At 54.3% G+C, this 68,647-nt stretch overlaps 2 protein-coding genes across 5 annotated transcripts; both read left to right on the top strand.

Moving 5' to 3' along the window:
* The first annotated feature begins 6,496 nt into the window (after positions 1-6,496).
* On the top strand, positions 6,497-24,539 carry TOP3B (DNA topoisomerase III beta). 3 transcript variants are annotated; one of them, XM_027088504.1, is made up of 18 exons: positions 6,497-6,609; positions 10,648-10,825; positions 11,880-12,011; positions 13,056-13,162; positions 13,695-13,769; positions 14,890-15,086; positions 15,473-15,629; positions 16,361-16,474; positions 17,867-17,957; positions 18,659-18,813; positions 18,918-19,023; positions 19,690-19,836; positions 19,918-20,091; positions 21,515-21,643; positions 22,041-22,190; positions 22,539-22,639; positions 23,140-23,341; positions 23,987-24,539. In XM_027088504.1, exons 2-18 carry the CDS (start codon positions 10,756-10,758, stop codon positions 24,463-24,465), a joined length of 2,586 nt encoding a protein of 861 aa, XP_026944305.1. In that variant the 5' UTR covers positions 6,497-6,609; positions 10,648-10,755; the 3' UTR covers positions 24,466-24,539. The 3 variants fall into 3 exon arrangements, with proteins under 3 accessions (XP_026944305.1, XP_026944304.1, XP_026944306.1); XM_027088503.1 differs by lacking the exon at positions 6,497-6,609 and adding an exon at positions 6,650-7,458; XM_027088505.1 differs by lacking the exons at positions 6,497-6,609; positions 10,648-10,825; positions 11,880-12,011; positions 13,056-13,162; positions 13,695-13,769 and adding an exon at positions 14,356-14,445.
* A 2,453-nt stretch (positions 24,540-26,992) lies between these two features.
* On the top strand, positions 26,993-50,356 carry PPM1F (protein phosphatase, Mg2+/Mn2+ dependent 1F). Of its 2 annotated transcripts, none has more exons than XM_027088506.1 (8): positions 26,993-27,102; positions 31,866-32,108; positions 37,120-37,241; positions 40,568-40,770; positions 41,294-41,482; positions 43,506-43,649; positions 45,538-45,739; positions 46,901-50,356. In XM_027088506.1, the coding sequence occupies exons 2-8, from the start codon at positions 31,867-31,869 to the stop codon at positions 47,206-47,208; spliced, it is 1,410 nt and encodes a 469-aa protein (XP_026944307.1). In that variant the 5' UTR covers positions 26,993-27,102; position 31,866; the 3' UTR covers positions 47,209-50,356. The 2 variants fall into 2 exon arrangements, with proteins under 2 accessions (XP_026944307.1, XP_026944308.1); XM_027088507.1 differs by having other exon boundaries at positions 26,996-27,102; positions 45,646-45,739.
* The last annotated feature ends 18,291 nt before the right edge of the window (positions 50,357-68,647 follow it).

A 68,647-nucleotide genomic window follows, 5' to 3' on the forward strand; every position in this document is an offset into this window, starting at 1 on the left:
TGATTTCTCCTTTTTCATTTCTAATTGTATTGATTTGCGTCCTCTCCCTTTTTTTCTTGATGAGTCTGGCTAAGTGCTTATCAATTTTGTTTATCTTCTCAAAGAACCAGCTTTTAGTTTTATTGATCTTTGCTATTGTTTTCTTCGTTTCTATTTCATTTACTTCTGCTCTGATCTTTATGATTTCTTTCCTTCTACTGACTTTGGGTTTTCTTTGTTCTTCTTTCTCTAGTTGTTTTAAGTGTAGGGTTAGATTGTTTATTTGAAATTTTTCTTGTTTCTTGAGGTGAGATTGAATTGCTATAAACTTACCTATTAGAAATGCTTTTGCTGCGTCCCATAGTTTATGGGTCATCATGTTTTCATTGTCATTTTTTTCTATGTATTTTTTAAGTTCTTCTTTGATTTCTTCAGTGATCTCTTGGTTATTTAGTAGCACACTGTTTAGCCTTCATTTATTTGTGTTCTTTACGGGTTTTTTTCCTGTAATTGATTTCCAGTCTCATAGCATTGTGGTCAGAAAAGAAGCTGGATACGATTTCAGTTTTCTTAAGTTTTCCAAGGCTTGATTTGTGACCCAAGATGTGATCTATCCTGGAGAATGTTCCGTGAGCACTTGAAGAAAGTGTATTCTGCCATTTTGGAGTGGAATGTTCTACAAATATCCATTAGATCTATCTGGTCTATTGAGTCATTTAAAGCTTGTGTTTCCTTATTTATTTTCTGTTTGGATGATCTGTTCATTGGTGTAAGTGGGGTGTTAAAGTCCCCTACTATTATTGTGTTACTGTCGATTTCTCCTTTCATGGTTGTTAGCATTTGCCTTATGTATTGAGGTGTTCCTATGTTGCGTGCATAAACATTTATAATTGTTATATCTTCTTCTTGGATTGATCCTTTGATCATTATGTAGTGTCCCTCATCTCTCTTAACAGTCTTTATTTTAAAGTCTATTTTATCTGATATGAGTATTGCTCCTCCAGCTTTCTTTTGGTTTCCATTTGCGTGTAATATCTTTTTCCATCCCTTCACTTTCAGTCTGTATGTGTCCCTAGGTCTGAAGTGGGTCTCTTGTAGACAGCATATATATGGGTCTTGTTTTTGTATCCATTCAGCCAGTCTGTGTCTTTTGGCTGGGGCATTTAATCCATTTACATTCAAGGTTATTATCAATATGTATGTTCCCATTACCATTTTCTTTATTGTTTTGGGTTTGTTTTTGTGGGTCTTCTTCTCTTGTGTTTCCTGCTTAGAGAAGTTCCTTTAGCATTTGTTGTAAAGCTGGTTTGCTGGTGCTGAACTCTCTTGGCTTTCGTTTGTCTGAAAAGCTTTTGATTTCTTCATCGAATGTGAATGGGATCCTTGCTGGGTAGAGTAATCTTGGTTGTAGATTTTTCTCTTTCATCACTTTAAGTATATCCTGCCACTCCCTTCTGGCCTGCAGAGTTTCCACTGAAAAATCAGCTGATAACCTTATGGGGATTCCTTTGTATGTTAATTTTTGTTTTTCCCTTGCTGCTTTTAATATTTTTTCTTTGAATTTAATTTTTGTTAGTTTGATTAATATGTGTCTTGGTGTGTTTTTCCTAGGGTTCATCCTGTATGGGACTCTCTGTGCTTCCTAGACTTGGGTGACTATTTCCTTTCCCATGTTTGGGAAGTTTTCAACTATAATCTCTTCAAATATTTTTTCAGACCCTTTCTTTTTCTCTTCTTCTTCTGGGACCCCTATAATTCGAATGTTGGTGCGTTTAGTGTTATACCAGAGGTCTCTGAGATTGTCTTCAATTCTTTTCATTCTCTTTTCTTTATTCTGCTCCTCGGCAGTCATTTCCACCATTTTGTTTTCCAGCTCACTTATTTGTTCTTCTGCCTCAGTTATTCTGTTATTGATTCCTTCTAGTGTATTTTTCAGTTCAGTTATTGTGTTGTTCATCTCTGTTTGTTTGTTCTTTAGTTCTTCTAGATCTTTGTTATTTCTTGTATTTTCTCAGTCTGTGCTTCCATTCTATTTCCGAGATTCTGGATCATCTTTACTATCATTACTCTGAATTCTTTTTCAGGTAGATTGCCTATTTCCTCTTCATTTATTTGGTCTTGTAGGTTTTTACCTTGCTCCTTCATCTGTGACATATTTTTTTGCCATATCTTTTTTTTTTTTTTTTTTATGAGTGATATTGTGTTCCTGCTTTACTGGTTGTTTGGCCTGATGCTTCCAACACTGGAGTTTGTAGGCTATTGGGTAGAGCTGGGTCTTGGTGCTGAGAGGAGGACCTCCATGAGACCTTACTCCAATTAATAGTCCCTGGGGTCCGAGGTTCTCTGTTAGTCCAGTGGTTTGGACTTGGGGCTCCCACCACAGGAGCTTTGGCCTGACCCCAGGCTCGGGAACCAAGATCCCGAAAGCCGCGTGGGGTGGCAACAAAACAAAACAAAACAAAGTAAAAAATAAAATAAGACTAGGAAACTAACAGATATGTTAAAAAGAACGTAAAAATAAAAATAGAGGTGAATCAACAACTGGAAGGTACATCAGTACCACAATAGTAAAAAAGAGGAGGAGGGAAAAGGAAAAAAAAAAAAAGAAAGGGGGGGGCGGAAAGGCCTTGGCTGTGGAGGGCGGGGCCTAAGCAAGGGCGAGGTTTGGGCGGTTGGCAGAGCCAATGCTCAGGACCCACAGGGCTGGAAAAGGCCCTGGGAGCTGTGGGGGGTGGGGCTTAGGCTCAAGGAACAGAAGGGTCCCAGGCGTGCCCCCCAACCCTGGTCTCAGAGGGCAGAGGACCTCACCTGGGAGCCCAGCAGGCTTCCTGGACTCCAGTGGGAGGGACAAACGCCCTCCTCTACTCTCCTGCTCCTCTGGTCTGGGGTCTGGGAAGGCCCCTCCTGCCTGTCTCTCCTGATCTCCCTGGCCTCAGGGGTGCTGATCCTGCCTGGCCTTCACTTCTCCTCCCCCCTCAGCCTCCCTACGTCCTACTGGTTCACTCTGGGGTTCTTCCCGTCTCCTTGGGCGTCAGAGTCCCCCACCAGCAGCTGGCAGTTGCCCTAGTTGTGGGGAGATACTAACTCCGCATCTTCCCACACTGCCATCTTGACTCTGCCTTCCCTTTATTTCTGATAAAATAATTTGTCTCTCTGTTCTTTTGGGTGTGGAATCCGTGTCCTCCCTCCCCCACCCCCTGCATCATCAGGGAGCCTGAGATATTGGCAGACAGCAAACCTGGGGGCTGGTTGATCAGGCCCCAGGGACAGCCCCACCAGGCCCCTGCTGCCCCAGGGCATGGGCCTGGATTCTGCCACTGCTCTGCCCCAGGCCCATGCCACCCCATAGAATAACACCCACTGACATCCTCAGAAGGAAATGGACAGTTGGGTTGGAAATGGGAAACGATGGAGAACAACCCAGTCCAGGGGAGGGTGAGACTTAAGGGAATAACATTAATAAATTTACACCCATAAAATTGACCACAAAGATGAAATAGACAAATTCCTTGGAAATCAGTTTCCCAAAAGAAACAGAAGAATACATAGTAAATCTAAAATGTCCTATATCTGCTAAAGAAACAGAATGTCTGGGACTTTCCTGGTGCCACAGTGGTTAAGAATTTGCCTGCCAATACAGGGGACATGGGTTCCAGCCCTGGTCTGGGAAGATCCCATATGCTGCAGCACAACTAAGCTCATGGGCCACAACTACTGAGCCTGGGCTCTAGAGCCTGCTAGCCACAACTACTGAGCCCGTGCACCACAACTACTGAAGCCTGAGCACGTAAAGCCTGTGCTCCACAACAAGAGAAGTCACCGCAATGAGAAGCCCATGCATCACAACAAAGATTAGCCCCCGCCGGCCGCAACTAGGGAAAGCACGCATGCAGCAACGAAGACTCCATGCAGCCAAAAATAAGTAAGTAAATAAATAAACGAAAAATATTTTTTAAAAAAACAAACAGAATCTCTAAATTTTTCAGTTTTCCCCCCAAGAAAGCCCCATGTCTAGATGGCTTCCCTATGAATTTCCCTAAGCATTTAAAGCCCTAGCACTAGCCCTACTGAGGCCCCACTGCTAGAGGTGAGCAGCCCGGCTCACCTGCTCCCCCCAGTGAAGAGGGGAGGTCCTCTCTGTGCAGATCAGCTCCCCTCCTTAGCGCCGGGCGCACCCTCCCTGCGTTCTGTCAAGATGGCCCCGTGAAGGGTGGCCTGGGCAGGCACTGGAAGGCAGCGCTGGGCCCCTGGGGCACTGAGCACCGGGAGGCAGGAGCTGGTGCCCCTGTGCAATGGCCTCCGCATCTCTCAGGGACGTGCCCACAGCGCCCCCTTATGCTTACGAAAAGGTATTACAGGCACTGCCTGCTGACTCCAGCCCTCCCTGACCCTGAATACACACACACACATACACACACACACACACACACACACACACACACACACACACACACACACACACACACACACACACACACACACACACACACACACACACACACACACACACACACACACACACGGCAAATTCAACCCTTAACAGCAGCGTTTAGGAGAGAGTACCTGTTAGAATGTTCCTTGTCGGAGGGATAAACTAGGAGTTTGGGATTAACATATATACACTACTATATATAAAATAGATAAATGACAAGGACCTACTGCATAGCACAGGGGACTATATTCAGTATCTTGTAATAACCTAAAATGGAAAAGAATCTGAAAACGAATATATATAGGTCCAGCCAAACTGACTTCCAAGTATAAAAGTCACAGTGGTTTATGGTATATCAATATGCCATAGTTAGCCACAAAGGCAGACATGCACGTGGAGCTGACATAAGATCTGAGCACAAGAAACGGGAAGATGCCTTCTGGGATTCAGCTGCCTAGTTTTGAAACTTGGCTCTGTCATTTACATCTGTGTGACCTGTTTCCTCATAAAATCAAGATAATAACAATATCTAGTCCCTAATGTTGCAATGAGAATCAAATGCGTTAAAAATAGAGATGTGCCTAGAACAGAGTAAGCATGGGGTGGTGTTGACTTTTTTTTTTTTTTTGACCGCGCTGTGATCCTAGTTCCCCCACCAGGGATCAAACCTGCGCTGCCCACATTGGAAGCACAGAGTCTTAACTACTGGACTGCCAGGGAAGTCCTGGTGTAGACTATTAACAGAACTATGAAGATCATGGTCCAGCCTGTGCCAAATCAGAGAGAAGAGAGAGCCAGGAGCTCTCAGCCATATCATCCACCAAACCCAGTACCCATGCATAAGTAAGGAGGGTCTAAGGGTCCCTCTGACTCTGAGTCATTTGTCCACGTAAAGGTCACCCGGACAGCCTGACGGCAGCTCCCTGGGAGGTCTGTGGGGAAGACTCAGCTGCAGGGCTGCCCAGGCACAGAGCACAGGCCAGCTGCAGTTTCTCAGCGCTGATGGAGACCCTCAGGCTTCCAGAGCCGACCACTCAGCCGACCACTCGGCCCTAGCACGTGGGGGCCACACAGCCCCCTGTGGGTCCAGGCCTCAAGTCCTTCCCCCTGCTCTGCAGAATGAACCCCTGCACTGGGTTAAATGATGGAGCTCTGGTTTTGCCTCTCTGCCAGCTGGTGGCACCCGGGATCCAACATTAGCCCTGGACTCCTTAAGTGGGGGCTGTGTGGAGACAGACTGTAAGGTGGCAGGGTGGGGGCCAGGAGAGAGATGGATCAGGATGATGGCAGCCAAGGCAGGGATGATTGATAGGATCTCAAATATATTTTGAACATAGTGATAGATAACGGGTGAGAAAAAGAGAGGAATCCAGGATGCCTGCAGGCACTGGGCTTGAGCAACCAGGACGATGGAGTTGCCATTTTGGAGATGGAGAACCTGCCAAGGAATGGGTTTGCACCAGGAGTTCTTTTTTGAAAGTGAAATCTCACTGTGACTCAACTTTTTGGCATTTCTTAATCTTAATTTGACTCTAGAATTTTCCTTTTTCCAGACTATAAGGGCTAGTCTTCCAATAAAGGCAAGTTGGGGGAAATGTCTAAGGTAGCAAAGGAATTGTGTGCACGGTATTATTTAAAAGATATTAAAATAAAGCCACAAAAATTATTTTAAACCTTCCATAAACCTATTGCTGTAACACAAAAAATTACTTTTATTTTCCAATTCATCTTCCAGATATGTTTTACATAGTTCATTCACTCATTCCACAAATGTTTATAGCATTGAAAGAAGCCTGCTATACACGCATCTGTAGTTTTTAGTTTTTAGTTTAGTTATTAGCAGTATATATGTTTTCATGCTTAACATCCAGTTTTCATCTTTGTAGGTAATTATTATTGCCTCCCCGCGGCGAGGAAGAACGGGGTGGAGGGCTTGGGGACCCCGGCCAGGGTGGGGTTTGGGGACCTCTGCGGACCCAGGCGGGGAGGGCTTGGGTGGGGTTTGGGGACCCGTGTGGACCCCGCGTGCTAGGGCCGACTGGAGGACGTGCCCCGGAACGCGCGAGCCTCGGAACCTGTGGACGCGGGCGTGCGGCGCCGGAGGGCAGAGGGGGACGCCGTCCGCAGACGGACCCGGAAGCAGGTCGCCTCCGGCCGCCGGGAGCAGGAGGCGGAGCGGAACGGAACCCGGGACGCGGGTGAGCGACGAACGGCGAGCAGCGGGCGGAGGGCGGCTCGGGGTATGGGCCGAGCCCCGCCGCTGGGAGCTGGTCCCCGCCGGGCTCTGCATTCTCGGCGCCTCCTACCGGGCCAGTGGGTTCGGGGAGTGACCGGAGGGAGCAGGCGCTGCGGCTGGAGCCCCTCCGCGCCGAGTCCCCCGCAGCCCCCCAAGGCGGGGTCCGCGTCGCAGGCGGGGACAGAGGCCGCGCCGCGTCGGGCAGGGTCGGGGTCCAGGCGTCGCCCGCCGCCCCCCGCCCGGTCCGGTCTGGAGGGCGCCGGGGTGTGTTTCTCTGAGTAGTTGGTGTAGACGCGGGGGGTGGGGTGCGGAGGGCACTTTTGTGGACAAATTAGCTGGAATCCTGGGAAGTATTTTCTCACAGTGGCCTCGTCTTCCTTCTTTGTCGCTCAGCCTGTGAGAACAGGACGTGAGAAAGTCACCCCAACGCGGGCTTAGTGGCCAGCGAGCCATAGAGTCCCTAGAGACTTGCCAAAGATCACTGACACTAGTCTGTATTGTTCTGAACCTCAGTCTACTCATAGTTTAAAAAGTTACAGCATAGGCTTCGTAGGGTTGCTAGAAAGATTAAACAAAGTAGCGTTTACAGCTGTAGCGTGCCTGCAAGGGAGGAGCTTAAGAAAGGGTTCTTTCCCTGACTCCATAGGTTTTGCTAAAGTCACTAAGGTGGGAAATCCTAGGCCTGTAAATGCCGTGCGGACCACTGCTAGGCCTCCACTCCCAAGCTGAATCCACCTGTGCATAAGACACTGACATGGAAGGACTTTATCCACTGTGTCTCCCAAGGACACATACCATTGTGGTATTGCTGGTGAGTTGACAGGCTAACCTCTACTCTCCTTGACTTTCAGCCCTCTTAATTACAGCCCTAATTTGGGGTGTTTGCTGTCAACATCCTCTTAGCACTTGCTAATCTCCCTTTTTGAAATAAGGGGACAAACTTCAGGCTCGGAGCTTTGGCAGGCAACAAGATCAAACTTGACAGACCATGTAGGTTACTGGAAAGAATCTAGTTCTGGTTATTGATTATAGGCTTTCAGCTCCTAAGAGGCTATGAAATTTCCCTTTTTTAATATATTTAAGCTTTTTCTTCAAGGCAGAAACTTAAGTGAATAATAATGTTGGTAAGGCAGAGGTATTAAGATGATGTATAAATGAAGTTTGCAAGCCACTGCTCTCAGCTTCTGTTCTCATTGGCTTCCATTTTGAAATTGGAGATGTGCCTTAATGGAAAAATAGGGAGGCCCCAAGATTATCACAGGCAGTTAATCAGTTAAGACTGCCAAAATCTTTTAAAAGGTGGAACCTGGTGCAGTTTAAAAAGAAAAAAGAAAAAAAAAAAAGTACCTGGCTGGAAGTAAGGAAGCATGAGTTTCAGCCCCAACTTGGTAAATTTCCCCGCTTACCTTTGGCAAATCGCTTTCTCTGGGTCTTAGTTCTCTCTTGTGATGGTTGTACTGGATCATCACCAAGACTCCTTCCCCCAGGATTCCATGATTCCATGATTCCATATCCTTAAAGAAAGTGATTTTTTCCCCCTAATAAAGCAGTGGTACTCAGGAGGTTACAAAGTACTCATGCAGTAGTGGAGTATAAACTGTTAAACCAGAAGCCCTGTTTCTTTAGAGCCAGAGCTGCTGGAGACAGACCACATATCAACTGTGGAATAGCAACTACACAGTGACAGGTGGACAGGTGCTCTGAAATTGGGACTGATGCTGATGTGACTTTTGTGACTGTCCAGTTGTATCCCTTGTCCTGGATAAATGAGGTAATCCCTTTGAAGATGCTAGGGCAAAATGTTTGTCTCTAAAGGGATCTTTACAGAAGAATACGTTAATTATTTACTGGAAGAGTATTTAGGATCCTTAGGTATGAAGGGGAGTAGTGAAGATGTAAAACTTCCAGAAACACCATGGAAAAAAGAACACTGAGGGGCTTCCCTGGTGGCGCAGTGGTTAGGAATCCATCTCCAATGCAGGGGATACCGGTTCGAGCCCTGGTCCGGGAAGTTCCCACATGCCGCGAAGCAACTAAGCCCAAGCGCCACAACTACTGAGCCTGCGCTGTAGAGCCCGTGAGCCACAACTGCTGAAGCCCACGCACCTAGAGTCCATGCTCCATGACAGAAGCCACTGCAGTGAGAAGCCCACGCACCGCAACAAAGAGTAGCCCCTGCTCACTGCAACTAGAGAGAGCCTGCACGCAGCAACGAAGACCCAACACAGCCAAAAATAATTTTTTTAAAAAAAAGAAGAAAGAACATTGGATAGGTGAAATGTTTGCAATACTCTTACAGATTTAAAGTCAGTTTTTCAATTTTAGACATCAAAGAAAGTATTTTTATTATTCACTTTGCAGTTAAAATTGCTCTTTTATTTATTCAGTCAGTATTTGCTCATCGTCTGTTACTTGTCATTAGAGTAACAGCCCTGTCCTCTTGGAGTTTACGTACGTTCTAGGAACTGTGAGACGAAAAAATAAATACGTAGCTGGAGAGGCTCTCGGGTATAGTGGTCGGTGCTGTAGGGAAGCAAAGCAGGGCTGCCGCCCCCCCCCCCCCCGCCCCAGGATGCTCACAGAGGCTGGACAGGTTGAGGGCTGTGCATGTGTGTTTAAGTCCTGCCGCTTGATCTCTGGTCTTCCCGACCCTACAATTCCTGACATGGGGCAGCACAGCACCTCCACCGAGGGCACTGGCAGGACAATTACACCATAATTGCTGGCTGCTCTTGTGACGCAGAAGTGAGAAAACCTAAGGGAACGTTTTAGGATAAGTCCTTCCTTCTTTGGAAGGGATGAGAAACTCCCTTTGCTGCCAGTTTCCCCTTCTGGCCTCTGGCTTCTGTGGGTGAGGGAAGGGGAGTCCCTGGGCCGCCTTGAAACTCTGCCCCCGGACACTGCACAGCTCATGCCTGCCCTGTGCCACCCCTGCTCTGCCCCTCATGGCACAGGGCGACACACTGAGCGTGCAGTGGGTGCTCTGTAAATCATGTGGGATCCCTGAGCTCGTCCCTGGATGTGGGGCTGCTATGGCCACACGCTCGTAGTTTTGAGAGATGTCGTCAAGTCGCTCCGGTCAAATTCCACCAGCCACATCCGGGTCTGCCTGCCCCCCAGCCCCATCACCTGCGACCCTTGCTGGTGACATAAGTACAGGCCTGTTCTAGCTGTACTTTGCTTGGGGGAATGTTTTGGACATCAGGTCATACCGTAAAGGGCTAATTTCCTCATTATCTAAACGACTCCTAAAATAAGACAGCAACCCTCTTGGAAAAAATGGGTACAACTATGAATAAACAGCTCACAGAAAAGGATCCATCCTGTCTTTCCCTAAAAGAGGGAGAATCCTTTAAAGAAGAGTTAGTGCCTGAGCCGGGCCTTTGACAGTAGAGCTGCCTTCCCCAGGATCCGTGGAACATTCCAGGCAAACAGATGTATTTTTTTCTTTAGAGGACAATGTCCAATTTAACCGGCCAGACCCTGGCCTGCAAAGTGAGAGGTGGGGCAGGGCAAGTGGGGAGGCAGGGCAAGTGGGGAGGTAGGTCAGGGCCTTTTGCGAAGGGTCTCTCGAGCTCTGCTGGGGGCTGGATCTCCTGGCCAGTGGGTCTCAGCCCAGTCGGGAGTCAGGAGGACATGGGTGCCCAGCCTGGGCATCTGCATTGGGTAAAGTGCCCAGGGCACCCTCATGCTCAGCCCAGGTGAGGATGCCGTCTCAGCCCTGGGGGTACACTCTGGCTCCACGGGAGGGGGCCAGGCCCAAAGGCCCCGAGGGCTTCCTAGCGTGGATCTGGGGACAAAATAAGCCTGGGGTCATGGGGCCACCTCATCTTTTCAAGCAAAGCCGTGGTCCCGATCCGGTTCAGTTGCCCTAGGCAGTTGTCTGTCAGGTGCCTTCAGGTTTCCCTGAGTTTCTTTTTCTTGCCTTGGGTTTGTTTTGTTCTTTAAAGTGAGAGGTTCCACTGGAAGCATCGTTGTTTTCTGCATGTCTTTTCTCTAGGAGTTGGCATGGCAGCAGCGTGACGCTGCCCTAGGTCAGTGTGTGAGCTGTTTCACTGCCATTTCCCTGAGAGCAGAGTGAGGCAGGGTGCTGGCAGCCTGAGACAAGATGAAGACGGTGCTCATGGTGGCTGAGAAGCCGTCCTTGGCCCAGTCCATCGCCAGAATCCTCTCTCGAGGTAGGAGGGCAGCCCCGGCGCGCTCAACGGCTTTGATCTGTGAGCGTGGGCGTTCCTGCTCTGCAGCTCAATCCTTTCTTCTTCCTAAGCAACCCCAGCTCCCTGGAGTCAAGTCTGTTCAGGACAGCAGGTGTGGATGAAGCCCTCGGTCACTTAGTCACTTAGTCCCTGTGGGGTGCGATTACTGCCATGCTGAGCGTGAGCCGGGGCTCCCACAAGGTGCAGGCGCAGCTGGCAGCACATGGCAGGCAGACCACTGGACGAGTGCTGTGCCAGGCAGGGTGGTCGGTCACGAGCAGCAGAAACAAGCCCTGCTAACTTGAGCAGAAAGAGTCCACTGGAAGGACCCCACCCGGCCTAGTCTGCTGAGGCCATGCCGTGGGCATCAGCACCACCGCCCTGTGGACGCCCCGCTGCAGCTGCACCCACGCCCCTCACGCCACTTGATGGTGCCATGAGGCTGAGCCGTGCCCCTGAGACCGCAGGGCACTGGGAAAGAGAACACCTGCCCTTGCCTCACCCTAGCCCCTGGGTGGTTGGTGGGTGCTGGGGACCCAGAGATGGCAGGCGTCCACCTTGACCTCCCCTCAGTCCAGCGGCTGAAGGAAGAGGAGACCCCAGGGCAGCAGGCTGAGAAGTCATCTGAAGGGGAGGGGAGACCCCAGAAGTGCCCGGTCCCCAGAGGCCGAGAAAGTTCAGGGAAAGGGCCATTGTTTGGGAGTGGAGAGGTCACCCTGAAGTTCGATAGTTAGGGGGTCTTTGGGGAACCTCTGAGTAGGGTTTAAAAGGGGCAGAAATCAGATTCAGGAGTGAATACAGAAATGCAGAGAACGACCCAAGAGTGTCTGCTCTTGAGCGTCCAGAGGGGGCGCTCTCGGCCCCTACACACACCCAGCTCTGCGTGTTTCCCCTGAGAGCCGCTAGATCTCTCAGCACCCGGTGACTGCTGCTGCCTGAGGAATGTTGTCACTGACCACTGTGGGGAGGGGACCCCGGCCCTCCAAGAGGCAGCGTCAGGGCCCCAGGTCCCCGCATGGCTGTGCTTCTCCTGCAGGGAGCATGTCCTCACGCAAAGGGCTGAACGGGACATGCTCAGTGCACGAGTACACCGGGACCTTCACTGGCCAGCTGGTCCGCTTCAAGATGACGTCCGTCTGTGGTCATGTGATGACCCTGGACTTCCTGGGTGAGCCCCTGCCCCCCTGCCCACCTTCCATTGCACTGAGGAGCCCTGCCTGGTGCTGCCCAGGGTCCAGTTGGAGCCCAGGGCAGGCTCCGGGCAGAGAGGTTTGTCCAGAACCCATGAGTCCTGAGGCCAGCAGACTGGAGAGCTGACCTGGGGTCCCTGTCCCAGTGGTGCCCCTTGGTCACTGTGTGCCCTGCACCTTCCTGTGCAGAGTGGAGGCAGTGGTCCCCACCTGAGCAGGGGCCTGGCCCGTGTAGGCATTCCACAGAGGGCTGCTGCCCCTCCAAGTATGACCTTTGTCCCACAGTCAGTCAGTGGTGATTGGAAGGCCAGCATCAGTGACCCAGTGGGGCTGGTTGCAGGGTCGCAGTTGATGTGGGTCCGACCTAGGCTCTGACCCTCACTGCACCGGAGCTGGGCCTCCGTGCACTTCTGCTTCTCGTGTGTGAAGGATCTGAGATCAGTGCCATCACCTCCCAGGACTGTTTGAGGCCCCAGTGGGGCGGGAGGTGCAGCACTGAGCGCGGGCCGCTCACAGCAGAGCCTTGGCAGTTCTTGCTCCCCTTGCAGCAGGGCATTCGGACCCTGAAGTCAGGGAGCTGGGGCTTGAACTTGGCTGTCTGACCAGCAAGGCCTAGAAGGAAGCCTACCGGCTGGGCGTGTGAGGCCGAACGCCAAGTAGAGAAGTGTGGGGGATGTGCCAGATGGGGGGCCTGAGGACACTGAGGCCCCCCGGGATCCGCTGAGCGCCTATCGGGGGCCGGCCAAGTGCTGGGCGGGGAGAGGGTACAGAAACCTGCTGGAGGAGGAGACAGGGCATGAGTGGCAGTGAGACCACCAGGAGCGGTGCCCCCAGCCACAGAGAACATCCGGGAGCAGCTCCCACGCGCGGCTCAAGTGTGTTGTCGGCTCACATCTCAGGCGAAGGGAGGCCCTGCTCTGGGCAAAGGGTTCTCCGAGCCTCCCCCTCCCCACCCTCCTCCTGGGGTCCAAGTCCCAGGAAGCGTGAAGTGTGATTCGGACGTCCAATGCCTGTGTTTGTAGGAAAGTACAACAAGTGGGACAAGGTGGACCCCGCCGAGCTGTTCAGCCAGGCCCCAACGGAGAAGAAGGAGGCCAACCCCAAGCTGAACATGGTGAAGTTCCTGCAGGTGCGTCCTGAGCGTGAGGGAGCACCCTCAGCCCGCCCCCCCCAGGTGCCCTTAGGCCCACTCCTCCCCCACAGTCAGCCTGGGCTCCCCGGCACCCGGGGCAACATCCTGCTTTTAAAATAGTTTGGTGGTGGTGATTTCCTAATTTTAAAACAAATGCATACATGTGATGAAAATTAGAAAATACAAGTAAGTAAAAAAAAAAATTAATTATAATCTCACTATCCAAGACAACTACTGTTAATACTTAGTTATTTCATTTTAGCTTTTTTTTAAATGCAGTTTTGGAGGTTAAGATCACGTGGCATTTATAACTTTTTTGTCCAAAAAACAGCAGTTCTGAAGTAAATTCTTTGCTGAGAGGCTAAGCCAGCCTGACTGTAGCCAACTCCTTGGCTCAGCCTGGGCCCTGCCCCGGGCTCCAGGGCTCAGGGTGATCGGGGCCCGGGCTCTGCTCCGCCAGCCGGGCAGGGGCACCATTGGCAGGCACTGGGGGCCGAGGCAGGTGTGATTCCCCATGTGCTGTGCTCAGGTGGAGGGCAAAGGCTGTGACTACATCGTACTGTGGCTGGACTGCGACAAGGAGGGAGAGAACATCTGCTTCGAGGTGAGGGGGCTGGGGGTCCATACATCGGCCTTCCCGCCGCTGTCATGCCACTCCTGGCACTGATGCTGCCAGGGGAACCATGGCACTGGCTTAAATTCTGGTGATTCTATAGATATTTTAAGATGCATGGGCTCTGCCCAGGGGAGGGAGTGTCCCTTTGCCTGAAGGGCACATTGTGAGGAAGCCGCGGCAGGATTTCCTAGATGGAGGACTGCCTGGAGGAGAGGGTGGGTTCTGAGCATCGCACCCTCCCAGCGCCATGCAGGGACCTTCAGCCAGTGCTGCTTGATACCCTTTCACATACCTCCTTCTCCCCCCGCCCCCCAAGCTGTGCCCTCCCGCCTCCCGTCTCCGCCAGCCCCCAGGCGCCCCCCCTCAGACTGGAAGCAGGTGGCAGCTCCCAGGCCTGCCTCCCGCAGGAGCCCCTCAGTCTGGAACACCCCAGCTCTCACCTGGGACCTGGCACCTCAGGAAACTGTTCCCAGACACCCCTCTCCCGACGCCTCCCCTGCAGGGCTGCTTCTCCCCAGGGACCTTTGCGTCTGGGGTGGAGAATGTTGGCAGCTCACAGGCTTTCTCCCCTCAGAAACGGAGCCACTCCCTCCCCATAAGGAAGCTGCATGGGCAGGCTCCAGCGGCGACTCCCCTCCCGCTGCACGGCCTTCACTAACTCTTAGTGAGTCTGGGCTCCAGGCCCCCCAGGTCCCCCACCCTGCTCTAGTCCTGAGATGCACCGGCCCCCACCCCTATCCACTGCGTTTTCGTCTTCTTTTCCCTTCTCTGTCTTTCCTCCAGTCTCTGGAAAGTCTCCCAAATCCCCTCGGCCCTCCCAGCACTCCCTCCTCTAGAAGGTGGGAAAGTGGGTGGATCGGGGTGGACTTGGAGGCTGGGGTCCCTTGTGTCCCCTGCAGTAGTGCCTCCTAGTTTGGGTGTGGAAACCACTGTAGGAAGAGAGGGGGTGGCAGTAGGAAGGGGGTTTGAACACAGCAGTGGACAGAAGGAAAGGAAGCGCATGGCAGGAGGCCCGTGGAGACTGAGGCTCCAGGAGGAGGGGGCAGTGGAGGGGGCCTGGCACCCAGGTCAGGTGAGGTGTGGGCGTTACAGCCGGCCGCCTCCCCAGGTCCTGGATGCGGTGCTGCCTGTCATGAATCAGGCCCACAGTGGCGAGAAGACAGTGTTCCGGGCCCGGTTCAGCTCCATCACAGACACAGACATCTGCACTGCCATGGTCCGCCTGGGTGAGCCCGACCACAACGAGGCACTCTCAGTGGATGCGCGGCAGGAGCTGGACCTGCGCATCGGCTGCGCCTTCACCAGGTGCTGCCCGCCCCCTGGCCAGGCCACTGCCTCGCCTGGCTCCCGACCTCCCCACAGGCCTGGTCGGCGACAGGAGATTGTCAGCATTTTTAAATCCCCAAGAAAACTGTCTCTTTAGCTGACGCAGACCACAGAGGTCCCCTCTCGACAAGCAGGGTGGGCAGGTCTTGAGGGGGTGGAGGGGCACGGAATAAAATAGGGCTTCCGGCCAGGGTGAACAGAGCCTCTGCTCTTCCCTTTCCATCTTTTGAGCAGGGAGCAGTTGCCTTGGTCTCCTCCCATACCCGCCAGCCAGCCTCCTGTCCGACTCCCACGGGCAGCTAACGATGGTATTTGAGTGAATGTGTGACCAAAATGTCCTCCTCTCCCCCCAACCCCCTTTATAGGTTTCAGACTAAATACTTCCAGGGGAAATACGGCAACCTAGACAGCTCGCTCATCTCCTTCGGGCCATGCCAGACCCCCACGCTGGGCTTCTGCGTGGAGAGACATGATAAAATCCAGTCCTTCAAACCGGAGACCTACTGGGTGCTGCAGGCCAAGGTTCACTTCCTTTTCCTGTTCATGCTGGGTCTTTCCGGGTTTGGGTATGGATTCTGAGAGCCTCCATCATCATTGTCATAGTCCCCAGGCCAAGGGCACAGCTGTGGGTGGCTGTCCCACCAGGAAGTGGTTGCGGGTGCCCAGGGAAGGGCCCCCAGCCTTCGTGGAGGCCGCAGGACAAGGCCAGGCCTGGACGCTCTGGCAGCTCAGGGTAAGGTCACCCGCCAGGCCCACAGTTGGGGTGGTCAGGTCCAAGGACTGGACTGAGGGCCACGAGCTGCTGACTTTCGAGCTTCTAAGAAGTCTTGGAACTCCTGCTCCAAGTAAAAAGGAAGGTTTTTGTAAGATTTAGAGCATAATACAGAGCTGCTTCAGTCAACACAGGGCTGGGGTCTCCTAGGTGGGGCCACATCTAGTGCCAGCGGGGCTTAGGGGATGAGAGGTGGGGGCCCCGGTGCTCCCTAAGGACACCTCAGCCTCGGCTTGGGGCTCCCCTCGTGAGGCCGTCTGGCTGATCTCAGCAAGGAGGCCTCGTGTCAGAGCAGCCTCCACTTGGGGAGGGGCTGGGCCTCAACCTGCACACCTGCGACTGTGCATCTGAACAGGTACAGCTGAGAGACTTCAGAGGCAGGGCCCAGGCGAGGACCAGCTCTGTCTGCCCCGATTCTCCCTGCTGGCACTGGCTCACCTGGATGCTTTCTCTCCCGGGCTCTCCTGTTCCCCTCCTGCAGGTGGATGCCGATAAGGACCGATCCCTCCTTTTGGACTGGGACCGAGTGCGTGTGTTCGACCGGGAGATCGCACAGATGTTCCTGAACATGACCAAGCTGGAGAAGGAGGCCCAGGTGGGCTGCTCCACCCACATGAGTCCCATCTGCCTTGGGGGGGGCCTCAGAAGACTCTGCTGACCTAGGCTTATATCTTTCTCTGCCTTTCTGGAACACAGACACTTTTTAGACAGAAGAATGGTTACTCACGACACGCTCCCACTAAGAAACTCCTTCCCAGGCCGTATCTGCCGTGCACCACGTGCCTGCTCTGAGCCCTCCATGTGCCCTGTGGGCATTACCTCCTTTGGGAGGATTCCACCCATATGTCCCTTTTCTGTGACACCTCAGGCTAGCAACTAGAGGCCCCTACGCACATCAAGAACCCGCCCAGGTCCCACAGCCAGCATGGGCGTCTCTGGGTCATCAGCTTTCGTGGCCTTCATGTGCTACGTTTCTTACTCAGGTTTTCACGAATTGGAAAGCATGGGCTGCGTGGCTGTTAGGAAGAGGTTGATGCCACCTGGCAACTGGCTGGCCGCATGGGTGGGGGCACGTCTGCGGCTGTGGCAGCTTATGCCTTGCAGTCATGACGGCCCCCGTGGTCACTGAGGCTCACCTGGCCTCCTTCAGCCGCCTTCTCTCGTCCTTCCTGAACCTTCCTGGGCATCCCCTTGCTGAGGGCAGTTGACTCAGGCCCCAGAGCTTCACCTAAAGCTGCCCCGTGCTTCTGCCCGCAGTGGCCACCCCGTCTGAGTGCCCCCTCCCCCTGTCCGTGATCCAAGCTGCCCCTGCTGCACAGACACCACTTGGCCTCAGTGTTAGCCCCACATCTGTCTGGAATTCAGGGGGCACGGCCCTGGCCAGGTCCACGTGAGGTTGGCAGGGGCGAGGGGTGGCGGTTGAGAGGTTTGGATTGTTTTTGCCACAAAGTGGTCACTCTTCTGACAGCTGCTCAGCCCAGAGGCTGACGGTGGTTACTCACCACCGTTTTCCTTAAAGTGCATGGTATTCACCAAGTTCCAAAGTGGTTACCTACTTTTAGAAGTTAGGAGATTTCACATAAAAAATCCCAATTTTCAGCTTCTCCTCTCAAATTGGCAGGTGTAGCAACACTAGTGGGTGTAGTGAGGGGTAAGCAGCTGCCCCGGCGACAAGCCCTCACCCCACGGCCCCCGGGCCCCCCGCCAGCCCCGCAGCCTGGCAGACGCTGGCTCCTGTTGGGTTTCAAACATGCAGCCCTTTCTCCTGACTCTTCCCCCTTTTCTCCAGGTTTTCTGTTTCCCTGGAAAAGAATTTTCTTTCATTTTTCCTTCCTGGGCCTGAACAAATGTTCATTCAAGTCCTGAGTCCGCTGTGAAGAGAACTGGAGAAGCTGGGAGGGTAAAAGAGTCTAGACACTTGGCCACATGTCCTGAGTCTGTCATGGCGTCTCCCTGCACCCATGCATGAATCTATTCTGTCCCCCAGGTGGAGGCCATGAGCAGGAAGGAGAAGGCCAAGCAGAGGCCACTGGCCCTGAACACCGTGGAGATGCTGCGTGTGGCCAGCTCTTCCCTGGGTGAGTGTGGACGTTGCCTCAAAGCCCCCAGGAGACTTCTTGAGGCAGGCACATGGCGTCTTGACAGTAGCGATTGTGATGATGGCTGCTACCTGAGGGGGACAGCTGCAGTGGCGTCCCTGGTGCAGGGAGAGGCCAGGTGTGGGCGGGGCACTCGACAGGTGTGACAGCTGTGACATGGCCCTGAGCCTCGTTTCTACCATAGCGAGAAGGTTGTGCTAGAAGGTTGGTCTGGAGCTGGCAGACTCCAGGCATTGGTGGCCCCTCTGCAGCCTCAGGAAACCGTGGGCACCATCCTCTCAGGGCAGAACCTCCAGGGATGCTCGAGGGGCAGCGATGACATGGAGTGACCGCTCGCTGAGGCCAGCTTCTGCAGGTTGGGGAGGAGCAGGAGCATGAACCCCATCAGTGCCCTGCAGCGCTGTGAGCGCAGATGCGCCTGGGGGCTCAGGACGGAGGGCGCATGTGGACCATAGGGCGTGGGTGTGACCCCAGGCTGAGTAGGACACAGGCGCTCTGAAGGCCACGTTCAGCAGTATGGCTGCCAGCGTCTCGAGGATGACCCCTGGTGTCCCTGCCCTGGTGGGGGAGCTTGGCCTTGGATCAGGCCGTGTGGCCCCCACCTCCCAGGAGCCTGGGCACCTGGCCCAGGGGTGCCTGCTCTCCTGGCGTCCGGGCTGCTGAGCCTGCATGTCCGGCAGGGATGGGCCCACAGCACGCCATGCAGACCGCAGAGCGCCTCTACACGCAGGGCTACATCAGCTACCCGCGCACCGAGACCACCCACTACCCCGAGAGCTTCGACCTGAAGGGGCCTCTGCGGCAACAGGCCAACCACCCCTACTGGGCTGACACGGTGAGGCCAGGACCCCACGGGCCAGGCCAGGATGGGCAGCCACTCCTCCCATGTGGGTCGGCAGCCTTGCTCAGCTCATGCCTTGCTCCGGGCTTTCCTCTCAGGTGAAGCGGCTGTTAGCGGAAGGTATCAACCGCCCACGGAAAGGCCACGACGCTGGCGACCATCCCCCCATTACCCCCATGAAGTCTGCCACGGAGGCTGAATTAGGTATGGGGGCTCCCCTCAGAAGTTTGCGCATGCGCGAACACACGCATGCACGTGCGTGCACTTCAAGCTTCCCAGGAGGGCCGGGTGAGGAGCTTTGGCTACATGGCACCTTTGGACGGGGTCAGGCCCCATCAGCAGTGTGGGCCCCCACTGGCCCCGGCTGCAGTGAAGGGGCCACCTGAAGGTTGTGCTCTGTCGCCATGGATGGGACAGGAGTGAAGTGGTGGCAGCAGGTGTGTGATGTGCGGGCAGGCGCTGGAGCAGGCCAGGCAGGAGACCACAGATGGAGTGGGATGAGACCGGGGCAGGGTGACAGGCTCAACCATGGGGTGTCCTTACTTCCCACCCTCGAGGCCCTGCTGGTGGCCTGCGTGCTGGGAGAAGGCAGGAGAGGGAGACAGGAGCCCCTGTGCACAGCCCCAGTCTGAAGCGATGGTGGCAGGTCACTTATGGGGTAGGTTGGGCCCTGAAGCGCAGTCCCACCCAGAAGCAGAGCCTGAAAGAGCCACCGAGGCCTGGAGATGCTTGCAGTCCTTCTTGTGTGTCCCCTCCCCCTTCGAGGGCTTAGAGCAGGCCAGCCCTGGCGCCCACACCCTGCTGCTGGAGCACGAGTGCTGGGGCTGCTTGGAGCCAGAGTCCGGCACTGAGCAGCCGCGCCTTTTGCAGGCGGCGAGGCCTGGCGGCTGTACGAGTACATCACCAGGCACTTCATCGCCACAGTCAGCCATGACTGCAAGTACCTGCAGAGCACCATCTCCTTCCGGATCGGGCCTGAGCGCTTCACTTGCACAGGCAAGACCGTCATCTCCCCAGGTAGGTGGAGCCAGGCAGGCGCCTCTCCCACCTCCGCGGACATGGCCACCGGCCCTGAGTGTCGGCGCCCGGTCTCCACAGGTTTCACAGAGATCATGCCTTGGCAGAGTGTGCCCCTGGAGGAGAGCCTGCCCACCTGCCAGAGGGGCGACACCTTCGCCGTGGCTGAGGTCAAGATGCTGGAGAAGCAGACGAGCCCCCCTGACTACCTGACGGAGGCTGAGCTCATCACGCTCATGGAGAAGCACGGCATCGGTGGGTCCGGGCCCAGGGCTCCCATCCCAGGGCTGGGGCCCAGTGTGGCCAGCTGAGCCTGCAGGGTGGCCGCGGGCAGGCCCTCGCCAGGGCCTCCACCTCAGGACCTGGCCTTGCCTATAAAGGCCAACACGCACCCTTACAGGCACTAACTACCACCCCCAGAACTGAGTGTTGGCCCAGGTTGCCAGTGACTCACCCAGAGGGAGGACACAAAACTCAGAACAAATTCACAAGGCGACAGGAAAGCCAAGTTCCCACGGCACTGCTTCCCTGCAAGGGGAGTGGACATGCCCCACCCGGGGAGCTTTGAGCTCAAAAGTGGGGTCGCTGATGCACATGTCTCACGGGCGAGGGTCTCTCCCAGTCCCCAGGCCCAGGGCTGTGACCTGAGGCCTCACACCCCGGGGGATGGCCTTGTGCCAGTGCCACCTCCCCAGGTGGTGCTTGCTCCGAGGGGCTCTGCCTGTTCCCTGATGGGCTGCCCAGCTCACCGGGCCCCTCACAGTTGACAGGCTTTGGAGGGCTGTAGGACAACCAGGCCACGGTATCTGGACTCTGTTCCATCACTAACAGTCCCGCGGGTGCCTTGCCAGGGAGCCTCTTACCTGTGCCCGGGGTCCTGGTGACAGTGGTGGCCTTACCAGGAGAGCTGGGCTGCTGCTTCCAGGGGCCTGGGTGCCTGCAGTGGGTCCTGGTGGTCCTCAGCCTGCTGCGGGTGTGGGCGCCGCTCACCCAGCACCCTCTGCGCCTTCTTGTTGACGGGACGTCCGTGGCTTCTCGTGGCCACACACTAGACAGTGTCACGGACCTCCCGACAGCAGTTAAGGGCGGCCCTGTTGACCAGGGGCCTCGGGGCTGTGGCCCGAGTGCAGGAGGTGCCGCGGGTGTGTACGGTGCAGCACTGCAGAGCCACATGGGGCTCAGAGCCTGGCCCACCTCATCCCGCCAGCCATGGACCTCGGGGAGCAGTACAGGCAGCATCTGGCAGTGCCAGACAACCTAGATGTCTTTGGGGCAGGTGCACCCTGCAGCTGGGAGCCTGCCCTGGGGACTGATCACGAGGGACCGGGAGCCAGCAAGTGGGCAAACCTGGGCAGGTTTTGGAGGGACAATTTGTCAGGGAGGCTCCTCTGCATTTGGGGGGCTGGGTCCTTGGTTCTGGAAAGGTGTGGGTGCCACAAGGTCAAGACAGGGAGAGGCCAAGGAGGGCACGTTTCCAGATGTGAGGGGCAGACCGAGCTCTGTGACTTTGGCGGAGTTCCTTAGCCTCTCTGAGCTGGGAACATCGACGCTGGGTTCACAGGACAGCTCAGAAAAGGCCTGTGGTGTGGTGCCCAGGGGCAGGGCTGAGAACCGGGGGCCACAAGGCAGGCGGGGGTGAAGGGGGAGCCAAGTCTGACAGGGCCCTGCTGTGTCTCAGGGACGGATGCCAGCATCCCCGTACACATCAACAACATCTGCCAGCGTAACTACGTGGTCGTGGAGAGTGGGCGCCGACTCAAGCCCACCAACCTTGGTATTGTACTGGTGCACGGCTATTACAAGATTGGTGAGTCCGGCTGCCAGGCGCCTCCCCTCACAGACCCGGCCCTGCAGTGAGCCCGCAACTCCCACCACAAGGAGGCCGCTCCGGCCACTCCTAGGACCTGCCGTAGCAGGGCTGATGGACACATGGGTGTGTGTCAGGGTCCAAAAGGGGGACGTGGGCTCTTCCCTGCAGACTGGGCCCTGGGGTCCTTGCTGCAGTGCCGTCTGTCTGTCCTGAGGAGTCCTGAGGGGCCCATGGGAGATGGAGTACAGACCCCACCCAAGCAGCTTCATCCTGTCATGCTGTCCTGGAGATGGGGTGTCCTGGCCACTCCACACGGGATGCCGGGGGAGATCACAGGTGGAGGCAGCCCTGGCCCCGTGGCATGAGGGCTCACAGTGCGTCCCCTACTCCGCAGATGCGGAGCTAGTGCTCCCCACCATTCGCAGTGCAGTAGAGAAGCAGCTGAACCTGATCGCCCAGGGTAAAGCCGACTACCGCCAGGTCCTGGGCCACACCCTGGACGTCTTCAAGAGGAAGTTCCACTACTTCGTGGACTCCATTGCGGGTGAGGCCCGCCTCTCCCCTGCTCGCCGGCCAGAGGACCCTGGTCAGGGCTGCCGCCTCCAGCAGCGATACCAGCTCCCAGATCCAGGCTCTGGGCTCCAGGCCATTGTCGGGATTACAGAGCGAGTGCAGTGACAGCACATGCAGCACACTCGGCTCGTGTGACAAACAGGGCTGCCGCTTGCCGCTCAGTTACTGACGCAAAGACCCCCACCCTCAGGGGTGGCCGTATTTACCCTCAGACTCTTGGCCCCGTGCGGTAGCTCCCTCAAGCCTGCCCGGTATACCGGCTGTCGTGGAGGTGGGCACCCCGGGGTCGGGGTGTGAGTCCCGCCCTGCTCACTTTCAGGCATGGATGAGCTGATGGAGGTGTCCTTCTCGCCCCTGGCGGCCACCGGCAAGCCCCTTTCCCGCTGTGGGAAGTGCCACCGGTTCATGAAGTACATCCAGGTAGGGGGGGAGGGGCCGGGACACACGGGGCAGGTGTGCACAGATGGGCGGTCTTGCCACCCCGCGGGCCTTGCTCCAGCTGCTTTCACACGGAGTGACGTGGGGGGCCTGGGCAGCTTTGCCAACAAACCCCCACCGCTGCCCCCAGCAGCACGTAAGCCATTAGGCCACTGAAACACGCACTGTCCATGTTCTCTTGACAACATGTTCCTTGCTGTCACGGATACTTGCTGTGCAGGGATTTTAGCACCTTTGTGTACGTGTGGAGCAAGTGTTCTGAGAGTCAGTGACCAGGGATCCTCGCCTGAGAGGTCCTGGTGATCCTCCATGCTATGTGCTACCTACACGTTATGCGTTAGCATCACGCACTGTGTTACGTTATAGGTGTTACACGTTATGTTTTACATGTTCCGTATCCTATGTCTCAGGGAGAATGAGGGTGGGCAGGAGGGTCAGCAGCCCCAGCAAACCTGTGACCACCCCCCCTGACTTTGCCACAGGCCAAGCCAAGCCGCCTGCACTGCTCCCACTGCGATGAGACCTACACCCTCCCCCAGAATGGCACCATCAAGCTCTACAAGGAGCTCCGGTGCCCGCTGGACGACTTCGAGCTGGTTCTGTGGTCATCAGGCTCGCGGGGCAAGAGCTACCCGCTGTGCCCATATTGCTCCAACCACCCACCCTTCCGAGACATGAAGAAAGGTGAGCTGTTCCCTCCCTAGACAGCTCGCCTGTCCCCCGGGCACCTGTGGTCCCTCCTTAGCACCAGCCCTGCTCATGCCATGCTGGACTCTGAGGGGACCCCGCGCCTACCATTCCTGAGCTCCCTGCACAGGGCCCCAAGGACCCAGGTGTGCTCGGGCACTGCTCAGGGCCCAGCCGGCCAGTCTGCCGCTCTCTGCCTAGTCGCGATTGGATGGTTGACCGTAGTCAGATCACTTGTGATCTGGGCAGTGGGCGTGCTCCTGGGCTGGGGGGAGTGAGAGGATGCAGTGGGAGGAGGCTGCCCCCAGCAAGGGGTAAGCCCTCAGTCACCACCTTTCTCAGGGAGACCCATCCCTGCCCTCCAGCAGCTTACAGGGCAGCAGATGGCCCCACCTGGGCCACGGGGAGCAAAGTAAAGCGGGGGTGGACTTGGCTGGAGGCCGTCCGGAAGCTGTCTGGAAACCTCAGAGTAGGGGGACGTCAGAGGTCAAGGAGGTCTCAGAGAAGTAGAGCCCAGGACCAGCATGCACAGGGCGAGAGGAGCGCAATCTGTTGGGATGAGGGTTGGGGTGGAGGTCCCGAGGGTGGGTGGGCGGGCAGGTGGGTGTGCATAATGGTACCCCCCCGCACTCCCCCCCCCAGGCACAGGCTGCAACGAGTGCACACACCCCACCTGCCAGCACTCGCTGAGCATGCTGGGCATTGGCCAGTGCGTGGAGTGCGAGAGCGGTGTGCTGGTGCTCGACCCCACCTCAGGCCCCAAGTGGCGGGTGGCCTGCAACAGGTGCAATGTGGTGGCGCACTGCTTCGAGAATGCCCACCGCGTGCGTGTGTCTGCCGACACCTGCGGCACCTGCGAGGCTGCACTGCTGGACGTCGACTTCAACAAGGCCAGGTCCCCACTGCCGGGTGACGGCACGCAGCACACGGGCTGCGTCTTCTGCGACCCTGTCTTCCAGGAGCTGGTGGAGCTGAAGCACGCAGCCTCCTGCCACCCCATGCACCGCGGGCCTGGGAGGAGGCAGGGCCGGGGCCGGGGCCGGGGCCGGAGGCCAGCGGGGAAGCCAGGCACCAGGAGACCCAAGGACAAGATGTCGGCCCTGGCCGCCTACTTCGTGTGACGGCCCTGCCCAGGCTCTGCATGGCGTCCTCTGGGTTACAGAAATCATTAAACACATTGTCTTCTCCAGAACGAGCAGCTCGCGGGACCTTGCCTGCTGTCAGAGGGTTGTGCCCGTCCCCCATTGGCCCTCCGGCCCCGTCCGCTCGCCTCTCCCTCGTCCTGCACACGCCCCCTTAGTGTCCGCTCTGCCCGCGTCCTGCAGGGAGGCCACCACACACGGAACGGGGAGCAGACCCAGTCCGAGGCTCCTGTCACGTTCTAGTGCATGTGAGACACGGCACAGTAACTGTGTGCATGCCTTGGGGGTAGCCCAGGCGCCTGGAAGGCAGGAAGCCACCAGCTGCCTGCCACCAGCTGTCCTAGGTGGGAGGAGGCGGCTGGGAGAAGCCTCCCTGGATGTTGGCCCTCACTCCCACCCACTGCCCCGGGCCAGACCCCTGCTCCCCACTTGGCGTCTGGGAGCGGGTCTGAGCGTGGGGCCTGCACCCTTAGGGCCCATTCCCATTTCAGTTCTCAAACACCCGTCCTTTCAGACAGAGGCAGGCAGCAGTTTACATGAGGGAATCGCCCACGTGCCAGGTGGAGAAAGTACCCCACAAGCCACACCGCCCTGCGGGCCGCCTGCCACCTGCCCCCTTCCCAAGCCTGCTCTACCCGAGGGGCACTTACGTCAGGCCTCCACACTTTGGGATTTCACCCTCTGCCCAGGCTCCACCGCAAGAAGAGGCTCCATGAAACACCTCTCGGAGCCTGTGCAAGGGGCAGTCAGAACCATGCTGCCCACACACGGACCACTACCTCAGTTGTAGATTCACCCTAGAGGCTGGAACTCAGGGGCCGGGTGGGCTGGGTGTTGTGGGGAGGCTCCTTTCCCAAGGGCAGGAGCGGAGCTGGGAGCTGAGGGGGAATGGAATGTAGCGGGGAGGGATTGACGGAAGCCACAGGGCACGAGTCGGCTCACCGGCTCACCGGCATGTCCTTGGCCCAGCACCCGCCAATAGGAGGCAAGCTCCTGGCCAAGCGGCAGTGTCTCCCAGCACCAGCCTTGAATGGAATCAGTGCTCGGAGGAGTCTAGTGTGGGCCCTGCTGAGGAAGCCCATGGGTATGTCAGCATTCATGGGCTTTGCAATGTGGAGTCCTGTCCCAGGACTGCCTCACGCACACTGTGGTTCTCAGACTTCACCCTTTACTCATTCTGATGCAAGTGGTCCTGGGCACACTGAGAAACACTGAGGCGGGGTCGCACAACAGCACTAGGAGATAGGTTGGTTGCTATTGTCCCTGTCTTTCTGGTAAAGAAACGGCACAGGGCATCTAAGGAACATGTTCAAGGTCACAGGTCCTAAGAAGTAGCCGCGGGCCTTGCTGGGGTCACCATGGTGATGGACAGGTTATAGGGTCTAGGAAGGTGTGAGGAGGAGAATGGGATGAGCAGCACCCGCTCCACCCTGCTTCCTCTGCCCAGGCACCCCCTACCTTCCACACCCACCCCCTCCCCAGATGGTGTCCTTTCATATCTGCCAGCTGCTTGTTCTCCAGACCCTCCTGTTAGTGAACCTTAGTTCCTGGGATGGACAAAAGCCATGTGTGGGCCTGGAGATCAGGTGGGCAGGGCCCCAGTGGGGCTTCTGAGAGCTCTTCCTCCATAAAAAGTTTAAATTATGCTTTACAATTGCATTGATATAAAGATGAATATATTAATATTCTATACTAAGACATTTTCTTTGACCTAAAAGTTCATTTATCTTTTCTGGCGTTAAAACATTTTCTGGGAATTCCCTAGCGGTCCAGTGGTTAGGACTCTGTGCCTCCACTGCAGGGGGCATGGGTTTGATCCCTGATTGGGGAACTAAGATCTCACAAGCCGCGTGGTGCAGCCAAAAAATATTTTTTTTTCCCCTGGGCTTCTAAGGTGGCAGAAAAATGACCCCCAAAGATGTCCAGGTCCTTGTCCCTGGAACGGTGCTGTTAGATGACGTGGTGGAGGGGAGTCAGGGCTGCAGGTGGGATTAAGGTTGCTCATCTGATTTTAAAACAGATTATCCTGGGTCATCTGGGTGGCCCAAGGTCATCACAAGGGTCTTTTCGGTCCTGGCTTTGAAGGTGGGAGGGGCCATGAGCCAAGGGGCGGGGCAGTTAGAAGCTGAAAAAGGAGGGAGAACCTTCTCCCCTAGAGCTCCCAGAAAGGAAGGCACCCTGATGACCCTTGAACTAGCCCATTGAGACCTTACTGGCTTCTGATCTTCAGACCTGTAGATATTAAATGTGTGTGTTTGTGGCCATTGGAAGCTAACCGTCCCTAAAAGTGTCGTGGGCCCTGGGCAGTGTGGGCTCGCATCCCTGTTCTGCTGCTAACCGTCTGTTGACTGCGCAAGTTGCCTAATTTCTGGGCACCGCCCCATCTACACAGCCACCACAGGTGGAGACCTGATGCAATGGCCGGGATGCAGGCCGCAGGTGCGCTCGTCCTCCGGGTGGGGCTGCCGGCGCGCGCAGCGGGCCGCCAGGAGACAGCAGAGGCCGGCCCCTCCCGCCTGGGCCCGACTGCGCCTGCGCGGCGTCCGCGGTGGCCGGACGGGAAGTGGGCGGGGTCGGCTGGGAGCGGCTAGAGGGCGCCGGGCGGCCGAGTGGCAGGTGAGGACCGTGGGGACCCGGGGTGCAGCGGGGCGCGGGCGGGGTGCTGACGCGCCCAGGGAGGCTCCGGCGGCGGCGCCAGGGGTGCAGGGGCGGGTTGGGGAGATGAGGAGGCCGATATGGGGAGCCGCGAGGGGCTGGGAGCCGAGTGGGGGCTGAAAGCGGGGGCGGCAGCCGGGACCCGGGGAGCCCGGGGCGGGCTTGGGGGCTGCGCGCCCAGGGTGCAGCGGTGGGGGTTGGGCCCGCGGGGGTGTGGCCGAGCCGGGGGGCCGAGGGCCGTGAAGCAGGATGGGGTGCTGAGGGTTGACGTGCCCCCAATGCTTGGGCTTCCTCCTTCCCCTCCGCCCGCATGGGAGCATCTGGCCGGGCCCCTGCCCAAACCCCTACCCCAGAAGCCCCCGCACCTTTGCCGGACTGCAGCTCTGCCCCAGCGCCTCCACCCCTGGCCTGCCCCCACCCGGCCCTCCCCCAAGCGTATTTAAGGTGTTTTAGTTAAAGCCAGTGCTTGGGCTACAGCAGCTTTAGCGAGACGCCTATGAGATTGAACCTCCGGTAGGGAGGCCATGGCTCCAGCAGTGCAGCTGTGTGACTTCAGGCAAGCCCCTTAGCCTCTCTGTGCAACAGGGAGATATGGCAGCTGATTGTAGGGATTTTAGTGCAGGGCTTAACATAGTGGGGCCTAGTCAATGGTGATGGACGCCTCCCCGCAGCCTTCCACTCAGCTGGACACATGTCTTGAGTGACACGTCCTGAGTGACACATCCTAATGACATTCCCTGGCACGAGTTCTGTGGGTGAGCTGTGCTCCCACCATGGGAGATAGAACATGAAGCTCACTGCTGGCTTTTGTGCCATATCCGGCCTATTGTCACAGTTCACTCTTCCTCCTGCAACTGAGCTGGAAATGACAAAGGCGTGGGAAGACCCCACCTGATTCCGGCTTTGCCATTTCCTGCCTGTGTGGCCTCAGGTTGCTGACCTTCCCTGAGTCTGTTTCTTCACTGCAACCTGGCTGAGTCCAACAGCGTGTACTCAGCATAGTTGTGAGAGGTAAACAGGATGCAGGCCACTCTGCAAACCTCCACACGTTCATTCCTAGAATTCCTTTGTGATATGGCCTGAAGCCAGCCCTGTCCTTAGGACCTGTTCGCTGCCCACCACCTTTAGTAGAGTGTCTTAACTTCCTCTTTCAAGGGGCCAGGCCTCAGGCTGCACCTCCCAACCCACACCATCTGCTGCAGGGTGTTGGGAGGAGGCCGACACCTTCCCTCTGCCCACATGTGCCAGCAGCCATGCACAAAGGGGCCTTGCACGGAGGGCTGTGGTACAGCCGAGAGACCGGGTGTGGGAGTACAGTTTATAATCTTGTGAGAAGTCAAGCCTGTAAAAAGTGACATTTGCACAACAATGTGAACGTGCTTAATGCAGCAAAACTGTACACTTAAAAGGGTAGAATGATAAATTGTATGTTATGTATAGTTTACCATAAGTGTTTTAAAAAGAAAAAAATACATATGTGGGAAAATATCTGGAAGGGTTTCTGCCATACTCTTCCCAGTGTTTGTTTATGAACGAAGGAATAAGGCTCTCTACTTGCAGAAAAATGTTTGCTGAAAAATGTTTGCAGAAAAATGTTTAACTGTGAATACTTTTGTAACAGTGATGCAATTTCCCTTCCTAAAGATTGCTGTTTCTCTCTTCACTCCTGTTCTGAAATCAAACAGGACTTGACAAGTATCTTGTCCATACTGCCGAGAAAAACACAGTTGTACAAACACACATTGGTTGAGCTTCGAAGTCAAAACGGTTAACCTGGAGGATAATAAATATTTTAAACGGAAAAAAAAGAAAAATGGGCTTTTACAAGTCAGATGCGAGCAGAAGTGCTATAGAGCCGTGAAGACGGCTGTGCCCCAGCCATGGGGATTTCAGCAGAGGCAGGGCCGGAGCTCTCAGGGCTGCACCTGGGCGATGGGCGCAGAAATGAAAGAGGGGCCTGGGAGCGGCCAGCCCCAGGGTCGGCGGCCCATGAGGGGTGGGCGGGGTTCTGTCCAGTTAGCAGCCGGGCTCCGCAGTCCCACCTTGGCCTGACTGGGACCCTGGCTGGGTAACTTGGCCCTTTCGCTGATGCCTCGCCTGAAAGGTGAGGGTAATAACACGGGGTATTGGGGGGGGGGGGTGCAAGAAGAGGTGGCAGCGGAAGTGCGCTCAGAGGGTGGCGGCCCTGCAGTCCCCTGGCGGGTATTAGCTGCAGCACTGTTATTCCTGCTGATGAGCAGTGCAGAGGGGCTTCGTTCCAGGAGCTGGAGGACCTGGCCTCAGGCCACATTTGGCCAGACCGGTGGAGCAGGTGGCAGTGGGGGCTGGCGGCCCAGTGTCCCTCCCACGCCCCCCCTCCAGGTCCTCATTCAGGAGTCTCCCCCCCACCCCCGCCCCAGCTTCTCACCAGCTCCCAGGTCAGGACCCCCACACCAGGCCCAGCCCCGCCGCATCCCCCCATCTCACTGCCTGCCTGCTGGCCTCCATCCTTCTTGACTGGCTCCTCAGTTGGTCCTGGGAGAGCTCAGGGCTATGGTCCTGCCCTTGCCCCTCCTGACCCTCCCAGAGCTGCCTCTGGGCCCCTTTGGGCAGGAATTTCTCCCTCGCGCTGTCATCTCGGCCCCGGGCTCATATCAGCTGGGGTAGGTCACAGATCCAGGAGCTGGTTGAGAAGAAGATGGCAAGGAAGGAAGTTACTCTTGTCCCTTACCCCACTGTCCCGGCTCATTTCCTGGCCCTTTGTTCTGCCAGGCTATGCGAAAACAAGCCTGGTAGGTCCTGGTGATGCCCACCTGTCTAGCAAAGGCGGGGCTGGGCCAGGCCATGAGAGTAGCAGCCCTCACCCCTCAGGTACACAGTCATGCCTGGGCATGGAGCGGTGGGCACAGGGGCACAGCGGAGACCAGGCCTTGGTGCTGCAGAGGGGAGGGGCTCCCAACCCACCGAGAAACAGACTCGGGGGACTGGGGTCCAGGCCCAAGGAACAGCATCCCAAGGCTGGGAGGCAAGAAGGAGGCCCCTGCATCCCCAAAAAAACCCACCACCATCAGCGAGGTTGAAGGTGAAGGGCCTGAATTCGGTGCTTTGCTTTCGGCTGTGGGCCCTCCCATGCGCCCTGGGAGGTCAGTGAGCACCATTTGACCCTAGTCACGTATCTAATGAGCGTGCTTTGGGCCACCAGCAATTTCAGGGCCTCGTATTTGTTTGGACTCAGAATTGCAGGGGAGCTGGGGCCAGTGTTGCCTGGGGCAGCTTTGCGTCACTCACATTTCTCTCCTCTATGCAACAGGCCAGAGCATTTCACAGGCAGAAGAGGCAGCTTGGCCTCTTTCCCTGCCCAAGGGTGTCTGAGCTTCCTGGGAAGTTCACGCCACCTTCCTGTTGTTTATCGTTGGCTCAGGCCCGCCTGGCTGCCTCCTCCCTGCCCTTACCACCCCCACGGCGCCCGGCCCGGCCCCCCATCTCACAGTCTCGGACCCTTGTGTTTATAACGCAGTGTCTAGCTTGCTCTCACCTGATTGTTCTTTATCTTACGTCCTTCATTTGTTTCCCTGTTTGCTTTTTGCGGCCTGGAGCTGTGTTGTGTCACTCACTTGTGAGCAGACAGGAGGGATGGCCATGACTGGGAGCCTGTCCCCAGAACCTTCCATCACAAGCGCCCCAGTTCCTGTGTTATTCATGTGTGTCTACTTCAAGAAATTAACTTCCAATTCTCCTCGCTGACAGATGAGAGAGGTTTTGTGTTTGTTTCTTTCTTTCTTTGGCCGTGCCACGTGGCTTGTGGGATCTTAGTTCCCCGACCAGGGGTCGAACCCAGGCCCCAGCAGTGAAAGCGCCGACTCCTAACCACTGGACCTCCAGGGAATTCCCTGTTTCTTAATTCTTCACCCTTTGCCCTCCAGACCCTCCACTGATGACACATCTTACTTCCCCTTCCCCCTCACCCCCATGCCTGCTTGTCTGCTGTGTCCTGTCTCTGTTCTTCCAGGAGACTTGTGCTGAGTTAGGAGCTCTGATCCTCAGTGGGCAGTGAGCCCCCTGTATCCCCCATCCTCCAGCCCATTTGAAGCCCAGGACGGTCGGGGTGTTTGTGGACATGGACAAACCTTTTAAGCCTCAGGAGGCCTGGGACTCCTCCTGAGAGGACTTATAAGGCTTGACCATGTCCCAAAGGCCCTGACTCTCCTGGGTTAACCCTCTGCTTCCCTCCTGCCCACACGCCCTCTGTACGATGGCCCTGCCACCGTGCCATCAGGTAGCCCTGCCCCGCTCTGGGCATGACTTCCAGGCTCCCAGGCCCAGTGGCATCACCTCCTCACCTTCCTGCTGCCCAGGTCCGGCGTCAGGTGGAACCCCTGCTCTGGCCGTGTCCACCTGCCTCCATGGCCTGGCCCTGGGTCCCTCTCCTGCCTGCCTCTGGCCACACCAGCCGTCCTCTGCCAGGAACATGCCTTCCTCCTCCTTCAGGACATCCCTCTGCTCCGGGCTCTGTCTCCTGAAGCCACTTCTCTGGGCTCCCCCAGGTCCCCTCTCAGGGTTGTCCCTCCCACGTGGGCCCCGGAACTGTGTGTGAGGCCCGGGGGCCCCGCCTTTCTGCCTGGAGCCCCGAACTTGGTGCGGCGCCTGCCCCTCAATGCTTCAAGGGGAAGCAAAGAAAGTGAGGCGCTCAGCACTGTAGGGCGCCAGTCGACTGTATTCTTGCCAACCCTCACGTCTCTCCCCAGAATGAAGACCAGTGACCCAGCAGCAGCCCCCCAGGATGCTCTGGGCATGGCCTCGGGAACCCCACAGCAGAACAGCCAGAAGGCAGAGGAGACCCCCAGCTTCCTGGACGAGCTCCTCCGCGACTTCCCAGCCCCGCTGGGCCCAGAGAGCCCTTTGCCATGGAAGGTCCCAGGGACGATGCTGAGCCAGGAGGAGGTGGAAGGCGAGCTGGCTGAGCTGGCCATGGGCTTCCTGAGCAGCAGGTGAGAGGTGTGGGTGCTGGGACAGTGGCCCAGGATGGAAGGGGGAAGGGAGCACAGGGCACGACCCTCACCCTGGCTACCTTCACCCCCTGCCTTCCGCTCCTGCTGACTACATTCTGCGCAGAACTCCCCTGCCAGCCCCGTGGGTTTCCCAGGGCTGCCACCGCCAAGCGCCACAGACCACGCAGCTTAGAGCAACAGAAGTGCCCCGTCTCATTGTCCTGGGGGCCGGAAGTCAGGGCCGCTCCAGGCCTTCCTCTTAGCTTCTGGTGTCACCTGGTCCTGAATGTGCCCTGACCTGTAGACACATCACCCCAGACTGGCTGTTGTTGTCACCAGGCGTCCTCCTTGTCTGTCTGTGTCTCTCGTCTTCTTGTAAGGACACCAGTCCTGTTGGATTAGGGGCCCTGCTCCTGTGTGACCTCATCTTATACCTGCCAAGACCCTAATCCCAAACAAGGTCACGTCCTGAGCCACTGGATTAGGACTTAAGCGGACCTTTCCGGGGGACACAGTTCAACCCCTGATGGATGCTAGCAGTAGGTCCCATTTCTATCCTGTCTCGCAGTCAGGGAGGCAGAGGCTAAGAGACTGGCCTGAGGCCTGGCAGTCCCCTGGCCACCAAGACCTGAGAGGTGGTGGCACTGTCCCTGTTTCACAGGCCGTGAAGACAAGGTTCAGAGAGGGACACGACCAGCTTGGCAGGTGTCGGGGGAGACGTGCACCACCGGCAGCCACAAGGGAGGCTCATGGGTGAGGGCTGGTGGGTCACTCGTCCCCTGTGAACCTCATCCCTCCCCAGGGGCCGCACCCACCAGTGCTAGTCACTGGGTTACCCCTTGTGCTGGGACACGCCCCAGCCTCTGCGGTGGCGTTCCGTGTCCCCAAGTGCTCTTTCTTCGTGGCAGGTCAGCCCCACCCTCTCGCACCCCTGGGGCACCTGCTTGGTGGGACCCGAGGCCCCATAACAGTCAGAGATAGGAACGTAAAGGCTACGGTCCCACTCCAGGGCCGCGTCCATGGAGCTCGGGGGAAATGCCAGTGACCTGTCCCTCGGTGTGGTGTGTGCAGAGGGCGATGCGGGCTGCTTTGTTTTGCTTTGGGAAAATATTTCAGAGGCAGGTGCCGTAAAGCAGATCAGTGGAGCCAAGCGGGCCTGGGGCCTGACGAGGCCACATTGGCGGTCTGGGTGCTGGATGTGGGAGAGACGAGGGGCTGGGAGTGCAGAGGAGGGAGGGCCTGGCACCCACCAGGCACCACAGTGGCACTTGGGGGACAGAAGGAACATTGAGGGGCCCTGAATCCCCAGCAGCCACTGGGCAGGGCTGGTGCCCCTGCCAGGCATGAGGAGGGCGAGAGGACCTTCTTGCGGGCAGGGCCTTGGGGGGTGAGTTTAGTTATGGGGGAGGGCGGGTGCCTCAAGTTTCCCCCTCAAGTAGGGGGGAACTCTCAAGGTGGAGCGGGGCCCCTCAAGGCCGAGCAGCGGGCGAGGCTGGGGGAGTGGGGAGAGCGCCAGGCCCTGAGCACAGGGGGTGAATGAGCTCCCGTTAATTAGCAGATGACATAGCAGGCCTGAGACCATCGGTGATCGGCGAGAGGCCAGGGTTCACAGCCCCAGAGCCTGAGGCTGGCAGGGGTGGTGCAGGTGGGCCCCCATGGCCCCTATAGGCCCCCCATGAATCCACCTTGAAGGATTTTTTTTTTCTTTTGGTTCCGCCGCACGGCTTGCGGGATCTTAGCTCCCTGACCAGGAATCGAACCTGGGCCCTTGGCAGTGCAAGCGCAGTCTTAACTAGCCAGGGAATTCCCAAACTTGAAGGAATTTTAAAGTCTCATATTCTCCAGCCATTTTAATGGATTTATTTTTGTCTTTCCCTAGTATTTCTTTACCGTGTAGACACAGATGTCACACGTGTCACACGTCTACACACGTCTGGCGGTCGGGGCCCCTACCCTCATGTCCCAGCAGCTCGTGTGCAGGCTCTTGGCTATCCAGGCCCGAGTGTGTTGGTCCGCGGGGTTTTTCAGGTTGTAAATAGAATCCTGTGTGAGACTGTCCAGGAGTCAGATCACGAGGTCGGGACTGCAGTGATTTACCTCCAGTCCTCCCCTTGTGGTCAGCGGTCACCTCTCAGGTCCCTAAGTGGTGCGTCCCTGACACTGTGGCCACTGATGTGCGTTTTCATTTCTGCTTCTAGACTGGTGGCTCCTTGGAAACCCCGAGGTGGCCAGATAAGAGCGGTTCTTTTTTCTTGGGTACCTGGTCCTGGTCTCCGAGGCATCGCTGTCATCTTTAGGGGCCTCGGGGCACCAGGCAGGACCCCTGGATGAGACGGGAGGGCGGCCAGGAAGCCAGGCTGGGGACCACATCCAGGCATTGTCCTCTCCCCATGGCCGGAAGCTGCCTCACTGCCCCCAGCGCTGGGAGCAGAGGTGCACTTCTCCCCGCCCTGAAAAAGGAAAGCCCAGAGGCTGGCAGGAAATCCCCACACAGCAGAGGAACACACTTCTCATGCCTTGGCTGGTTGTTTTTCTTTTTTTTTTTTTTAATTAATTTATTTATTTTTATTTTTGACTGTTTTGGGTCTTCGTTGCTGCGCGCGGGCTTTCTCTAGTTCCGGAAAGCAGGGGCTACTCTTTGTTGTGGTGCTGGGGCTTCTCATTGTGGTAGCTTCTCTTGTTGTGGAGCATGGGCTCTAGGCACGTGGGCTTCAGTAGTTGTGGCACGTGGGCTCAGTAGTTGTGGCTCGCAGGCTCTAGAGCACAGGCTCAGTAGTTGTGGCGCACGGGCTTAGTTGCTCTGCGGCATGTGGGATCTTCCCGGGCCAGGGCTCGAACCCGTGTCCCCTGCATTGGCAGGTGGATTCTTAACCACTGTGCCACCAGGGAAGTCCATGGCTGGTTGTTTTCTAAAGGCAGGTCCAGAGGCTGCTCCCCTGAGTCACTATCTCATTTTAAAAAATGACAAATTCATCCCAGTAGATCCCTAAGGCCATCTGTAGACACACACCGGGACGCCCAGAGGGATGTGCCCACCCACCTGGCCCAGACTTCGGGGACAGGTCAGGATGCAGGATGAGTCCTAGAGGCTGCAGGGACAGCTGGGGGATGGAGCCACCCCTTATACTCGGGGAGCCAGGGGGCTCTGTGGCTGGAGCGGGCCCCCGAGGCTGGGGGCTAGGCGGGCAGGCCCTGGAGCCTGTGGAAAGAATTTCCTATAGTGCTTCCCACTGGCCTCGGTCTCTCCACCCCCCGACCTCCCGGAGCTGCCTAGTGTCCCTCTTGTCCCGTACTGGAGGCTTCCCATCCCCCTTGTTTGCTTTCCAGCTCCTGCCTGCACTGACCCTCAGCTCTGCTCTGCGCAGCCTGTCTGACCTTGGTAGCAGCCAGCGAGGTCTTGCTTCCCAGACTCGGCCCCAGGTGGCACCCCTGGGGTCACCTCACTTCTCCAGCTGCTCCGGCTGCTCTCTGCCCCACCCCTTTCATCCACCCAGACCACGTGCCCACTGGCCACAGGCCTCTTGACCTCAGTGGAACCTGAGACTCACTGTGGACCCGCCCGGTCCCCTGCCCAATGCCTGCTCTGTCCCCTCCCATCCACTGCCAGGCCCACCCTCCAAGATGAGGCCAGGAAGTCTAAAAAAGCCCAATTGCAAGATGGGAATAAAGACGCAGACCTACTAGAGAATGGACTTGAGGACACGGGGAGGGGGAAGGGTAAGCTGGGACAAAGTGAGAGACTGGCATGGACATATATACACACCAAATGTAAAATAGATAGGTAGTGGGAAGCAGCCGCATAGCACAGGGAGATCAGCTCGGTGCTTTGTGACCACCTAGAGGGGTGGGATAGGGAGGGGGGGAGGAAGGGAGACGCAAGAGGGAAGAGATGGGGATATATGTATATGTATAGCTGATTCACTTTGTTATAAAGCAGAAGCTGACACACCATTGTAAAGCAATTATACTCCAATAAAGATGTTAAAAAAATTGCAGTGTATGCAAAGTGCAATAAAGCAAAGCACAATAATCAAAGTGCAAAAAAAATTATATAAAATTTAAAAATAAAATAAAAATTAAAAAGCCCAATTGGATTATATCATTTCTCTCTTCAAGCCACACCAAGGTCATGCTGCCTCCCCAGGTTCCCCTTCACCAGCTGTCCCAACAGCCTGCCTTGCCCAGGGACGCCCTGGGCTGCACACAGCCTGATCTTCCAGACACTGCCCATGGGTCCCACGCTCCCTGGATTCCTTTCCTGGGGCGTACGTGACAAAGCACCACGGGCTGGGCAGCTTAAACAACAGAACCGTATTGTCTCAGGATTCTGGAGGCTGGAGGTCCCAGAGCAGGATGTCGGCTGGGCTGGTCCCTCTGGCGGTTGCTGGCAGTCCTCGGCTATAGGCTCAGCTCACCAGTCTTCACCTTCACAGAGCATCTCCCTGTGGGTCTCTGTCTGAATTTCCCCTTTCGATAAGGACACCAACATTACTGCATTAGGGGCCCAGCCTACTCCAGTGGGACCTCATTTTAACTCATTGTATCTGCAGCGACCCCATTTCCAAGTAAGGTCACATTCTGAAGCACTGGGGGTTAGAACTGTAACATACACATTTTGGGAGACACAGTTCAACTTATAGGACTTCCCCAACCCCCAAGGGTCCCCAGCTGGTATTGGGTACCAGGAGCTGGTATAAGGCTGGACGTCAGGCAGTTTGGCCTGGCCACTGTGACCAGCAGAGAGGCAGCTCGCACGTCTGTGACTCCCCCTCCCCACCAGCCCCAGTGAGGGCCCCATAAATGGTACTGCGTGGATGGCCATCCAGCACGAGGACCAGAGGCCGACCTGCCTGTCGTGGGTGCACGTGGAGTGTGAGCGGTCACCGCTACCTCTGGAAGGGCCTCCGGCAGCAGAAAGAGGCTGGGGGTCTCTGCCTGGAGTGTGGGGCAGGCTCTGGGGTGCTGGCTCCTGCTGAGGAGCCAGCCCCTCACTCCGGGTTTGTGCCCCCAGGAGCGCTCCGCCACCACTTGCTGCCTGCCTGGCCCACGAGGCAGTTTCCCAGCTGCTGCAGACGGACCTTTCTGAGTTCAGGAAGTTGCCGGAGCAGGAGGAAGAGGAGGCCCCTGTGACCCGTGAGTCTCCCTCTTGGGGCCCTGGGCTTATTGGGCAACACTCTCCAGCCAGATGGGGGCCAGGCTGCAGGGGAGTGTCAGGGCTCACCTGGCCCCCCTTTCCTTTCCCGTTTTTCTGGTGGACAGAGGGGTTGTGGGCAGCGCCGGGCTCGTGTGCTTACGACAGGGTGTCAGAGACCAGTCACAGGGAGAGACCTCCCCAGCATGGAGCCAGCGGGGTGAGCGCCGCAGCCCGGGAGACAAACAGCCCTGTCCCGGGTCACACAGGAGGAGCCCGAGGTGCCAATGGGCCTCACCCACACGCTCTACCACTTCAGCGGGTGACAAGTGGGTGTTGATGCGAGAGCTGGTCCCGGGGTCCAGTGGTAGAAAACCCAGAGCTCGGGCCGTGTCTCAGCTGATCCAGGTTGGGACCCTTGTCAGGTGGAGACTTGAGGGTCCCTGAGAGCCTGGGGAGGCGCCACAGAGGCCTGTGTCCTGTTCCGGGGACAGCAGTCAGCGGCCAAAGGAGCCCAGGATGGGAATGAGCCTTGGATCAGGCAGGGCCCTTGTTTTGCAGGCCTTTCTGTCCCTTTCTTAGTAGTTCCTTCCAACTGTATTCCACCCAAAAGTCGGTTCACGTTGGACCAGAACTGCAGAGAGCGAGAGCCTGTGGGCCAGGCCCTGGCAGAGTGTTGGGTGAGCCCCGCCTGAGCAGGGTCTCAGTTCCTCCACACCTGCTGGAGAAGGTGCGGGGCTGTGGGCCAGTTGGGATGCAGAGAAGCAGGGTGGGTCCTGGGGTCCAGCCCTGGGGTGGGCAGGGGGTGGGGGGCATTTGGAGCCTCAGCAGATTTCCCCTCCTTTGCCATTTCCTATTGGACAGTGTTGCTTTATTATTGTTTGTTTTTTAATTGAGACATAATTGACTTGTAACTGTAACTTAAGTGCACAATGTGTCGATTCGGTCCTTTTATGCATCGCAGATGGTTACCTGACACCTCCACCACTCACATAATTACTATCCAGCTATGTCCCTTTAAACTCGGCATTAATGCCACATGGAGGGCAGAGCCAGGAGGGGGGGGGGACACACGTGGTCTCGCCCCCCACCCTGTTCTCTGGCTCGCCGCCCGGCTGCGTTCCAGCCCAGCCCAGCCCAGCTCCGAATTCCTGCCCTGAGGCTGTGCGGGTGACAGACCGCCTTTGTCCTGTGCAGAGCCTGCTGCCCGCGCGGCCCACAAAGGGGCGCCCCGCCAGCTCCGCCCACGTCCAGCGGGAAGTCAGCGCCACCTGCTGGCGGGAAGGAACTGCGCAGCTGACACCCTAGAGCCAGGCCTGGGGGCCCTGCGGGCTGGGGAAGGGGAAGGACATCTCGGCCGGCCCTGCCCTCCAAGCAGGCCTGGGCCCGCCGCCCTTAACAGCTCACCCCTGTCATGGGAGTAGAACACAGTCAAATCAGTCTATCGAAGCCATTCTTGCAAAACTGGCATTACTCGAGTGTTATAATAATCACTGCCCTGGGACTTCCCTGGTGGTCCAGTGGTAAAGAATCTGCCTTCCAATGTAGGGGACGCAGGTTCGATCCCTGGTCGGGGAACTAAGATCCCACATGCCGCGGGGCAACTAAGCCCGTGTGCCACAACTACTGAATTCATGCGCCTCAGTGAGAGAGCCCGCGTGCCACAAACTACAGAACCCACACGCCCTGGAGCCCATGCACCACAACTAGAGAGAAAACCTACACGCCACAACTAGAGAGAAGCCTGTGCACCACAACAGAAGATCCTGCATGCCGCAACTAAGACCCAACACAGATAAAAATTAATTAATTTTTTTAAAAAAGAATCAACTCCTGAGGGCGGAGGTATGACTGAGACCTCTGTGTGGCCGGGCAGGTGGAGCCTCCAGCCGCCCCGCCCTGCCCCAGCAAGCAGTTCCCTTGAGCAGCCTCGGCCTCGGGAGTCTGTGGGCCGAGGTCCTCCTTCCTGCCCTCAAGGGGAGGGGATTAGGCCCCATTCTCGAAGGGAGAAGTAGCAAAGCATTTATGGACGAATTTTAAAACCAGCTCCTGGTTGTAGTGGAATATGGGAAAAGCACAAAAAAGTGTCTTTAAGGAAAAGCCTCAGCCGCGGACCCAGCCCTGCGGATGCCCACTGCTGACCTTATGGGGTTTATGCCTTTCTCGCCTCTTATCTTCTGGGCCCAAGCGGGTCAAAGGCTTTTCACGTTCTCATGATCAAATCATATGTGTAATTTCCTCTCTTTCTTTTTTTTTCACATTTTTTCTTAATATCATTTTTTTTTAATGTCGTGACATGAGCATCTCATATGCTTGCAAAGTCTATTTCTGTTTCACCCTTTAACTTTTTAAAATTAAACTCAGGTAACCATAGCCTCGCGTGCGGTTGTGAGAAATAACAGCGAGGGACCCCCTGCATCTTTATCCTGTTTCCCTCAATGGTAACATCTCGAAAACTAGTGAAATATCACGACTAGGATCGTGACGTAATCTCATCCCACAAGGATGTCGTGTTACGACGTAATCTTATCCCACAAGGATGTCGTGTTACCTTTATGGCTACCGTAATACCCCCTCCCCACCCTAACCCCTGACAGCCACCCATCTCTATAATCTTGTCGTTTCAAGTATGCGTATAAATGGAATCACATGGGATTGGCTTTTTTCACTGAGTGTGGTTCCCTGAGATTTGCCCAGGTCTCTGTGTGTCAGTAGCTCTTTCCTTCCTTCCTGTGAGCACTGTTCGGGGTGCGATGTTTGGGAGTTTATTGTTCACCTGTTAAAGGGTATCTGGGCTGATTCCAGCTTTTAGCTGTTGCAGATAACACTTCTGGGACCACCGGGCGCATGTCTCATGTGAACTAGGCTCCATTTCTCTGGGATTTGAGCCCCAGGGTGCAATTGCTGGGCCGAATGGCAGTTACGTGTTTAGTTGTGAAAAATAGCAGCTTAATTCGTCACCAGGAGAACAGACCATAATTTACTCTGTTGTTGGATGTATATTATTTCTAATTAATGCACAATTATAAATGATTCTGTACTTGTTCTTAAATTGTCTTTGCATATCCAGCTCTTTCCTTGGGGTGGGCTCCCATGAGGGGCGTGGCCTCGCCATGTTGAGGTGGGGAGGTGCTCCTTGTGTGTGTTGCCAAACCAGACACTTCTCATGCTGATGACACAGGCTGTTTGCGCGGTTTCTTAGGCTGCTGTGCTCAGGAGGCCCTGGGCGGCGACGGGCTACAGGGGCCATGGGAAGGGGGTGGAGAGTGGGGAGCCCCCGAGGGCCTGCGGTGGCACTTCCCTAACAGCCCCCTTTCCTACGCCTCAGTGCTGGATGCTGCGGGCCTGGCGCGGAGCCTCTTTGACCGGCTCTGGGAAGTGTGCAGCCAGTGGCAGAAGCAGGTGCCCGTGGCTGCCCGGGTCCCGCAGCGGCAGTGGCTGGTCTCCGTGCACGCCATCCGCAACGCCCGCCGCAGGATGGAGGACCGGCACGTGTGCCTCCCTGCCTTCAACCTGCTCTTTGGCCTATCGGTGAGTGCTCTGCCTGGGCGGGGAGGGCCGGGCGGGAAGTGGGAGGTTGCAAGGGCGGGGGAGGACCCTGGGTACCAAGCAGGGCTGCCGGCTGGAGCCGAGACAGGAGGGATGGCCACGGCTTCCGTCAGGAGGCCAGGTCCCAGCGCTCCTGGGCCTGGGCAGCCCCCAGCCCCTGGCTTTCCCGGCTGAGGGGCTAAGGAACGGGAGGCCCCAGCACCACATGCACCTGGACCCCTGCTTGCTGAGCCTGCTCTCCCCACCCACTGGGAGCCACCTGGCGCCTCTCCCCTCATCCCATGCTCCCCCCAGCTGGGCCCAGAGCAGAAGTTGAGGCTCCCGAGGGTCATCCTCTCCCAGACCCCCCAACGTAGCCTGTCTAGTGGTGGAAACCGTGCTGTCCCGCCACACCCTGTCCCAGAAGTGCCCATCTCCACCCTCAGACCAGAGTCTCTGGCTAGGTTGCGGCCTCAGTCAGGCCCAGGGCTGGCAGGACTGTGACCCCCACCACGCTCCCCACCAGGACTCTGTGGACCGTGCCTACTTTGCCGTGTTCGATGGCCACGGAGGGGTGGACGCTGCGAGGTACGCATCTGTGCACGTGCACGCTGTCGCTGCCCACCGACCAGAGCTGCCCACTGACCCCGCGGGGGCCCTGCGAGCAGCCTTCCGCTGCACCGATGAGATGTTCCTTTGGAAAGCCAGGCGAGAGGTGAGAACCATGGTGGGGCCAGAGGGGCCAGGCCTCACAGAGGGAAGGAAGCCGAAGTGGCTGGTGCTGGCAGAAGGCCCTTGCTCAACCCTGCTGGCAGTCGTGTCCTTTCACTTGTGCCTGGAAGGGGGCTTGAATAGAAGCAGTGTGAGGCTGCCCCCACTCCAGCAGAGGGTGTGAGGGCCTCACGGGGAAGGGCAGCTTGTCTTAAAATGCACCGAGGATTTCCTCCTAATCAGGTACAGTGGGATGACAGATGCAGAGGCATCTGCCTGTGGTTCCCAAGAGACGCCACCCCATGCAGGGCCACATGGGGAGCACCAGGGTCAGCCAGGAGACCGAGAGAGAGGAAAGCGTGGCCCCAAGGCTTCAAGGTGACCTCCGTAGGCAGGCACGTCACAAGCTGAGGACCAGATAGTTTGAATAAGCCTGACAGGCTCTGGGCTACGGGGTGGTCCCCAGCCATCCAGGCCAGGGAGATGTTGGCCTGGCAAGGGACCCTGGCTGAGGACATGGGCTCAGACCACCTGGCTTGTGCAGAAAAGGCACAGTCCCTGGGGAGACATTTGCTTTCTTTAGGAATTAGCCCTGGGAGGGGTACTTTCTTCAGGATTCAGAAGGCCCTTGGTTTGTCTAAACATCGTAAAGTACAGAAAACAAAACACAGCACTGATATAGGCAGACCTCAGATCTTGCAGGTTTGGTTCCAGACCACCTCTGTAACATGCATATTGGGATAAAACGAGACACATGAATGTTTTGGTTTCCCAGTGCAGATAAAAGCTATGTTTACACTGTACCCTCATCTATAATCGTGCAGCAGAATTACGTCTAAAACAACACAGGTACCATAAAAAACACCTTATTGCTAAAAAAATGTTAGCCATCATCTGAGCCTTCGAGTTGTGATCTTTTTGCAGTAGGAACATCAAAGATGACTGATCACAGATCACCATGACAGAGAATAATAATAATGAAAAAGTTTGAAATATTGCAGGAGTTACCAAAATGTGGCACAGAGACAGGAAGTGAGCAAATGCTGTTGGAAAAATGGTGACAATAAACTTGCTCGAGGCAGGGTTGCCACAAACCTTCAATTTGTGAAAAATGCACCATCGGCGAAGGGCAATAACGGGAAGCAGCAACATGTGGTCCACCTGAGGCTCCCCACCCCCCAAACACCTCCCCCCGGGGAAGTCTCCCTAGGCTGCTGGTGTCGGCAGTTACCACTATGAGGCGTTTGTTTCTGAAAGAAGAAAGGACGCATCCGGTCCCTCTGTGACCTTACTGCCCACTGAACCTCGCCTTGGAACCTCGGGGGTCCTCCTAGCAGGGTGGATACTAAGATCGTGTCCCTTTCTGAGATCGAGAAACAGGCCCAGAGAGCTCAGGCCTGGCCCCGTCAACAAGGCTGAGGAGGAGACGTGGTGGGGGCAGGAGGCATTGTCATCAGATGCTCTGAGCACAGACCTCACCAGAATCAACAAGGCTGGATTTGAATCTAAACAGAAAACCTTCCAGGTCTAAGACTGTGAGGTGGGAGCCCCGCCAGCCGGGAGCTCAGGGCTGCTGCTCTAGTCAAGAAAGGAGTCTCTTAAGCAGAGCTGTTTAGTTTAGGCTCTGTTATTAAAAACACCTTTGCCGATACGTAATTAACATGTAAGAGACTCCACTTGTCCAAAGAGTACCATCTGGTAGGTTTTGGCATGTCTATGCCCGTGTGCCCCTCACCATGGTAACAGAGGTATTCATCACCCCCAAAGTTTCTTCTATCTTTGGTCATCCCCGCCCCTGCCCCCCAGCTCCCCAGACACCCACCTGTCTGCTTTCTGACACCGTGAAATGGCAGAGTCTGCTCTGCTGACTTGATGTAAATGCCCCTTTCCTGCTGCCTGGTCCCTGCGTGCATCGGTCTGTTCCTGTTTCCCGCTGAGCACTGTTCCGGGATTGGTGTCTGGCCAGCGTGGGGCGTGTGCCTGTGGCGGCCTCGCCGTCCTCACCCACGTGCACCCTCTCCCTGCAGCGGCTGCAGAGCGGTACTACAGGGGTGTGCGCGCTCGTCGCCGGGAACACCCTGCACGTGGCTTGGCTCGGGGACTCCCAGGTGGTCCTGGTGCAGCAGGGGCAGGTGGTGAAGCTGATGGAGCCACACAGACCTGAGCGGCAGGTAAGGGGCCCCCAGGCAGGCAGGTGGTCAGGGGGACTAGGACGTAAAGGGGCCCTGGACCATCTTCCCAGGAAACTCCTGGTGCTCCTCCAGGGGAGGGCTCCCTGCCTGACTCAAGTGGCTGGGGGTCCCAGGACGTAAAGCTTGGGGCTTTAGCTGCCAGGAATCCCGCGCGAGCCCTTCCTGTCACAGCAACATGGAGCCCAGAGCTGCGGGGGAGAGCTGGCCCCTCTGCCCAGCAGGTGGCGCAGTAAGGAGTTAATGGGCAGGGTCCTCTCCTGCACACAGGTGGGGAAGTGGTCAGCCACCTGGGCTGTGGGGGAGGAGGGCTTCAGGGAGGAGGTGACGCTGAGTCGGAGATGGAAGGGACCAGACTTGGGGCTGAAAGCTGCAGGGCATGGACAAGCTGTTGGGAGATGCAGAAATGAGAGGGAAGGAGGCAGAGCCGGATCCCAAGGCAGGTGTGGGCCCGGCAGGCCAGGCCTGGGGTCCAGGAGAGAGCAAGTTAAGCCAGGACCGGCCGCTGAGGCACTCAACGGCTGCTGCTCCTGGGGCAGGAGGCACTTTGGAAGGAATCTGGTGGCTTCTGGAATGATCGGACCAGCGGAGGGCAAGCTGAGGCCTGGGTCACAAAGATGCCACTGTAGTCGCCAGCCAGCTGTGGGGAGGACCTGCCTGTCAAGTCAGGAGGGAGAAGAGGGAGGCCAGGCTTTGGGATGGGGAGCCAGAGAGGCCTTGGGCCTCTGAGAGGGTGGTGATGCCTTTGGTCTGAGGGCCGGGGAACTCGGGGTGGGATGTTCCCTGGGAGTGCGGGGGCTGTTGGGACACCCCGTGAAGACTGGAGGGGCTGGGGATATGGGCCCGGGGGCCACGCATGGAGCTGCAGGGTCTGCAGTGGGGAGGGTGTGGCAGGAGATTGAGCGAGTCCCATCAGAGATAGGGGGGAAGCAGGAGAGCGCAGCCCTGTGGCAGCGAGCATAGGAGGAACGGCCATCTGCCTGGGCCCACCTGCCAGGTGAGCCACTCAGCCCCTCAGCCCTGGGCGAGTGGGCAGGAGGTGGGGCCGGTGAGAGGAAGCAGTGGGCAGGGAGCCTTGGTGAGCCAAGCTGCTGGGAACCCACCCACCGGCCACCAGCTCTGGGCTTGCCCTTGGGGAGGCTGTTTCGGGCAGGTGGGAAGGATGAGGTGAGAGGGCAGCCGAGGCGGTGGGTGTCCCAGGAGACAAGAGGTGAAGATAGGGGTGCCCCGAGCCCCAGGATGCCCCAGCCTTGTACCAGGTGAGGTAACAGAGGTGGGAGCCACAGGGGAGGGCACGAGGCAATGGGGTTTTGCTCCAGCACAGACGCTGTGTTACCGCCCTTCAGGCAGCAGGCTCACACCTGGGAAACCTCTCCTTCAGGGGAGTTTATAGGACCGAAACGGTTTTTAGGACTCATGGCTAGACCAGGCCTCTGTGCTGTCCTCTTAACGCCTGGAGCACCGTCGTCCTTTGTGGAGCCGGACAGCGCCTGGATGGGGGTAGGGGTGGGGTGAGAAGGACAAGAATGCAGGGGCACAGGGCTCGTCCAGGGCCGGGCACAGGGCTCGTCCAGGGCCGGGCACAGGGCTCGTCCAGGGCCTGGCTCAGGTTTCATCTAGCTCTGCAGAGTGGCCGCAGGTACACATGCTTGGGCCATTGAGGGAGGCACAGCATCCCCACCTGGACCCCGGGGCTCTGGCTCTTTCTGCTGCCGTGTGCATTTCCTGGACCCCAAAAGGCTGCTCGGGGACTGGCCGTCCGTCTTCAGTGGCACCATCGCCTGCTTAGCCAGTCCTGCATCTTTGGGATGATTTAGGTGGTTCATCATTTCTCACTGCCTCACTAAGGCTTCCCTTGGGTGTTGATCAGAGCCGCGGCTCCCAGTGCTGCCTTGGAACCAGCTGGTCTCCCCTTGGGCAGCACGGGTACGCCATCGGCACACGCGGCCTACCCGGCCCACCCTGGCTGTCTCCGCAGGACGAGAAGGACCGCATCGAGGCACTGGGTGGCTTCGTGTCCCACATGGACTGCTGGAGGGTCAACGGGACCCTGGCTGTCTCCAGAGCCATCGGTAAGGAGGTGAGGGGTTTGGGAGGGGGCCCCAGGGCCTGGGAATGTGCTCACCGGGTGGTCTGGGAATGCAGCCTCACCTGCTCATCAGTCAGATTGCAAAAGGGCTCTGGTGAATCCAGAGCACGGGTGTAGCCACCTCGGAAACTTGCATCCTGCACAGATAATTGCAGCTTGTTATGTTCATTAAAACAGTTTCTCAGAAAGATCTAGGAGGAAACCCTTGGCAGTTACTGTATGTGCTAAAGGTAATTTTTAATAGACAGTCTATAAATGAGGCTCACCCTCCCCTACCCACCTTTCGCGCTGATGATTCTTTTTTCTACCTTAAAAAAAAAGTGAGAAAAACGGCACCCCTCCCCCACCCTATCTCCTGTGGCTGCCAGGCCTTGGTCTGGGGCTCAGACCTCCCTCCAGGGTTGAGAAATCGTTCCCTTCCTGCTCCCGCACCACACCCTGAGACGTGGCCCTGGCCCCTCCAAGCCTCCTGAAACGTTCTGTGCTTCTTGACACACACGGTGCCTTCCTTACAGCTGGACCCCAGGAGGTGGCCCACATGGAGGCCAGGAGGGGTCAGGCTCCTTCCAAGGGGACCGGAACTGGAGAGGGGACCACTGGGCAGCTCCGTGTCAGGGAGCAACATGTCTGGCTCGTGCCCTGGGGAGAAGTGAATGTCAGGGCCACAGCGGGGGAGGAGGACCAGCGGGAAGCCCTCAGGGGAGGCCTGAGCAGGAGAGAAGCCCAGGGCAGGATCCGGCGGAGGCTGTGCCCTGTTCTCTCCTGCGATAGGGGGATGGGAGAGGGTGCATGGGAGGCAGAGCCAGCATCCCGACTCGGCCTAGGTGCCCGTTGGGTGCGCAGGGAGCCGCAGGGGCTGGAGAGGGCCAGGGCCACACCCGGACAGCATCCTCGGCCTGTGTCCCCTCTGAAGTGAGACAGCTCTTGTAGGCAGCTGCCCTTGGCCCTGCTGGGTTCTGACTCTGCCCGCAGGGACACAGGGCAAGTCTGTCGCATCGCCCTGCTCTGTTCCTTTGGAGCACTTGGCACCCTGCGAAGCTACCTTTTCACCCTGTGTTGGAGGCGGGGTGGCTACAGGCAGGCCGGGGCCTGGGGAGGGGACAGCTGCAGGGGCATGGCCCTCACGATTCTCTCCCACGCCCAGGGGACGTCTTCCAGAAGCCCTATGTGTCTGGGGAGGCAGACACGGCCTCGCGGGCGCTGACGGGCTCCGAGGACTACCTGCTGCTGGCCTGCGATGGCTTCTTCGACGTGGTCCCCCACCAGGAGGTGGCCGGCCTCGTGCAGAGCCACCTGGTTGGGCAGCAGGGCAGTGGGCTGCGCGTGGCTGAGGAGCTGGTGGCTGCCGCCCGGGAGCGGGGCTCCCACGACAACATCACGGTCATGGTGGTCTTCCTCCGGGAACCCCGAGACCTGCTGGAGCCAGAGACCGATGCTGTGCCGAGAAGCTAGGAGGTCCGGGCCCCCCGTCCCCGTGATCCTCCCCCGCGGATGCCTTAGGACACGGCAGGAGGTGGGCAGGTGACGCCACTCACGGCCTCTGGCCCTGCTTGCGTCACCCCATCCTGGTGGCTGCCAGGGGCATCGCCTGCTCACAGCAGACGGGGTGACAGTGGGATGGCAGGATGTCCAAAGGAAGTCCAGGAAGGAGACCTCACGGAGGAGAAGGGGCCCAGGAAGTGGACAGGCTCTGGGCCCCATCGGGCAGGGATGGGACCGGAGGCTAAGGCGGCGGCCACAGCCAAACCAAAGACACTGGGCATGCTTGCAGGGTAGCAGGATTCTGTGTGTGGGACCTTCGGGCAGAACCAGGAGCCACAGACATTTTCCAGTGCCTGGGTGTCCAGCAAAGTTTTCCCATCCACCCCTCACTGCCCGTCACTGGGAGGACTTGTATGGACCAATGTTCCTGTCTGGTCCTGGTGCCCAGCAGGTCCTGGCCGAGCCAAGTGGCTTCCCAAGTGGGGAGGGTGGCCTCATGGGGAAGGGGGAGGCGCCAGGGGTCTGATCTGCGGTGCCCACTAGTGACCTCCCTGGTTCCCGCTCACCCCTCGTGCACCAGGGAGGGAACCCTCAGACAAAGACACGTGTGTCTTGTTTGTGGGTTTTTTTTTTTTTTCCAGGGAAAAGTCTAATTCAGAAGCAGTATTTCAGGTTTTGTCCTTGTTCTGTCAGTGCCAGTAGGACCCGTTGTGTCATATAACTTAAGCAGAGCTCAGCACTTATTTTATTCCTTAGAAAACTTAAGAATTGCTTTTTTTTTTGAGAAACTTCTTTTGCAGTATTACTGGATTTTTTCCCCCTAGATCAGGATTGAAACACACTTTTCCAGGTGGTGTAAATAAGCCATTCAAGTGCCTTAAACAGCTCTAGGCGAGGCCGGAACTGCCGGGCCTGTGACGGGTTCTGATAGCACGTTTCAGTTTTTTCAAAAGCAGGATTTGTTTTGTCAGAATGGTATAATTCTGGCCAGAATTCTTCCCGGAAGAGTTCTTTCTGCCTTTGTGATGCGCCGATGAGAACGTGGGCTGGGCCTTGGGGCTCTAGAGTCGGGGTGACTGTGGCCCTGCCTCTCACATCTCTGACTGGACCCCAGGCTGAGGGACTGAGCTCCGCCAGTGGGCAGGTCCTTGCTGCTGTTTGGAATGTTCCAGAGGTCTTGTGTGTTGGTAGTTGAATTGGTTTCAACAGGAAACACACCGAAGGGGCTCTGCAAGGCCGAGGCAGCCTGAGGGTCTCCGGCTGTGTTTGGAGGCAGGGGGGATGCCACGGGGAGTCTGTCCTGCTCTGCCTGTGGGTGGCAGCCTCTGCTGCCTGCTGGCTCCCATTGAGTGGGTGTAGGGTTGGAAGCGCAGGGCCGGGCAGGGGCTCCAGGCAGAGGTCAGGGCCCAGGGAGAGGGGTACTTGGTGGGAGGACCTGGGCTCCCTGTGGTGGGCAGGCTGCCACAGGCAGAGGCTAGCAGGTCTGGGAAGGGCAGTGGGTGGCTTAGCTGAGGCTTTAGAGGATGTCACTGAGGGGGCTTGGTGCCGGGTCCCTGAGGCTGCAGGGTCCCATGGAGGCGGTCAGAGTCCACCTGCAGTAGGAGGGCCCAGGAAAGGCTATGCAGGGCGCACCGTGATCCCGGCTGCACTGAGGGAGCCTCTGCCCCCCTCACCCAGGGAAGGGAGGGCAGTGAGAGCCCCTCCTAAGGCCAGTCCCCAGGAAGCAGCGGGACGCCACCTGCAGGCTCAGCGTCGTCCCCTCCTTCCCAGCAGGGATGCAGCGGCTGAGACCACGAGCTCAGGGGCTCCTGGTAGAAAGCAACTTTAGCATGGTCACAATTCAGAGAGCAGCTTTGGTGGCCCAGTGAGCAGATGTTGCTCTGTCTAACCTGAATGCCCCACCTTCTGGGAGCCAGAGGCCCCCTCGTTGGCCCCTCCCAGGACAGGGATCAGCCAGCCCTCAGGTTGGGGTGGGGGCCCGAGGGAGCCCTGCCTCGTGCAACACCTGGGCACTGAGCCATCCTCCCCTCTGGACTGGGCACTTTCAGCCTCTGCGAGTCCTGGCCCACTTCCTCTTCAGGTCACAGTCCCAAGAGGGCCACTAGCCAGGGACACTGATCTGGAAACCTCCGTCGCCTCCTCAAGCCTCAGCTTTGTCACTCGGTCATTATCTTTGTGCGTCCCTGGGCCTCAGTGTCCCCTCTGTACTGAGTCTGTTGCACTGAGTCTGTGCAGCCGCCACTGGAATTCTGGAGGTGCTGGGCAAACTGGGGCGTCTTGGGGCGATGCTGCCAGGGCTAAGGGCCCCTCCCCCCACCAGCAGGGAGGGGTGATTAAGTATTATTAGTATCTATTCTTAACAGTAAGTGGGCTGGGGAAGAATCAAGCTACTGATGCCAGTGCCTTCCTTATATGGAAAACAAAAGCCAGAGCTATTGAGCCCTGCTTTCACAGGTGGGGCGGCTCCCAGGCAGCAGGGGTGGGGGAGGCCCACGAGAGGGGCCAGCGCCAGTGCTGAAATCCCAGGGGGAAACACGGCCTCCCTGACCCAGCCCACCCTCAGCATCCAGGACTAGGAACTGGTGTGTTTCAAGGGGGAAGAGCAACCGGGGGCAGGCCTCACAGGAGAAGCACAGGCTGTCTGTCTGGGGTCCTGGGTCACCTTCTAGTGACCCCTGTCCTCCTTGGGCCATCATGCGGCCCCACCATTGCCCCTTCCCCTGCAGCTAGAGTTCCACCGTGGACTCAGGTGTCCTGGCCACGTCTGCAGTATTCAGAGGGTGGGGGTATAGCTGCGCTGCTCCTGGGCCTGGCCCCGACCTGAGCCAAATGGAGACCAAGTGGGCCTTTGCAGAATGAGCTCTTGGGTTTGATTCTGGCGGCAGCCCCAAGCGGGCAGCCCCGGAGGCCTGCACTCTTCCCCAAGGCTCCACAGCTTTGCTAAATGCACCTGCAGCCTTGCCGAGGGTTTATCCATGCACATCTTGGTGCGCTTCCTGGAAGTGGTGTTCTGTGCGAGGAGGTCTTGTTCCCAGACAGGGTGGCTGTTTCCCCATCCAAGGGACAAGTCCCAGGGGCCTCTGTGCTCGTGTCAATAAACCACAAGCTCTGAACCCCACCCCCGAGTCCCGAGTCTTGCCTTCTTCTCTGACCTCCTCGCTCCTGGTCCCTGGCGACCAGGGTGTGTTTGGAAGCTGCTGGGGGGTCATCTACCAATCTTGCAAAGTGAGCAGGTGATTCGGGAGAGTGCTGCTGGCCTGCAGCCCCTCTAGCCCACCAGCCAGCCTGGTTCCCGTCCCTGGGAGCCTGCCAGCACTAGCAGCAGGAAAGCTGTTCACTGCGAGCCTCTTCCAGGGGTGACAAGAGGGGTGTCAGGGGACTTCCCTGGTGGTCCAGTGGTTAAGAATCCGCCTTCCAACGCAGGGGACGTGGGTTCAATCCCTGGTTGGGAAAATAAGACCCCACGTGCCGTGGGGCAACTAAGCCTACGCACTGTAGAGCCCGCGTACCACAACTAGAGAGAAGCCCGCGTGCTGCAACTAAGACCTGACGCAGCCAAAAATAAATACTTCTTTTTAGAAAAGTGGCGGGGGTGGGGGGTCTGGCCCCTGCGGAGCCTGCAGGAGTCCTCAGTGGCCCAGGGACTCTGAGGATGGAGACCCTCCCCCATCACACTCAGACAGGAGGTCCCATGTGCTCTGGCCGAGCTCAGATCTCAAGGGAACGTGGGAAACATCAAAAATGCCTGCACGCGGGGACTGCTGACCCACGGTGCCGAAATGCTGCCTGAACTCCCCAAGACAGGGGCAGGAGGAGGTGCTGGTGCTTTCACGGGAGTTGGGCCAGCCAGCCAGGATGGCTTTGACACTGCCACCTCCAACCCTGCCCCCATGCTGAGCCTTTGTCCCCTGCTCGCTCGCCTGCGTGCCCCCTCTCACCTACCGTGGGCCTTGCATGTTGCCCCCAAATCACCCCTGAGGGCTTTCAGTGCCCCTCTGGCTCCAGGTGGCTTGGAGCAGTGGTCTCCCACCCTCCGGCCACGCAGCAAGGGAGGCAGCTTTATCTAGCTCCAGGCTGCCACCACGGGAGGCTGGGGCTCCCAACCAGGCCCTGGGCCCCCCCAGCCCCACCTACTCACCCCTCGCTCTCCCCCTGCCTGCCCCCTCTGCCTCCTCCAAAGCTCCCAGCAGAATCTGCCCAGCAGAACCTCATTCTTAAGTGTATGCTGTCTTGATTGTTCCCTAATGAGCTGCCCACGTGCTGCAGGCAGATAGTGGCACCCCCCACACTCACAGTCACACAGCTTGGAGCCTGCGGGTGGGGCTGAGTGGCCCCTGGGGCAGCTGGGCCTTATTCACCTGCTGGACCTGGACCAGGACCAGGCCAGCGTGATGGCAGCTGGGAGTGGGGGCTGCAGCAGGGGACGGACCTGCACCCAGAGGCCAAGTCCGGCACAGACAGCCGAGGGCACAGGGTATGCCTTGGTGGGGCTGGGGGTGGGAGGGGACTGGGTCTCGTGCCCACCAGGTGGGCGTTCTAGCCTGGGGGCGCCACTGACAGCCAGCAGAGCCGGGGAGACAGGCAGGAAGCCAGCTGGGAGGGCTGATGACTAGCCGGCCCCCCAGTTCCCTTCAGAGTGTCCCGGGGCTCCTAGCTGCCCACCCTGGTTCTGGACCAGTCAAGGACAGACCCTCCACCGGCCCCACCCAGGAAGCTGCACTTCATCCTGGGTCTGCTTCTGGGGACTTGAGCCTGGACATTTGGGCGCCCAAGGCCAAGGGGTGTGTGCAGCCTCCTCAGAGCAGCCTGGGGACCACTCCAGCCCCGGCAGAGGCTACCCCCAGGTGGTCTGAGACCACCTCCTCAGACCACTGTCTCCACCACTCCTTATGGCTGTGGCTGGGGAGACCACCTCCTCCTCCTCCCTTTTCTCCCCATCCCCTCCCCCTCCTTTCTTAAATTATAAAAGTAATATGACTACGGACAAAACTTGGAAAAGAGAGAAGAGGAAAAACAAGATTTGATTTTGGGTGTGGAACAAAATAGCCAAGTTAAGTGTTTAGAAACAAAACAAAACAAAAGCCTCTAGAAATGAAAGACACCTTTTTGCCTAGAAAGAAACAATATAAAGTTGCTGAAGATGAAAAAGATTAAATATAAGAGCCATAGGGACTTCCCTGGTGGCGAAGTGGTTAAGAATCCGCCTGCCAATGCAGGGGACACGGGTTTGAGCCCTGGTCCGGGAAGATCCCACATGTCACGGAGCAACTAAGCCCATGCGCCACAGCTACTGAGCCTGCACTCTCGAGCCTGCAAGCCACAATACTGAGCCCACGCGCCGCAGCTACTGAAGCCCATGCGCCTAGAGCCCATGCTCTGCAACGAGAAACCACTGCAATGAGAAGCCCATGCACCGCAACAAAGAGTAGCCCAGCTTGCCACAACTAGAGAAAGCCCGCGCACAGCAACATAGATCCAACGTAGCCAAAAATAAATACATAAAAATAAAAGAGCCATAAATTTGAGCCTGAACTGCATGTACATGTTTCATTGGCAAAAACGGGCAGCATCTTGGTCCATTTAAGGCCTGTTGGTGTCGTCATGTTCTGCGTGAATTCAGGCCTCACAGATGAAGCTGGTTCTCAGCAGCTGCCTTTCCCGTCCAGCCTGGGTGGCCTCGCCGGGAGCCGTCCCTTGTCACGACTGCCTCTCCCAGCTTGGGCAGTTCTTCCATCAGGTGTTTGACATAAACACCAAGAAGCAATGTCATAGGTTGGATGTAACTGATGATAATCAGTTACATCGTGCATCTCCCGACACATTAGTTCGTCTTGCTTGTCTTTTCTGAAAATGGGACTGTGCTGGCTGCATTCTTCTCCATGCCTTGTCACTCAGCGTCCTGTTTCTCAGATTCATCCATGTGGTGTGAGTTTCTGGCTTTTTGCAGAAACGGAGCTGCTGTGCACATTCTCAACTAGTGTCCTAGTGCCCATATGCCAGGAGTGTCACGTGGACACTTCTGACCCAACGTTTCTGAAACCCACTGCCCTTCCCCCCAGCTCCACCTCGGTTCAGGGATTGTGTCACCATCCTCCACACTGGCCCCCAGAACCTGAGAGTGGCCTCTGCCCACCCTCATCTCCAGGTGCTTCCTAGCCCCCGAAGGAGGTCCATTGGACCTATTGTCCACATGGGGACACTGCTGAGAGCAAACGAGTGACTATTAATGACAGTTGGGACAACAGCAAACAACAGAATGTCTGATCACTGTGCATGGGAGGCGTGGACAGTGACTAGTGGGTGACCAGGGTCCTCACTGCCACTGTAGCCAGATATGGAACACAGCCTAGAGCTCCACCAGTTGTAGTCATTCACAGAGTGGACTCTTAGTGTTTGAAAATGCTGTTCCCAAATAATTTTAGTAAGATGAAATAGGGGGGCAAAAAGGAAATCTAAATAATTAGAAAAATGTAAAGATTAGGGCAAAAACTGAGGTGATGTTAAATGGCAAAAGCAAAATACAAAGTGTATTGCAAGCACGTATCTGATCGCCTACGTAAACGGACAAAGGCACAAGGAGACATGTCCAGTCTCCACACAGAGGAAAGGCTGAAAGGAATCACACTATGATTGCAATCGTGATTACCTACCTCTAGGTCGTCAGATTTCTATTGGCTTTCATATTGCTATTTTTGTAATATTTTCCAAATGTTTGATAAGCATGTTTTACTTTTAAAATCAAAGCGGTCGGGGGGAGCTTTAACGCTGTTTCAAGAGACAGAAACGGTTCATTCCTTCACAACTGCTTGCTGGTCTAGACTTGGGGTGGAGAACAGGACGCAGGCCCCGCCTGGGCAGGCTCTGCTGTGGGCAGGGGCCCGAGGACCAAGCAGGTGGGCGAATGCCAGGAGGCCTGGCTATTTGGCGACACCTCCCCATCCGAGGAGGCAGGCTCAGGGAGCTCTGGAGACGGGGCAGTGGGAGAGTCGTGAGCTCGGGAACAAGGGCCTGGTGGCCAGTGACATTCTGAGTGCGCCTGGAGGCTGCTAGGCCATGTAATTGGCACTGAGCCTGTGGCTAAGACCTGAGACAGACACACAAACTCACGCGTGGGTCAGAGCAAGGGGTAGGGGCCATGGTAGAAGCGCTTAACCACATGCAAAGAGAAAAGGGAGGAACGGGAGGAACAGCATTCAGGGCGGAAGGAAGAGTAAGCCTACGGCCAGCCCGGGGAGGAAGAGTTTGCTGCCCCTGTGTTCTCTTGTGGTTTAGACACTACGTCTCCAGCAGCACCCCTCAACAGGGCCTATGCACCTGTGCCTCTGATGCCCTGGTAGCTCCTCGGCCTCCTCCTACCAGCCCTCAAAGCGCCACGACACTCAGAGAACACAAGGCCCCACTGCAGAGAAGCCTGGGGCAGTCCACTAGGGATTCCAAGATTGGGCAGTGCTAATCTGTGGTCCTAGAAGCCAAAACGGCTGGTTGCCTCTAGGTGAAGGATTGGCCGGAAAGGGGCCCCAGGAGAGGTTCTAGGTGATGGAAATAGTCTCCATTTTTATTTGGGTCTTGGTGACACAGATGAACACTTTTGTCCAAATTCAATAGACCACGTACTTAAGATCGGGACAGTTCGCTGTATGTAAATTACACCTGGATACAAAATAAAAAGGCTCAGGCCAGACTCTGGGTAACCCAGGCAGCGCGCTTGGGGGAGTCATGGAAGGTGGGAGGGAAGGCCTACCGGGGGAGGTGCCAGGCAGCAGGGCTATGGACGGAGCTCCAAGACGGCCACACGAGCAGGTGGACAGTGACAGTCAAAAGGCCAGTGGCCCAGGGTGCTGCGGTGGTTAGACCATGGCCGTGCTGAGGGACGACCACTGGGCCCAGAGAGCCAGCCACAAGGGAACCTGGGTGAACCCTCCAGGAGTTGGGGAGAGTCAGCACTTATTGTGCACCTACTGTGTGCCAGACCCTGGGCTGGAGAGGCGCGGCTCACTGAGTTACGCTGCGGCCCTGAAGGTCACTTGATCCCTGAGCAGAGGAGGAGCCCGAGGCTTAGGGCTGCAGCTGGCGTGAGGCAGAGCCCAGGCCGCCTTCTTCCAGAGTCAGAACTGAGCTTCCCACCTCTGGTCGCACGGGCTGTGGCTGGGACCCTACGGGACAGAGAGCTGCCTGGCTGCCCGCGGGGCTGGGTGAGAAAAGAGTCAGCCTGTTAGAAACCAGAACTGTGTGCGCCGGCAATTAGTCCTAAGCATGCTGTGCTGAAGTCTCAGGTCTCAAGAACTTTTAGAAGGGCAAACACAGGTGGAAAAGGTGGAGCACGTGGGGCCTGGGGTGGTGGGTGAGGGCCAGGGGCCTGGGATGCCGCACTGGGGTTTGTCTCGTGTCCTTCGTCAATGACAAGCCCCCTATGGTCTCTGCAACTGCATTCGCGTTGTGAAGAGCCCTCCGCGGTGGGCGGTGCTGCCTGGAAGGGGGCGTGACCGCTTCGCCCACTGGCCAAGGGACACAAGTGTTTGCCCCGCGTGTGCATGGAGGCTCCCGCGGCAGGGGAATCTGAGCTCCGCTCTGCACGCAGGGAGCCAGCGAATAAACCCTCTTCTTCCCCCTCCAGGCTCCTGCCAGCCTCCCCTTGCCAAGCCCGGTCCAAAGCTGCCAGCGGATGCAGCGCGGGGTTTTGAGGCAGCCGGTGGCTGGGAAGGGCATCATCACACATGACTGTCACCTTTGAAAACGGAATCTGGAGGTAAAAGGCTAAGTTATGGTACATTTTAATAATGGATTCCGATGTGTCTGGTTAGAAGATTGTGGTAGATTTATTAGGAAAAAAGCAATGAAAATATACAAAACTATCCCATTCGAATGTTTATTTATTTAACATTTTTAATTATGTAAATATGCAAGTATGTTCTTAAAAGCACAGGAAAGAAGGGCAGGTACCTCTTGGAGGTGGAGTGGAGGGGCTTCTCTGCTCTGGCCCTCATGCCTTGTTTTACAGGCTTTGCATGGTTTGAACTTGCAAAAATGAGCATGAATTTTTATTTTTATTTTTTCCACCTGCGGGGCATGTGGCATCTTAGTTACCTGGACCATGGATCGAACCCATGCCCCTTGCAGTGGAAGCATGGAGTCTTAACCACTAGACGGCCAGGGAAGTCTGAAATATTTTTATAATTTAAAAAATTCATGGGCTTCCCTGGTGGCGCAGTGGTTGAGAGTCCACCTGCCGATGCAGGGGACACGGGTTCGTGACCCGGTCCGGGAAGATCCCACATGCCGCAGAGCGGCTGGGCCCGTGAGCCATGGCTGCTGAGCCTGCGTGTCCAGAGCCTGTGCTCCGCAGCGGGAGAGGCCACAACAGTGAGAGGCCCACGTACCGCAAAAAAAAACAAACAAAAAACCCCACTACCATTTACAATAGCTCCAAAACACATGAAATACTTGCTATAAATCTAACAAAATATGAACAGGAACTCTATGCTGAAAACTACAAAATTCTGATGAAATAAATCAGAGAAGATCTAAATACATAGAGAGACAGGCTACGTGCATGGTTTGGAATAGTCAAAATAGTAGAGATGCCAATTCTCCCCAAACTGATCTACAACTTCAATGTTATTACAATAAAAATTCCAGTGGCCGAATTTTTAAAATAGATATAGACAAGCTGACTGTAAAATTTACATGGGAAGTCAAAGGAACTAAAACCATTCAAACAATTTAGAAAAATATGAATAAAATTGGAGGACTCACAGAACCTGATTTAAGACTTACTGTATAGTTGCAGTAATCAAGACAGTCTGGTACTGCCACAAGGGTAGACAGATCAATGGAACTGGAAAAAATCCAGAAATCAGCTTTCACAAATGTAGCTAACTGATTTTTTGGTGATAAAATATCTAACATAAAATTTGCCACTCTAACCATTTTTTTTAAATAAATTTATTTATTTGTGGCTGCGTTGGGTCTTCGTTGCAGTGTGCGGGCTTCTCATTGCTGTGGCTTCTCTTGTTGCAGAGCACAGGCTCTAGGCACGCGGACTTCAGTAGTTGTGGCTCGCGGGCTCTACAGCTCAGGCTCAGTAGTTGTGGTGCACGGGCTTAGTTGTTCCAAGGCATGTGGGATCTTCCCGGACCAGGGCTCAAACCCATGTCCCCTGCACTGGCAGGCGGATTCTTAACCACTGCGCCTCCAGGGAAGTCCCCTAACCATTTTTTAATTGTGGTTAAATATACATAACAAAATTTAGCACCTTGATCATTTAAGTGTACAATTCAGTGGTATTAAGCACATTCACAATGTTGTGCAGCCATCGGCACTATCTATTTTCAAAACATTTTCATCACCCCAAGTAGAAGCTCTACCCATTAAGTAATAACTCCCCAGTCTCCAGCCTACCTCCAACCCCTGGAACCTCTAATCTACTTTCCGTCACTACTAAATACTCATATAAGTGAAATCATAAATATTTGTCCTTTCATATCTGGCTTATTTCACTTAGCATAATGTGTTAAAGGCTCATCCATGTTGTGGAATATATGAGAACTTCATTTTTATGGTTGAATAACATTCCATTGTATGTATGTACACATTTTGTTTATCCATTCATGGATAAACATGTGAACAAACATGACATTTATGTTGTTTCCACACGTTGCCTATTGTAAATAATGCTGCTATGAACATTGAGTTCCTGTTATCAAATCTTTGGGGTGTGTATCAATACCTAGGAGTGGAATTGCTGATGATATGGTTATTGTATCTTTCACCTTTTGGGGAACTATCAAACTGTCTTCTGCAGCAGCTGCACCATTTTATATTCCCACCAGTAAGGTACAGGGTTCCAATATCCCCCATGTTTGCCAACTCTTATTTTCTTTTTTTTTTTTTTTGTTTTTTTTTTTTTTGCGGTACGAGGGCCTCACACTGTCGTGGCCTCTCCCGTTGCGGTGCACAGGCTCCGGACACGCAGGCTCAGCGGTCATGGCTCACAGGCCCAGCCGCTCCGCGGCATGTGGGATCTTCCCGGACCGGGACACGAGCCCGTGTCCCCTGCATTGGCAGGCGGACTCTCAACCACTGCGCCACCAGGGAAGCCCCTGTTTGTTTGTTTGTTTATTTTTTTGCGGTACGTGGGCGTCTCACTGCTGTGGCCCCTCCCGCCGCAGAGCACAGGCTCCGGACGCACAGGCCCAGCGGCCATGGCTCACGGGCCCAGCCGCTCCGCGGCATGTGGGACCTTCCCGGACCGGGGCACGAACCCGTGTCCCCTGCATCGGCAGGCGGACTCTCAACCACTGTGCCACCAGGGAAGCCCTGTTTGTTTGTTTTTAATCATAGCCATCCTAGTAGGTGTGAAGCAATATCTCATTGTGGTTTGATTTGCATTTCCCTAATGACTAATGATGTTGAATATCTTTTTTTTATTTTATTTTTATTTATTTATTTTAAATTTTATTTATTTATTTATTTATGGCTGTGTTGGGTCTTCGTTTCTGTGCGAGGGCTTTCTCTAGTTGCGGCAAGTGGGGGCCACTCTTCATCGCGGTGCGCGGGCCTCTCACTATCGCGGCCTCTCTGTGGCGGAGCACAGGCTCCAGACGCGCAGGCTCAGTAATTGTGGCTCACGGGCCTAGTTGCTCCGTGGCATGTGGGATCTTCCCAGACCAGGGCTCGAGCCCATGTCCCCTGCATTGGCAGGCAGATTCTCAACCACTGCGCCACCAGGGAAGCCCTATTTATTTATTATTATTTTTGGGCACGTAGCTTGTGGGATTTTAGTTCCCTGTTCAGGGATCAAACCCGAGCCCTGGCAGTGAAAGCACTGAGTCCTAACCACTGGACCGCCAGGGAATTCCCTTGAGCATCTTTTAATGTGCTTATTTGCCATTTGTGTATCTTCTTTGGAGAAATGTCTATTCAAGTCCTTTTCTCCTTTTTTAATTGGGTTGTCTTTTTGTTGTTGAGTTGTAGGAGTTTTTTTTTTTTTTAATTGAGGTAAAATTGACATACATTATATTAGTTTCAGGAGTACTACATAAAGATTCAATATTTGTATTCATTGCAAATTGATCACCATGATAAATCTTAACATCCGTCACCATACCCACTTACAGATTTTTTTTCTTGTGATGAGAACTTTTAAGATTTACGCTCTTAGCAAGTTCAAATATGCAATACAGTATTATTAACTATAACCACCATACTGTACATTACATCCCCATGACTTATTTATTTTATAACTGGATGTTTGTACATTTAAAAACATCTAGAATGAATTTTTATTTTTTTCTTCCAACTTTATTGAGATATAATTGACATACAGCACTGTGTAAGTTTAAGGTGTACATCGTAATGATCTGACTTACACACATCATGGAATGATTGTCACAGTAATGTTAGTGAACATCCATCATCTCATATAGATACAAAATTAAAGAAATAGAAAACATTTTTTCCTTGTAATGAGAACTCTTAGGATTTACTCTCTTATCAACTTTCATATATAACATGCAACAGTGTTAATCCTATTTATTATGTTGTACATTCCACCCCAGTACTTATTCATCCTATAATTGGAAGTTTGTACCTTTTGACTGCCTTCATCCAATTCCCCTCCCCTCCCCCCACCTCTTGTAACCACAAATCTGATCTTTTTTTCTATGAGTTTGTTTGAAGTGTAATTGACCTACAACACTATGTTAATTCCTGGTTCACAACGTATAGATCCTATATTTCCATACATTTAAAAATGATCACCTCGGGGCTTCCCTGGTGGCACAGTGGTTGGAGGTCCGCCTGCTGATGCTTTTTTTTTTTTTTTTTTTTTTGCGGTACGCGGGCCTCTCTCACTGTCGTGGCCTCTCCTGTTGCGGAGCACAGGCTCCGGACACGCAGGCTCAGCGGCCATGGCTCACGGGCCCAGCCGCTCCGCGGCATGTGGGATCTTCCCAGACCGGGGCACAAACCCGTGTCCCCTGCATCGGCAGGCGGACTCTCAACCACTGCACCACCAGGGAAGCCCGCAACTGATTTTTGTGTGTCGATTTTATATCCTGTAACTTTATTCGTTTATTAGTTCTAACAGTATTTTGTATAATCTTTAGGGTCTTGACATACAAAATCATGTCGTGTGCAAACATAGGTAATTTTACCTTCCTTTTCAATTCAGATGACTTTTATTTCTTTTTCTTGCCTAATTTCTCTGGCTAGAACTTCTAATAATATGTTGAGTAGAAGTGTTGAAAGCACACATCTTGGTATTGTTCTTGATTTTAGAGACAGAGCTCTTCTTTTTCAATGTAGACATTTACAGCTATAAATTTCCCTCTGAGCACTGTTTTCACTGAACACCTTAAATGTTGGTATATTGTGTTTTCATTTTCATTCATCTCAAGGTATTGTCTTACTCCCTTTGTGATTTATTCTTTGACCCATTGGTTGCTTAAGAGTATATGTTGTTGAATTTTCACATATTTGTGAGTTCTTCAGCTTTCCTTCTGTTATCCATTTCTAGTTTCAATCCATCATGATTGAAAAGAATATTCTGAATGATTTCAACCTTTTAAAATTTATTAAGACTTGTTTGGCAGCCTAACATATGATCTGTGCAGGAGAATGTTCCATGAGCACTTGAGAATAATGTGTATTCTGCTGCTGTTGTGTGGTGTTCTGTTTATGTCAGGTCTAACTGGTTTATAATGTTGTTCAAGTTCTCTATTTCCTTATTGTTCTTCAATCTGGTTGTCCTATCCATTACTGAATGTGGGTATTGAAGTATCCAGCTATTATTGTAGTATTGTACATTTCTCCCTTCAGTTCTGTCCATCTTGATTTATTTAATCTTTTGTCAATATATAATGACCTTCTTTGTCTCTTGTAATCTTTTTTTAAAATTTATTTTTATTTATTTATTATTTTTGGCAGCATTGGGTCTTCGTTGCAGTGTGCGGGCTTTCTCTAGTTGCAGTGAGCAGGGGCTACCCTTCATTGTGGTGCGTGGGCTTCTCATTGCGGTAGCTTCTCTTGTTGCGGAGCACGGGCTCCAGGCATGCGGGCTTCAGTAGTTGTGGCTTGCAGGCTCTAGAGTGCAGGCTCAGTAGTTGTGGCACACGGGCTTAGTTGCTCCATGGCATGTGGGATCTTCCCGGACCAGGGCTCAAACCCATGTCCTCTGCATTGGCAGGCGGATTCATAACCACTGCGCCACCAGGGAAGCCCTCATGTAATCTTTTTTAATTGAAATTGTTTGTCTGACAATAATATAGTGACCTCAGCTCTTTTGTTTATTATTTGCAAAGAATACCTTTTTCCATTCTTTTATCAATACTCTCAAGCTCTTTGTGTTTTTATATCTAATGTGAACCTCTGGTAGACCTCATAAAGATAAGGTCCTGTATTTTTATCCATTCTGCCAGTCTCTGTCTTTTAATACGAGAGTTTAGTCCATTTATTTTATTTTATTTTTTTTTTGGCCATGTCACACTGCTTAGTTCCCCACCCAGGGATTGAACCTGGGCCCTCAGCAGTGAAATCTCTGAGTCCTATCCAGTGGACCACCAGGGAATTCCCTAATGTAATTAGTAGTAAAGAAGGATTTATTTTATTTATCAATTTTAGACAATATTTATTTCTTATTCTGGCAGTGAGGAATTAGCTCTTCTGTGATACTGTAACCCCCACTTTTCTCCTTTCATCCTCACAATATATTTTTCCACTGTGTATAGTTAAATCAATAGTTAGTGTTTACATTATTGACCAAGTAAGTAAACTTTGTTCACTCAAGCTGTAAATTATTATTACATTTTCTTTTTCTTACAAGTTTATTTTATCTGGAGTTAATAATTATTTCTTTCTTCAATTTTTTTAGTTTTCTAAGTACCTAGAGCTGTTCTCTTCCAAAGGTTCCAAACACATAGCAATAATTTTTCCAAATATTCAACCCATAACTGATCAATTCCATCTTTTTCTTGGAGACGTAATCCCACAGACCTCTGTCTTTCTGCTCCACTTTGGACTGGTTGCTCACTAAACCTGGTACACAAATGTTGTCCTGGAACTTCCTTTTGCCAGTCAAGAAAGATTATTTTTGTCATTTAGCTATTTGTTTTCTGTGTGTCTTTTGTGTTTTTTGTTCTTCAATCTCCCCATTACTGCCTCTTTTTTAAAAAATTTAGTTGATTTTTTTGGTAGCATACCACTTTAACTCCCTTCCCCTTTCCTTTTCTGTATATTTTTATTTTCTTAGTAATTACCTTGGGAATCACAATTAACATCTTAAATTTATAACAATTATAAAATAAATATAACACATAAACAATTTCAATTAAGTAACAATTTTAAAAAATTATTGGACTTCCCTGGTGGCCCAGTGGTCAAGACTCTGTGCTTCCACTGCAGGGGGCATGGGTTCATGCCCTGATTGGGGAACTTCCACATACCGTGCAGCACGGCCAAAAAGAAAGAAAAAAATATTTTAAAATTATAATATAAAATACTGTGAATTATACTAACTTATTTTCAATATTAAATTATATTACATCTCCATCCTTCCTCTTCTGGCCTCCATGATTTATGAGGAGAAATCAGCTATTCATCTTATCGAGAATCTCTTGTACATACTGAGTCACTTCTCTCTGGCTGATTAAAACAATTTTTTTTGTCTTTGGGTTTCCACAATTTGAACATAATGGATCTCCTCTGGATAATGATTAGACGGGGTGGGCATGTGACCCAGTCTGCCATGAGGCAGGAGGGGAGGCTGCTGTGTGTCTGGTTGTCTCCTCACTCCTAAGAAGGGGACTCACCAGGGGAGACCATCCTTTCTGCCTTTGAATAGTGTGGCGCCATGTATAGTCTGGAACTGCTGCAGCCACCTCCCTACCTGCCTGAGCATGATGCCAATGCACAGAATAGGCTACAAGGGCAGAGAAGGGGAGCAGAAGCTGTACTTGTGGGATTCTTGTCAGGTGAGAAAGAGTCCATACTGTTTATACCAGTTTGGTTTGGCAGGACCACCACTTCGTGCCTAGGATGTAGCAATTAAGGAGGCGCTTGCTGTCAGATGCTGATGCTGCACTGTGTGACCCCGAGAGTGAGTGTTTCCTTAAATGTTTCACCCTAAGTGCCTCACTCATCTCTTCCTGGTCCTGACCCTATGTGATTCAAAGTTTTCTGAACCTACAGCTGAAAGGTTCTAACTGACAAGCAGAGGACACTGAAATGTAAGGAATGGACAGGTAAGAGGAACTCAGAAAAGGAGATGAATAACAGCTGCTCTGTTTGGGCCAGCGTGCTGTTATATCATAATGGTGCCAGCGGCCAGCCCAGCCTTCAGCCTAATACTAAAATTGCCCTCCAAATTTTCAGTCATAGCCATCTTATTGTCATGATTTTCTACAGTATATTACTGCATCTGACCTGAACAATATATGCTTCTTTGAATTTATTAAAATGTTTTATGGTCCAGTGTAGGATACTTTTTATATTTTATGTAGGTGTAGAACTCAGTATGTGTTTTTATGCCTTATTATTCTGCTGTTCAACTCATCTTTATTCTTATTTTTGTTTATTTTATACATCACAGTCTGATAGTGGTGTGTAATATATTTTACTATAACTGTGTTTCTATTAGTTGTATTGTATTTCTAAAGACCGTTTCCTGGTTTGTGTTGCTGTATAATTTGGTGCATTTGGTTTCACAATGACTTTTTATTCTGTGTATTTTTTGCACATCTTTTCTAATAACATTACATATTCAGAGTTTGTCCTTTGATCTGATCTGAGATTTTCATATTTTTATATAGGAATTTTAGCTATTTATGTGTTTCTTATTTATTTACATTTCCCTTATTTGCTACACTTAGTTTCACTTTCCATCGTCTAATTTTCTTGTATTTTGATGTTGTTTTTTAATGATTCCTTGCCATTTCTTTTTTATTTACAACGTGAAGAAAGTGTCTAGCATACTTCTGGTTACATACTCTTGATTTTTGCTGTATGAATTACCTTCTTCCTTTTATCTCTTGTAATAATTTATAAGGTAGACATACAGCATTTTACACTGAAAAAATATCTGAAATTATATATATATTTTTTGATGTGGACCATTTTTAAAGTCTTTATTGAATTTGTTACAGTATTGCTTCTGTTTTATGTTTTGGTTTTTTGGCCGTGAGGCATATGGGATCTTAGCTCCTCGACCAGGGATCGAACCCGCACCCCCTGCCTTGGAAGGTGAAGTCTTAACCACTGGACCGGCAGGGAAGTTCTATAATTTTTTAAAATAACCTTTTTCCTCATTTTATGTAAAACAAAGACTTAGTACCTTGCTCTTTCTACCCTCTTTCTTCCTATCTGATTGCATTAATCTGAGGTTAAAACCCCCTATTTTATTTTATTTTAATTTTTATTTTATTTATTTTTTTTCTTTTGCGGTACGCGGGCCTCTCACTGCTGTGGCCTCTCCCGTTGCGGAGCACAGGCTCTGGACGCACAGGCTCAGCGGCCATGGCTCACGGGCCCAGCCGCTCCGCGGCATGTGGGATCTTCCCGGACCGGGGCACGAACCCGCGCCCCCTGCATCGGCAGGCGGACTCTCAACAACTGTGCCACCAGGGAAGCCCAAACCCCCTATTTTAAAAAATCGCTCTTTCTCAATTTTTTTCCTTTTGCATTTTGTTTGTTACTATAGCAACAACAATTATTTCAACTTATCAGCATCGGTCTCTACTGAGTGTTTTTATTCAGTTATCTCTCTATCTTTAGCTAGTTTCAAGGCTCATTGCCAGTTCTTTTCTCTTGTTTCATCATTCATGAGTTTCTGATTCATGTCCCGGTGATTTATTGTATGACTCTGAGCAATTTTTGCAAAAAAGGGAGTTAGTTGGGTCGTGTATTAGTCACAAACTCTTGTGGTTTCAAGTGACAGAATCCAAATTCAAATTGATTTCAGTTAAAAAAAAAGAGAATACATTGTCTCATGAACCTGTAAAGTCCAGGCTCAACTGAATACAGCCTCGAACTCTGTCATCAGGAAACTGTCTCCATCTCTGGACCCTGCTTTCCCCATCTCAGCTTCATTCTCCGAGGGCAGTTCTCACATGGTGGCACGTCTGGCCCCAGACTCGTACTCCCTGCCCTGGCACCCAGGCAGAAGGAGAGCACTCCTTTCCCAATTGTTTCTGCAGAAGTCTGGGCTGAGGGATTTCCCTGGCGGTCCAGTGGGTAAGACTCCACGCTCCCAATGCAGGGGGCCTGGGTTTGATCCCTAATCAGGGAACTAGATCCCGCATGCCGCAACTAAGAGCCTGCATGCTGCAACTAAGAGTCAGCATGCCACAACTAAAGTTCCCGCACATGGCAGCAAAGATCCCGCCTGCCACAACTAAGACCCGGCGCAGTCAAATAAATAAATATATATTTTTAAAAGTCTGGGCTGGGCTTCCCTGGTGGCGCAGTGGTTAAGAATCCGCCTGCCAGTGCAGGGGACATGGGTTCGAGTCCTGATCCGGGAAGATCCCACATGCCGCGGAACAACTAAGCCCGTGCGCCACAACTACTGAGCCTGTGCTCTAGAGCCCGTGAGCCACAACTACTGAGCCCGCATGTTGCAACTACTGAAGCCCATGAGCCCGTGCTCCGCAACAAGAGGAGCCACCATAATGAGAAGCCTGTGCACCGCAATGCAGAGCACCCCCAGCTTGCTGCAACTAGAGAAAGCCTGCGTGCAGCAACAGAGACCCAACACAGCCATAAATAAATAAATAAATAAATAAAAGTCTGGGCTGAGTGTCAATGGCCTGGATCAGGTCTCATACCTATCCTTTAAACCAACGTCTACGACTCTGATTGTGGAGCCCTGGATCACATTCTTACTCTTGACTTGGGGGTGGGGCCAGCCCTGCAAACCACATAAGGGTGTAAAAGGGACAGTTCACCAAAAAAAGACCCGGATTGTTGCTACCAGAAGGAGAAGGGGTCAATGCTGGGTAGGCAAAAAATAACAGATATCCATTGTTTTCTAAGATTCTAGATCTGTGAACTGTCACCACTCTAGAGAGACAATAAGGAAGACATCCAGGTGGCCAGCTGGCCATCTAAGCAGGGTCTTAGGCTTAGATAGTGGTTTAGCATGGTCTCACAGTGTTCCAGTGCCTCGTTCTCAGGTTCTCAGGTCTGTGCTTCTGGAAATCTGTTGATGTCAGTCTAGCTAGATGATTGTCCCCTATGGGCCTGTCTCACGCCAGCCTGACTCAGCAGAGACAGATGTATATCTAAATCCCATCTTAGAGGGAACAGTAATTGCCAAAGGACCTAAACAGGGCTGTCTCCTGGTCAGTGCATTTTCCCTGTCAAAAACCACAAATGAAGCCAAACTCTAATCATAAGGTAGCTTAGTGACCACAGAACCAATCAAGAGAAGTTCTCTGGAGAAAGGTTATTGGCCAGATGCATCATGCCATGATAATATGGTGACTTTAAATGTCCATAAACACTGGAAGAATGAAGAGAGGACATATTACAAGGCTGAAAGGTAGGAAAGAACTGAGAGCTGCCTGGTCCGGCTGGAGCACAGGGAGGGCAGGTGAGGACGGCAGGTAATGTTGTGTGTCAATTATACCTCAACTTAAAAAAAGCGAATAAAACAGTGCTTTTCAAAGTTTAATATCCATATGAACCACTGGGGAATCTTATTAAAATACAGACCCTGAATCAGTGGTCTGGGGTGGGGCCTGAGATGCCGCCTTCCAAACAAACCCCCACATGATGCTGATGCTTCTGGTCTGGAGACCACACTTTGAGCAGCTACAATTTCCAAAATATTAAGAAATAGAATTTATAGGTGTTTGTGAGGGTTGGATGGGAAGAGGGGTTGGGAGCAAGGAAAAATGCATTGTTAAGGACCATCCCCAAACTTCCAGCTTGAGTATCTGGGTGGTGATGCAATCCACGAGTACAAGACGAGGAACAGGTTTGCGTGGGGTCGATAATAATGAGATAACATTTATTGGGTATATATTATGTGCCAGGTTCTTTACATATGCTGTCTTATTTATTCTGTACAATAGGGAGGTAGGTGCTATTATGATTTTCTTTTTTTTTTTTTGCTGTACGCGGGCCTCTCACTGTTGTGGCCTCTCCCGTTGCGGAGCACAGGCTCCAGATGCGCAGGCTCAGCGGCCATGGCTTACGGGCCCAGCCGCTCCATGGCATGTGGGATCTTCCCAGACCGGGGCACCAACCCATGTCCCCTGCATCGGCAGGCGGGCTCTCAACCACTGCGCCACCAGGGAAGCCCCCCTATTGTGATCTTTAAGAGTGAGGAAACTGAGGCCAAGGTCATACAGGTAGTAAGTGGAAGAGCCAAGATTCAAACTCTTTCTGGTAGTCTGAGGGCAGAACTCCTGCAGTTAACCATTGGCAGTTTGGAAATGTGAAGTTGAAGCCCCTGTAGGATGTCACAAGATGTCCGGGTGGACAAGCTGACCACATATTCTGACAGTTAAAGACCTGGGAGGAAGTGAGGCATCAGTGGGAATTAAACCATGCAAGAACGGCGACAACCTACCCTCTCAGAGTGCTGCCAATCTTGTTCCATTTTCCTTTGGCATTTAATTATTACAGAGGAGGACTCTGAAGAAAACCACCTTTTAGCTTCTTAAATAAATAATCTTTCTTTTTTTTTTTCCTGATTGGATACTGTGTTCTTTATCCCTGAAATTTAAGAACTTTTCCAGGTTATGTCTTGAAGTTGGTTTCTGCTTATTAATTTTTCTGGATTCAGAGAACTCACTCAATTTTCCACTTCTACCTCAGATCTTTTTAGACCTAAGGCAAGTTTTCTTTTACTATAATTTAAGTTATTGTCTCTAATTGATTTGCTCTGTCTTCTTTGGGGGGTGCCTATAGTTTGACTCTCCGTAGTATTCTCCTGTACATTTTTTTCTCTCTTAAAGAATTTCATCACTGACTTTTTCTTCTATACTGCTGATTTGCTCTTCTACATTGTTAAGTCTGCTTTTTAGTGCTCCAACCATTGCTTTTACTTTGGCTATCATGGTTTTAATTTCATGGAACTCTCCATTTATCTTGGCCTGTTCTTTAAAAGATGCAATGTCCTCTTTTAGTTGAGAGTAAGAATTAGGTGTTTTCTGGAACTGGGCTCTGCTTCATGGACTAAATATATTGCAAAGGAGTAATTTTTGGCTCTAGCACTTTATTTTTCTCATATGCCACATATTTCTCTCCCCAGAGGGTTAAATTTTTTTTTTTTTCCTTATTCACCTTTGATATTGTCTAGTTGATCTTTGTTGTTGATGCCTGGACGTCCAGGCTTACAAGATCACAATGTTGGACAATCAGGATGCAGGGTTCCCCACCTTTACTCCCCATGCAGAGATGGCCCGGG

This window comes from Aethalodelphis obliquidens, unplaced genomic scaffold, assembly GCF_003676395.1.
Source record: "Aethalodelphis obliquidens isolate GAN/ISIS:26980383/991018 unplaced genomic scaffold, ASM367639v1 scaffold63, whole genome shotgun sequence".
In the NCBI taxonomy this organism is placed as follows: domain Eukaryota; kingdom Metazoa; phylum Chordata; class Mammalia; order Artiodactyla; family Delphinidae; genus Aethalodelphis; species Aethalodelphis obliquidens.

Excerpts from the sequence above, each read along its gene's own strand:
- TOP3B (XM_027088504.1), top strand. The coding sequence starts at position 10,756 with ATGAAGACGGTGCTCATGGTGGCTGAGAAGCCGTCCTTGGCCCAGTCC. Across the intron at positions 13,163-13,694 it reads ACATGGTGAAGTTCCTGCAG|GTGGAGGGCAAAGGCTGTGA; the intron begins GTGCGTCCTGAG and ends TGCTGTGCTCAG. Across the intron at positions 20,092-21,514 it reads CATGGAGAAGCACGGCATCG|GGACGGATGCCAGCATCCCC; the intron begins GTGGGTCCGGGC and ends GCTGTGTCTCAG.
- PPM1F (XM_027088506.1), top strand. The coding sequence starts at position 31,867 with ATGAAGACCAGTGACCCAGCAGCAGCCCCCCAGGATGCTCTGGGCATG. Across the intron at positions 37,242-40,567 it reads AGAGGAGGCCCCTGTGACCC|TGCTGGATGCTGCGGGCCTG; the intron begins GTGAGTCTCCCT and ends CCTACGCCTCAG. Across the intron at positions 43,650-45,537 it reads CACACAGACCTGAGCGGCAG|AGCCGCGGCTCCCAGTGCTG; the intron begins GTAAGGGGCCCC and ends GGTGTTGATCAG.